This window comes from Dendrobates tinctorius, unplaced genomic scaffold (assembly GCF_039654945.1).
Source record: "Dendrobates tinctorius isolate UK_male_01 unplaced genomic scaffold, ASM3965494v1 ptg000070l, whole genome shotgun sequence".
In the NCBI taxonomy this organism is placed as follows: domain Eukaryota; kingdom Metazoa; phylum Chordata; class Amphibia; order Anura; family Dendrobatidae; genus Dendrobates; species Dendrobates tinctorius.
In genome coordinates this window covers 33532883-33604971 of record NW_027361738.1, presented here as the reverse complement: position 1 = coordinate 33604971, position 72089 = coordinate 33532883, and the positions used below count along the sequence as shown (strand labels likewise).

General features: G+C 43.3%; 1 protein-coding gene across 1 annotated transcript; it reads left to right on the top strand.

Moving 5' to 3' along the window:
• The first annotated feature begins 31490 nt into the window (after nucleotides 1–31490).
• XRCC2 (X-ray repair cross complementing 2) lies at nucleotides 31491–50890 on the top strand. The gene is made up of 3 exons (XM_073581569.1): nucleotides 31491–31636; nucleotides 41549–41630; nucleotides 49984–50890. Exons 1-3 carry the CDS (start codon nucleotides 31598–31600, stop codon nucleotides 50706–50708), a joined length of 846 nt encoding a protein of 281 aa, XP_073437670.1. The 5' UTR covers nucleotides 31491–31597; the 3' UTR covers nucleotides 50709–50890.
• Nucleotides 50891–72089: the final 21199 nt, after the last annotated feature.

The following is a 72089-nucleotide window of genomic DNA, read 5'->3' as shown; positions in this document are numbered from 1 at the left end:
AGATAGAACAGTGGCATCTGTAGCTGGGACATGCAAACAATAAGTTTAAGCCTTTGGAATAATTTATTATCATACTGTATGTGCAAAATAAAAGATCATCTTACAGTGTTGATCTACTACACCATCTATATAAAGCACTACAATAAGTATCTGACATCTGAGGAACGACCACTGTGGTTTATTACATGGGACTATGGAAAAATATAATAATAATAACTTTATTTCTATAGCGCCAACGTATTCCGCAGCACTTTTGTCACAAAGTGACTGTCCTAGCATGACATGATCCACCAATCGGTCGGTCACTAAATGGCAGAACAAAAATACACACCAGGAAACACCAGGGAAATACCAGGGACACAATAACAGCGGTAGGCCCTGTCGATTGGGAACGGGGGAATGGACACCTCCTGCACTCACCTAAGGATGTGCCCTGAGCTTCCTATCGTCCCCATATGGGTTTTTTCACCCCGTCGCCGACCAGGATACCTAATCCCTCACTTGCCCTGCTCCTATCCTTAAGTAGGAAACTGGCAAGTGAAGACACTGGTCCCACCGCTGCACTAAGACAACACAAGGTAAGGTAAGACAGACACCACAAGGGAATGAAGAACAAAAATACAACACTTAGCTTTCTCTGCTGCAAGGCATCGCACAACAGAGTAAGGCATCAGATCACAGCATTCAGCTGAAGCACCACTGCACCAGAAAGTTCCTGTATCCAGCTCAGTTGGTCGGGGGGGGGATAACTTTAACCTCCAACCATGGCCTGAAAGGAAAAAAAGTGAATATGACAAGCCAGATCTGCCACAGATCCAAAAATGAATCGTGAAAACTTTACATAATAGAGGGGACTTGTACAGACAATAAAAGACATTACAGCATAACAAAAACACATAGATCAACACAGATACCAAGAGGAATGAGGGCCCTGATCGCAAGCTTAGAATTTTTGAGGAAATAGGGGAGACACAAAAGGTGGATGATAAAAAATGCTTGTATTGTACGGTCCAGTCATCTATATAATTGAATAAATACCAACAAATGAAACAAGATCTCGCATTTATGAATTATATAAAGATATATTAAGAATCCCAACAATTTATAAAAAGAAATTCTTGTACATACAGCAAACATTTTACTACAGGTGCTTTTCACAAAATTAGAATATCATCAAAAAGTTAATTTATTTCAGTTCTTCAATACAAAAAGTGAAACTCATATATTATATAGAGTCATTACAGAGTGATCTATTTCACGTGTTTATTTCTGTTAATGTTGATGATTATGGTTTACAGCCAATGAAAACGCAAAAGTCATTATATCAGTAAATTAGAAAAATTAACAAAAAACACCTGCAAAGGCTTCCTAGTGCGAGAAGCACCTGTATAAAAACATAGGATATTTGGAACACAGGGTAAGGCCTAGTAAAATTGAAAATATACCTGAGGGTTGGCTGCTGGTTCACTCCATCATACCCACCTTTAAAGAACAAAAGCCACCAATACTTATCTTCTTCAAGTCACTGAGGATTTGCTTCCTAAAGCCTTGTACAGACATTCCCCTAATTCCCAAAATCCATCAAGAAGAGCTTAAGGGCGAGCCTATCCTTGGATAGACATTTATTAGTGCTAGCAACATCCACTAAATTATAAAATAGTGCGTGCTGTGCATAAATCTCTCACGAAGAGTCATCTGGGGGGTGCTAATGTGGTGAAGAGTCACAATGGCTTCGGTGTTAGTATGCCCAATCGGCCTTACATATAGAAAACATACAGCACCGCACTGTATGTGCCAAGATATATGAAAACTTACAATATATATAGAAGTAATGCAGTTTACTCATTGTAGAATATACTTATACAATTGAGGTACTTAATGCACAAATGGGCCAATTTGTGTGTGCCCACTAACCACTGCAAGATGACATGGGCATTTGACATAAGTACAGTACCAGTTCTGCCAAGCAGGACATCGATCACGACAGAATGGGCATGCTAACAGCCAGGACACGGGGTATAACAATGGTGGGTGCAGTCACCTAGACTATCACCATTATACGGAACCCATCAGGTCCAATACAGTGCTAAACTGCAGGTTAATAGCATTATGAAGTGGCCCAGTCTCTGTACTGAAAGTGTGGCACTCGGGAGAAAATTAGCTTAATTCCTCCTGGGAGCCAATGGCTTTCAGTCATGTGTGGGTACAGTCATAGCTCATTATATGACTGTGAGCTATGGCTGTAAGCATGCCCTGGCACTTGGACTGACAGTCGGCTCTGCCCTAATGCACTGGATAGCAGGCAGTCAGTCCAAGTTCCAAGATGTGCTTGTAGCTGCCATCCTCCATATAGTAGCCGTGACAGCACGCCTGCATGACTTAAGGCCACTGGCTCCCTCAAGAATAAAATTCATTTTCCCTGGGGTGTCGCACTTTCAGTACAGCCAGGCACATTCATAACGCAATTAACCTGCAAAATAATGTTATCAGACATGACAGGTTCCCTTTAAATATTTGAGATTGTTGGGGGCCCTGATGAAGATATTGCTTTGGTAGCCAATGGGTTTCAATTAGATTGTAACTCCTGATCGCTCCTGAACTACCTAAACTCTTGTTTTTATATAGATTGTATCATTTTATTACACAGAGGGAAAGCCCTGTCAGTCCAGCAGAGCTGTGAGGGGAGAAGCATACTGAGACCCGCCCTGTTGACTACTTCTCAGTCTTCTTTTCCAAACCTCTGTGTAAAGTAATAAATGTGAATTGAGTATTAACATTACTTTATAGTTTTTCTGACTTCATCTATTTTACATCATGGTTTTACAATTTTCTGTACCTTTTCTATATATCTATTTTTAATATAGAACCAGTAAAAGTTAGTTTACAATTGAATTCCTATATTTTCCATGATTTGTACTAGCGGGATATTTCATCTGTAATTCACTGATAGTGGTTGGCATCTTACTCTTTCTCCGCAGGCAGTGCTTGAATACATAAGAATCATATATACCATGTTAGACACATCTAGTCAACATTTGGGAATTGTCTTCAGTAATAGAGATTTTTAAAATATAACAAAATGACCTTTTGATAGCAGAAAAAACATTCAGAAAGAAGATTTTAAGTGGCATTAAAATAATTGTAGAAATTTGTCACTTTCTAAAATTACCAGCTTTTAGCAATCATAATTTTTTTTTCTTGGAGTCATGTTCAAATTGATATTATATTGTCACTTCGTACATAATGGATAGACTACTAAAAAACGAAGAAAAATGTAAAATCCAAACTATCAGTAAGTAATTAGGCAACACGAAATAAAAAAAATTGAAATAAATCTTGGGTAATTAAACTCATATAACTCATTAAACTAATGTAACACTAAGCACAAAAAAGGTTAAATAGATAACCAAGGATTATATAACCATTAAAAAAATCATTTTATTCCACCCCTTCATGATGAAGCCCTTTTTCATTTTTGTGTTTCTGTTTTTTGCTCCCTTTCTTACGACTGGGTGGCGCTAACAGTGACAACCATAGAGGTCTCCTGGTGACCTTTGGTTGTCATGCCAATGAACCGCTGACCCGCGATCACAGGTGGGTGGATTTCTGGCCCTATGGCCAGAAGAGCGCATCAAATGCCGCTGTCAGAGTTTGACAGCGGCATTTAATGGGTTAATAGCCACGGGTGGATCGCGATTCCACTCGCGGCTATTGCGAGCACATGTCAGCTATTCAAAACAGCTGACATGTCATGGGAAAGAGGTGGGCTCACCGCCGGAGCCCGCATCAAAGGGGAGACATGACATGTGCAGTACTAGTACGGGACATGTCGTGAAGGGGTTAATATAACATATATAAAAACATAATAGAAACAAACAAGCAAACGACTGGACAGTAAATATTGGGGCATGCTAAATAGTGCAGCTAGAGCATAGTAAAGTGCTTATCACATCATGTAAATCAGCAAGAGTAATAGTATATGGGGTAAAACATCCATCACCGTTTAGCCAGATAGATTACAGCATGAGAGCATTACTTACATAGGATTTAGATTATAAAAGCATCCCCACCGCCCCAACGTACATTTTCTCTCAGTACTTCATCAAGAGGAATAAAATGTTCCTGTGCTGAGATAATCTTATAAATGTGCCCCTGCTGTGTATTGTGTAATTAATGGCCATGTCTGACAGTGCAGAAACATAGTCTGATCATACTACAGCTCCTGGGCAGGGGAGGATGGAAAATAAAACACAAATAGCAAAGCACGGTATCACATCTGATTCTTGTTGTGAGGTAAAATATTTAATTGCCTGTTTTTAAACCATGTTTTACTTCAAAGAAAGAATTTAGCTAGGATCTCCTACTGTAATGTCTGTATACTCTCTTTTGCTTTCTCCCCTGGCCAGGAGCTGTATTATCAGACCATGTTCCTGCATGGAAAAAAAAACACAAAAATTTAGCTTGGTTTGAGTTGGTATACATGCAGCACATAAGCGCATGTTCACATTGATCAAATACAAATTTTTGTGTTTTTTTCTTTGTATTTTTGCATTCTGTGCAAGCCTGGGTGTGGCCTCCCTCTCCTGAGCTGGAAATTGTATCTAAAGGCTTCACCTGGCTGGTGTCCACTGGTTGGGACCCAGTCCTTTTGTCTGCCCTTATTCACACACTGACGTCAACGTTGAAATATAAGGCTTTTTGTTACACTGCGCTCACCCGGGACCGGGACTCCCCGCCTGACGTCACCACTTCCGGTGCCGTGGCCGCTCCGAGGATCCCGTCGAGTGCACACGTGCACCTCTCACATTTGATTCCCATGGCTGCACTGTGTTGCTAGTGTACATGAGCGCCTTTCCTTGCTCTGACTGCAGCCATGCTGTCTCTATGGTCCTGGAGGACCTAACCAGGAAGTCCCAGTGCTCTTGCCCTATATCAGGCCGCCTCTTCCTTTGGGAGGTGCCTGATTATTGTTGTGCTTCCCTGCTCGGCCTGCTTGGTCCTGGCTCGGTCGCTCTCTGTAGTCAGGTCCCCTGTACTGTGCTCTGCTTCCTAGTACACGCTCTGCTCTGTGCCCTGACGTGCTCTATAGCACGTGCTCTGCCTCGGTTCTGTACTCTGTCGTGCTCCTTAGCACACGCTCTGCTCAGTGCCCTGTCGAGCTCCATAGCACACGCTGGGCTCTGGGCTCTGTTGTGTCCCATAGCACTCGCTCTGCTCTGTGCTCTATTGTGCTCCTTAGTACACACTCAGCTCCTGCCTTGTGTCCTGTCGTGCTTCTTAGCACACCTTCCGTGTTGCTTTGTACCCAGGCGTGCTACTCAGCACATGCTCTGTCTAACCCTGTACTCAAGCGTGCTTCCCAGCACACGCTCTGCCTAACCTAGTACTCAGGCATGCTCCCTTGCACGTGCCCTGCTCTGCCAGCACCTGGGCGTGCTTGTCAGTGCGCGCCATAAGACCTCCCATGTACTCACCTTGCACTATCCAGTATCCTGCACATTACCGTGTACTCGCCTTGTACTGTCCTGAACCTTCTGTACTCCCGTGCACACGTGACGCACCCCAGAGGCCGTGGGATACGTGGTACCAAGCCTATTAACTTCAATGGGAAATATCACAGTGGCAGTGACCCGGTCCGTGGCCTCAGGCGGTCATGTAAAAGGGGAGAATTGATTAGGGATAAAGTTTATGTAGTGATTTGTGACGCCAGTTGGAGTGTTCGACTGTAGTATAGCTGGCACTGCAGATGATCCCTGGGGGCGTAGATGGTGATGGCAGTGCAGATGTTAAACCCTCTCCAACCAGGGCAGACCCCCAGAGATTGTGATGCAAGTAGAAGGCACGGAGTAATAAGGCAGGAGACAAGGAAAGTCACTTTATCATTTACTGTAGTTCAGGTGCAGTTCAGAGGAGATATTACAACTCTCACCAGGTTACAGTCTGGTCTGGAGAATGGGAGTTATCTTTCCTTCTTTGCTGTGACTCAGTGTAACTTCCTGCTATTCTAATCCCTTCTGGGACCAAGGCTTCCCAGAGTTTAGAACTTCCCAGTATTGCCTCTACTCACTGTGTGTTTCTCCTTCAGCAACTTGCAGCGTGAATCCTTTGTGAAGCAGCTCAAGTTCCCACTTGCACTATACTTCACTGATTCCAGGTTCTTGCAGTATTTCTGAGGGAAAACACTTTTCTGCTGGTCGTATAATCCCATGCAGTCTCTTAGCTTACCACACTGCTCTGAAAGCATGGATGGTCTAGGGGCTGGTCCCTGAAGCTTCTTTAGCTCTCACTCCTGGATCGAGCACATGTCTTAACATGGCTTCCAAGACGTTCTTCCTCCTTCTTGTTCACTGAAACAACAACTTTTAACTCCTCCACCTCCCAGTTAGTGCATGTCTGCAAAGCTCTAAGCTCCAGACAAGTAAGGGAGTGGTGTAAATTGTGCGTGTGTGTGTTGTGGTCTCTAGCAGAGAAAGCATAACTCCCATTCCTCACAAATCACATACAAAACAGCACATATTTAACCCTTTTGTGGTGGTAAAGATGCAGGGCACCACACACGCCTTGCACTATCCTATACCCTGCGTGCCCGTGTCCATGCTTTGCACGTTCCTGTTTTCTGCACATTCCCTGTTGTAACTTGCTAGACACACACTGGTGTCTTCTGTGAGCCGGCCGTGTGGTTCCAGCAGTCATGGTACCTTGTCCCCCAGCGCCTGCCCCTGACACTCCCTGTATAGAGGGTGGTCCTCAGTAGTTCAGCTTGCCCTGGGTTGGCTGGTGTCATGACTCAGAGAGTCCACTCCAGAAGTCATCACACTTTTAATATTAGACAGTGTAGGACCGCCCCGATCAGAGTCACCTTATCGACGGTGGGACGGCTTTTATGCTATATTTGATCAAATACATTATTTCTAAGAACTATTTAGATGCACTTTTGCTTTTTATTTATTTAACTAGCTGAAGAGCCTGGCGCTGCCCGGGCATAGTAACTAACTGTGGTTAGTTATAGAAAATTATAATTATCCTCCATCCCATAGTCCCGTGCCCATATACCCATCATACATATCCACGATCCCATAGGCCCGTGCCCATATACCCATCATACATATTCGCCATCCCATAGTCCCATGTCCATATACCCATCATACATATCCACGATCCCATAGGCCCGTGCCCATATACCCATCATACATATCCTCCATCCCATAGTCGAGTGCCCATATACCTATCACACATCCTTCATCTCATAGTCCCATGACCATATACCCATCATACATATTCTCCATCCCATAGACCCATGTCCATATACCCATCATACATATTCGCCATCCCATAGTCCCATGTCCATATACCCATCACACATCCTTCATCTCATAGTCCCATGCCCATACACCCATCATATATGTCCTCCATCCCATAGTCCTGTGCCCATATACCCATCATACATATCCGTCATCTCATAGTCCCATGCCCATATACCCGTCATACATATCCTCCATCCCATAGTCCAGTGCCCATATACCCATCATACATATCCTCCATCCTATAGTCCAGTGCCCATATACCCATCACACATCCTCCATCCCATAGTCCCGTGCCCATATACATATTCGCCATCCCATAGTCCCGTGCCCATATACCCGTCAAACATATCCTCCATCCCATAGTCCAGTGCCCATATACCCATCACACATCCTCCATCCCATAGTCCCGTGCCCTTATACATATCCGCCATCCCATAGTCCCGTGCCCATATACCCATCATACATATCCTCCATCCCATAGTCGAGTGCCCATACACCCATCATACATATCCTCCATCCCATAGTCGAGTGCCCATATACCCATCACACATCCTCCATCCCATAGTCCCATGCCCATATAACCATCACACATCCTCCATCTCATAGTCAAGTGCCCATATACCCATCATACTTATCCGCCATCCCATAGTCCTGTGCCCATATACCCGTCAAACATATCCTCCATCCCATAGTCCAGTGCCCATATACCCATCATACATATCCTCCATCCCATAGTCCCGTGCCCATATACCGGCCATACATATCCGCCATCCCATAGTCCTGTGCCCATATACCCGTCAAACATATCCTCCATCCCATAGTCCCGTGCCCATATACCCATCACACATCCTCCATCCCATAGTCCCGTACCCATATACCCGACATACATATCCACCATTCCATAGTCCCGTGCCCATATACCCATCACACATCCTCCATCCCATAGGCCCGTGCCCATATACCCATCACACATCCTCCATCCCATAGTCCCGTACCCATATACCCGTCATACATATCCTCCATCCCATAGTCCAGTGCCCATATACCCATCACACATCCTCCATTCCATAGTCAACCATTATGACATCATAATGAGCGGCGGCAGGGCTTGCGACCTATGATGACATCAGCATCGCCATGGCAACCGTTGTGACATCATAATGAGGGGCGGGGCTTGATGCGCACCCACTGCTTCCCAAGCATGCAAATAGGGGCATTATGACATCACAATGAGGGGCGGGGCTTGACGCGCGCACACTTTTTCCCCCAGTATGTAGATAGGGGCAAAATTGTTTGGTGAATTGGAACGCGCGGGGTTAAAATTTCGCCTCACATCATAGCTTAGGACGCTCCCGGGGTCCAGACGTGCGACTGTGCCAAATTTTGTGGCTGTAGCTGCGACGGTGCAGATGCCTATCCCGGACATACACACATACACACACACACACACATACATACACACATACAGTGGGGAAAAAAAGTATTTAGTCAGTCAGCAATAGTGCAAGTTCCACCACTTAAAAAGATGAGAGGCGTCTGTAATTTACATCATAGGTAGACCTCAACTATGGGAGACAAACTGAGAAAAAAAAATCCAGAAAATCACATTGTCTGTTTTTTTTTCATTTTATTTGCATATTATGGTGGAAAATAAGTATTTGGTCAGAAACAAAATTTCATCTCAATACTTTGTGATATATCCTTTGTTGGCAATGACAGAGGTCAAACGTTTTCTGTAAGTCTTCACAAGGTTGCCACACACTGTTGTTGGTATGTTGGCCCATTCCTCCATGCAGATCTCCTCTAGAGCACTGATGTTTTTGGCTTTTCGCTTGGCAACACGGACTTTCAACTCCCTCCAAAGGTTTTCTATAGGGTTGAGATCTGGAGACTGGCTAGGCCACTCCAGGACCTTGAAATGCTTCTTACGAAGCCACTCCTTCGTTGCCCTGGCAGTGTGCTTTGGATCATTGTCTTGTTGAAAGACCCAGCCACGTTTCATCTTCAATGCCCTTGCTGATGGAAGGAGGTTTGCACTCAAAATCTCACGATACATGGCCCCATTCATTCTTTCATGTACCCGGATCAGTCGTCCTGGCCCCTTTGCAGAGAAACAGCCCCAAAGCATGATGTTTCCACCACCATGCTTTACAGTAAGTATGGTGTTTGATGGATGCAACTCAGTATTCTTTTTCCTCCAAACACGACAAGTTGTGTTTCTACCAAACAGTTCCAGTTTGGTTTCATCAGACCATAGGACATTCTCCCAAAACTCCTCTGGATCATCCAAATGCTCTCTAGCAAACTTCAGACGGGCCCGGACATGTACAGGCTTAAGCAGTGGGACACGTCTGGCACTGCAGGATCTGAGTCCATGGTGGCGTAGTGTGTTACTTATGGTAGGCCTTGTTACATTGGTCCCAGCTCTCTGCAGTTCATTCACTAGGTCCCCCCGCGTGGTTCTGGGATTTTTGCTCACCGTTCTTGTGATCATTCTGACCCCACGGGGTGGGATTTTGCGTGGAGCACCAGATCGAGGGAGATTATCAGTGGTCTTGTATGTCTTCCATTTTCTAATTATTGCTCCCACAGTTGATTTCTTCACTCCAAGCTGGTTGGCTATTGCAGATTCAGTCTTCCCAGCCTGGTGCAGGGCTACAATTTTGTTTCTGGTGTCCTTTGACAGCTCTTTGGTCTTCACCATAGTGGAGTTTGGAGTCAGACTGTTTGAGGGTGTGCACAGGTGTCTTTTTATACTGATAAAAAGTTTAAACAGGTGCCATTACTACAGGTAATGAGTGGAGGAAAGAGGAGACTCTTAAAGAAGAAGTTACAGGTCTGTGAGAGCCAGAAATCTTGATTGCTTGTTTCTGACCAAATACTTATTTTCCACCATAATATGCAAATAAAATGAAAAAAAAACAGACAATGTGATTTTCTGGATTTTTTTTTCTCAGTTTGTCTCCCATAGTTGAGGTCTACCTATGATGTAAATTACAGACGCCTCTCATCTTTTTAAGTGGTGGAACTTGCACTATTGCTGACTGACTAAATACTTTTTTGCCCCACTGTATATTAAAAAGTACTAAAATCTGCATCCTTAAGGGGTTAATGTAGCTGCTTTCACACTTGCCATTTTATTAGAGTGTGCATTTTTTACACTAGAAGTTAATTTTAAAAAGTATACTTTTTCCTACATATTCCCTCTCCCATTACTTTACACTCCTTGCCTTGCTGTTGATAAATCCAAAGTAAAAAAAGATGCTTTACCACTCACACATGGATGTTTTAGAAGTTACAGACACTCTTACAAAATTCTGCAACAAAGACACTTTCAAAAACTTTCTTCAAGAATCTCCCCGAACTGCATGTTGTATAATTTATCGGCCTTCTAAAAATAAACAGCTGACAAAGGGCTGCATAGACGAATCCATGTATTTAGTATTGAGCATTTGTACAGTTGTGTTGCCAGAAAATACTGAAGTTATATCCCAGATCCCGGATGAAATATTTATAGCACCTGCAGCTCACGCAGCTACTGACCAAAATTTCATAAAAGTTAAATCACAACTCTTACCCAATGGGGTTTATCTTCAATTGAGTTTCTTTGTCTAGTGTGTATGCATCCAGAGTCAAGACATCTAGAACCATTAAATGTTTTAAATATGTCTGAAAACTTAAAAAAGTGCATACAAAAATTATACTACACATTTCCTCATAGTCATTAAACATTAACTAGAAGTGGGGTAGTTTACACTTTAAAAAAAAAAGTAAAAAAAAAATCAAGGAAAAAGAAATTCTGATAAATTCCATTTTGTATGCCTTCAGAATTTAAATCATGATCTGTAACTTTTTGTTCTATCGTACAGCAAAGCTTTCTTCTTTCCAGTGTACATATGGGTTCATAGAACTTGTGTCCCATTTGTTCTTTATGAAGAGATGCCTCTACTCAATCCAATTTTTGTGAGAAAAGATAATTGTAGCTAAAATAATTTAACCTCTTTACGACCTTGGATGTATCCATACGTCCAGGTCGCTAGGTACCGACCTTGGACTTATGGATACGTCATGGCGATTTTGCGTGCACAGAGGCTGTGTGCATGCCATCACATCTGGGTGTCAGCTCATTCTGACAGCTGATACCCGATACTCTGTGCCACGAGCGGTGCCCGCACTGCTCCATGAACTTTAGCCCCCTAAATACTGCGGTCGCTAGCGATCACAGCATTTTGCAGGCATGCAGATGGAGGGAGCCCCCTCTGCACTCCGATTGGCGCTCTAGCAACGTCATCACGGCCGTCCGATCATTGCCATTGTGACCCAATGTCGTCATGAAGACATTCGGGTCACCAGAAACTAGCAAGTTGGTTAGATCATGCTTAGTGCAAAGTATTCTAGGAAAATCTGCATTCCAAGAGGCAAATAGCACTCCATCCCTCCTGAGCCTCGACATATGACTAAGAGCACTATACAGCCACATATGAGGTATGTTTACATTCAGTAGAAATTGTTGGATACATTTCGCTGCCATTTTTGCCCATTTCTTCTTGTGAAAATGTAAAATCTGGGGATAAAACTAAATTTTGGTGGTAAAAATGTAATTATTTTTTTCTTCACTGCCCAACAGTATAAAATTCTGTTACACACCTATGGTGTCAATATAATCACTGTACTCCTCATTGAGAAGTGTAGTTTGTAAAATGGGGTCACATATGGGGGTTCTGCTGTTCTAGCACCTCAGGGGAGCTGCCAATGTGACATGGCACCCTCCAACCAGTTAGGAAAAATCTGAACCCCAATATGGCGCTTCTTCCCTTATGATCTTTGCACTGTACAACAAAAGTAGTTTTTGACCTCATATGAGGTATCGCGTACTCAGAAGAAATTGCACAACAAATTGTATAGTGCAATTTCTTCTGTTACTCTTGTGAAAATGCAAAATTTGGGGCTAAAATTTGCTGCTTAAAAACATTTTTATGTGGAAAATGAGATTATTTTTTAAATTATTTTCATGGTTCTACATTTTAAACTTCTATGAAGCACTTGGCGGTTCAAGGTGCTCACCACAATCTATATGCATTCCTTGAGGGGTCTAGTTTCCAAAATGGTGTCATTGTGGGTGTTTTCCACTGTTTGGGTACATCAGAGGCTCTCCAAACGCGACCCTCACTAATTATTCCAGCAAATTTTACATTCAAAATCTCAAATGGCTCTCCTTTCCTTCCAAGCCCTGCTGTGCACCCAAACAGTAATTTACTCAACAATACAGGGTATCGGCATACTCGGGAGAGATTGCACAACAAATTGTATGGTGCAAATGTTCCTGCTACCCTTTCTTCCTGTGAAGAACCTGAAGAGTTAATAAACTTCTTGAATGCAGTTTTGAGCACTTTGAGGGGTGCAGTTTTTATAATGATGTCACTTTTGGGTATTTTCTGTCTTATAGGCCTCTCAAAGTCACTTTATTTGTAATGTGGTCAATAAAAAAATGGTTTTGTAAATTTTGTTGGAAAAATGAGAAATCACTGGTCAACACTTTTAACTCTTACAACACCCTAACAAAAAAAAATTCTGTTTAAAAAAATGTGCTGATGTAAAGTAGACATGTGGGAAATGTTATTTATTAACTATTTTGTGTGACATAACTATCTGATTTAAAAGTAGAAAAATCATAAGTTTCAAAATTGCCAAATTTTCAACATTTTCACCAAATTTTCATTTTTTTCACAAATAAACGCAAGTCAAATTGAAGAAATTGTACCACTATCATAAAGTACACTATGTCATGAAAAAACATTCTCAGAATCAGTAGAAGAAGTAGAAGCGTTCCAGAGTTATTACCATATAAATGATACTGGTCAGAATTGTAAAATTTGGCCTGTCCATGAAGGTGCAAACAGGCTTGGGGGGGTAAAGGGGTTAAGGGAAGGCGGTAGGGGTCATAGTCAAATTTGTTATATTGCTTCGACTGCTAATCTTTTTACATTCCTCCGGAACATTGGTATTAGCCATCATTCAAGTAACCAAAATAGACGTAACCAAAAATTGTTAATTAAAGAGAACCTGTCACGTCAAAAACCCGCAGCTATGGGGTTAATCTGCAGGTTAATAAAATTCTAAAGCTATGCAGCCACAAAACTGAAAGCCTTGCTGCCAGGAGGAAATTACCTTTATTCCTTCCAGCAGCCTCTGGTTTTCAGTCTTAGGCCGGGGTCACACTTGCGAGAAACTCGCACGAGTCTCGTGTCTCAATAGCTGGCACTGCCGCCGGCACTCAGGAGCGGAGCATGCGGCTGCACATATTTCTATGCAGCTGAGCGCTCTGGTCCAAGTGTCGGTGGCAGTGCCAGGTATAGAGACACGAGACTCATGCGAGTTTCTCGCAAGTGTGACCCCGGCCTTAGGGAGATCATTGATGACTCAGTACACAATGAGCAGCAGCTGTAACCATTCCCTGACACTGACTAATAGCCAGCTCAGCAGTGGATCAGTACACAGTCGCCTGTCAGCCAGTACCGGAGGCGCAGTTACAGCTGCCACTCACCATCTACTGAGCGGTGACTGAAGCCACTAGTCATGCCCCTATGACTGAATGCCAGAGATTGCTGAGAGGAGTAAAGTAATAAAGATTATTTCCTAGACAAGAAAAGAAATGGAGCACTCACCCGGTCTTTCTTGTTGAATTCCTTTAATCCATATTAGATGATATCAGCATTTCAATAAAGTGCATGGTGCGGTGTACAGGAGACAGGGGAGTGAGCAGGTGAACAAGCCTGATGGACGATGGCCATTTCGCACTGTTACTGTGCTTCTACGTGTCCAGCACGAAACGGCCGCCATCAGTCAAGCTTATTCACCTGCTCAATCCCCTGTCTCCATGTACTTTATTGAGATGTTGATATCATCTAATATGGATTAAAGGCATTCAGCAAGAAAGACCAAGTGCTCCATTTCTTTTCTTGTCTGGGAAATCTTTATTACTTTAGTCCTCTCAGCAATCTCTGGCATTCAGTCATAGGGGCACGACTAGCAGCTTCAGTCACCGATATATTGGGTGCCTAATCTTCTAAGTGGAAATTAGTCTAATTGACCGCACACTCAAACAGATTTTATGCAAATGGGTGTTCATTTTATTACATGTGGGAGCCAAACAAGAATATATAGCACACAGTAGAAGCGATATAAACAAGACGTTTCGGCTCAGCCAGAGCCTTTATCACTTTATCGCTGAAATACAAAAAACATATATCAGATATACAAACAAACAGAAATAAAACATCCAAAGATTCATTACACCAAAAGGTTATCCCAGTGTATCACAGTGGTAGAGATAAATACATACATACAATATGATAATCTATAGTTAGACAAAGATATGTCAATGAAGCAGCCTAGTAAAACTAGCACCAAATGGAGCTGATATACGAGGGAAGGTATTACTTTAATCCAGTGTTGGATATTTGCATAAGGTGCAGAAGGAGAGGAAAATCTCCCAAGAGGACAGCCCAAAAGAGGTGGCTGAAAGGAATTATCAAAGTCATAGTTAGTCACTTTATATATGTAATGGCCACATATTATGTCATTGCTGTGTTGTCCTTTGTAATTGATCATTTAATCATAGCGTATAGGGGGAAGGGGGAAAAAGAATTATACATATATATATATATATTTTTTTTTTTTTAAGTGCCGTCCTTAAGGTGGGCAAAAAGTTATAGAACCCTAGAGTGTATATATGGAGAGTTAAAAATTAGAAATTAGCGCCGTCACTAATGGGCAATGAGTTATATGACCTGAGGGTGTACATAAAGAGTTAAACATTAGTGCCATCAGGTAGGACAACATAAGTGCTGCCCACAGTGTACATATTCCCCAATGACATGCCAGAGGTAGCGTACATTAGTAGTGCTGTTTAGGAGGGTAACATACCCAATGTTATGCTTTAGGAAGGAAGCGCTCCCGCGCCTGTCAGTGGTGGTGTCCTGTGCCAGCTCCCGTTCTTGAGCGATTTTTATAAGAGCCTGATGGTAGCGCCAAACCGGAAGGGAAACTCCCGGACCGGAAGTGACGTCGCGCTGTCCTAGTGTGTATACTGCGCAGGCTCAGGGACCTTGTTATTAGACTGGATGTGTATGGCGGTTACCAGGGTTACAGGGAAGGGAGTGTCTCAATAGACTGTGGAGCCTCCTGACCAGAAATGAGGTCACGTTAACCTCATGTTTACAATGCACAGGATAATGGAGTATGTAGCTAACCTAGATGAGTATGGCGGTTATTAGGGTAAGAGACAAGGCAGAGTTGAATCTCCCTGTCATGTTGACACATTCAATTAGGGAATACCTGAAGGATTTACATATATATATATATATATCTAGAGAGAATGGGGCATAAAAAATAAAAATAAAAAATAAAATAATAAAAATTCAGGTATGCAAATTACTGGAAAATAAATAATAAAATAGAAAATAAAGTTGGTACATATATAAATAATTAGACAAATTAAAAATATGAAAAGTAAAGATAAAAATAAAATAAAAATAAAAATAAGTTTTAAAAATAAAAATAAGTTGAGTCCAAGGGGGTGGAGCAAACTCACCTAGGGTGATAGCATATTAGCGAGTCTGCAAAAAAACAGAAAACAAGTTAATAATGTTCATATAAGCCAGTCTATCTCTCTATTAAGTCCTGTAGGGGCTAAAGTATCCAGTTTATGTATCCAAAAAGTTTCCCTTTCTCTCAGGAGTTTCACATGATCACCACCCCTTCTTGGACGGGGTACACGCTCAATTACTTGGTACTTTAACTGTGCCACTGAATGACGAAATTTAGAAAAGTGTTCGGGTAATGGTAGCCAATTTTTCTGACACCTGATTGTAGACTTATGGCTAGCAATACGATCCCTTACATGTTGGGTTGTCTCCCCTACATAGAGGAAACCACATGGGCATTTCACTAAGTATATCACAAAATTTGAGTCACACGTGTAGTAGCCACGTATAGGAAAGGATTTACCTGTCCTTGGGTGAGTGATATTATCTGACCTGATCACATTTGAACAGGCCGCATAATTTAGGCAAGGAAATGTGCCAAGACGCCGGGAGGCCAGTAATCTTTGAGTCGTAGCAGGTAGTTTACTACCTATGTTTGCCCTTACCACTTTGTTACGGATATTGGTGGGTCACTTAATGCAAATTAGTACTGGAGCTTCAAAGGAATTTATATCCGGGTAGACTTTAGAGAGAAGAGGCCAGTGCTTTTTGATAATGGAATACACCTTGGGCATAAGTGGATGGAATGTATGGACAAATGGAACCCTTTCTCTAGGGCATGTTGTGGGTGGAGGAGATGGAGGGGTTAAAATCCGTTTCTTTTCAACTTCAAGTAATCCTGATGGATAGTGTCTATCCTTGAACGTCATGATCTGACACAATACAAGCTACTCTATTAAATTGTGAACGTGGTAGACTATTTTTGGTGTCCCTTGGGTAGCAACTTGAATAGTACCCTCACTGTCCTGTAGTACTTGTGTGTCTAGAAAGGGAACCGATTCAGTACTAGAGTGTAGCGTGAACTGTAACTCTGGAAAAATCAAGTTAAGGTATAGATGAAAATCATGTAATGATGATGTCGTTCCTGTCCAAACAAAGAAAATATCATCAATATACCGGTGGTATTCTAAAGCGTACTGTGAGAATAAATCATTGGAGAATACATAGGTAGTTTCAAAATGGTTCATATAGGCATTTGCGTAAGCTGGCGCTATATTCGCGCCCATCACAGTACCACACTTCTGTATATAGTAGGTGTCTCCGTAATCCGAGTAAGTTTTGCCCCCCATGTACGTATCATGCTACAGAAACGTTCATTTTGTTAGTAGACCGCGAGGTCAAAATGCTTTCCCATGAAGCACAACTTGGTCTCTTCTCCACTCACTCTAATTTATCACCAGCGGAAAAACAAGCTCTCACCTCTATTCATAACAATAAGGATATTATAATCAAGCCGGCTGATAAAGGCGGTGCTGTAGTGGTTATGAACTATACTGACTACAATAGGGAAGTCAATAGACAGCTATCCGATACCAACACCTATGGTATTATCCCCAGGGATCCAATATCTACTATTACCTATAAGATCAATGATCTTATCAAAACATATCTAGACCGCCGGGTAATTGATCAAAAAACAGCCAGCTTTCTCGTCAACCCCCATCCGATCACACCTGTTTTTTACATCTTACCTAAAATACATACAGTAAATCACTACATAATCCACCGGGCAGACCAATTGTTGCATCCACGGATTCCATTTTGTCTCCACTATCTGTTTTCCTTGAGAAAATCTTTACACCTTTGGTCAAACAGACAAGGTCCTTCCTCTTGGACACAGGACACTTTCTGAATATCATCCAACAATTAGGCGAAGTAACTCCGGGCATTGTCCTCACCACTCTGGATGTTAACAGCTTATACACCTCAATCACCTATGACAAAGGGATTGAAGCTGTGAGATTCTTATTAAACTCTTCGGACCTGTCCTCAGACTCCATTCAACTCTGTCTAGATCTTCTTAATCTAGTGCTATATGAGAACTACTTCCTATATGAAGACACCTACTATATACAGAAGTACGGTACTGCGATGGGCGCGAATATAGAGCCAGCTTACGCAAACGCCGATATGAACCATTTTGAAACTACCTATGTATTCTCCAATGATTTATTCTCACAGTACGCTTTAGAATACCACCGGTATATTGATGATATTTTCTTTGTTTGGACAGGAACGACATCATCATTACATGATTTTCATCTATACCTTAACTCGATTTTTCCAGAGTTACAGTTCACGCTACACTCTAGTAATGAATCGGTTCCCTTTCTAGACACACAAGTACTACAGGACAGTGAGGGTAATCTTTCTATGGACCTATACTGTAAACCAACAGACAGCAATAGCCTATTGCACTATTCAAGTTGCCACCCGAGGGCCACCAAAAATAGTCTACCACGTTCACAATTTAATAGAGTAGCACGTATTGTGTCAGATCATGACGTTCGGAACAAGAGGCTGGACACAATTGCAAAAAAATTCAGGATTACTTGAAGTTGAAAAGAAACGGATTTTAACCCCTCCATCTCCTCCACCCACAACATGCCCTAGAGAAAGGGTTCCATTTGCCCATACATTCCATCCACTTATGCCCAAGGTGTATTCCATTATCAAAAAACACTGGCCTCTTCTCTCTAAAGCCTACCCGGATATAAATTCCTTTGAAGCTCCAGTACTAATTTGCACGAAACGACCCACCAATATCCGTGACAAAGTGGTAAGGGCAGACATAGGTAATAAACTACCTGCTACGACTCAAAGATTACTGACCTCCCGGCGTCTTGGCACATTTTCTTGCCTAAATTGTGCGGCCTGTTCAAATGTGATCAGGTCAGATAATATCACTCACCCAAGGAAAGGTAAATCCTTTCCTATACGTGGCTACTACACGTGTGACTCAAATTTTGTGATATACTTAGTGAAATGCCCATGTGGTCTCCTCTATGTAGGGGAGACAACCCAACATGTAAGGGATCGTATTGCTAGCCATAAGTCTACAATCAGGTGTCAGAAAAATTGGCTACCATTACCCAAACACTTTTCTAAATTTCGTCATTCAGTGGCACAGTTAAAGTACCAAGTAATTGAGCGTGTACCCCGTCCAAGAAGGGGTGGTGATCATGTGAAACTCCTGAAAGAAAGGGAAACTTTTTGGATACATAAACTGGATACTTTAGCCCCTAGAGGACTTAATAGAGAGATAGAATGGCTTATATGAACATTATTAACTTGTTTTCTGTTTTTTTGCAGACTCGCTAATATGCTATCACCCTAGGTGAGTTTGCTCCGACCCCTTGGACTCAACTTATTTTTATTTTTAAAACTTATTTTTATTTTATTTTTATCTTTACTTTTCATATTTTTAATTTGTCTAATTATTTATATATGTACCAACTTTATTTTCTATTTTATTTTTTATTTTCCAGTTAATTTGCATACCCAATTTTTTATTTTATTTTTTATTTTTATTTTTTATGCCCCATTCTCTCTCGATATATATATATATATATGTATGTAAATCCTTCAGGTATTCCCTAATTGAATGTGTCAACATGACAGGGAGATTCAACTCTGCCTTGTCTCTTACCCTAATAACCGCCATACTCATCTAGGTTAGCTACATACTCCATTGTCCTGTGCATTGTAAACATGAGGTTAACGTGACCTCATTTCTGGTCAGGAGGCTCCACAGTCTATTGAGACGCTCCCTTCCCTGTAACCCTGGTAACCGCCATACACATCCAGTCTAATAACAAGGTCCCTGAGCCTGCGCAGTATACACACTAGGACAGCGCGACGTCACTTCCGGTCCGGGAGTTTCACTTCCGGTTTGGCGCTACCATCAGGCTCTTATAAAAATCGCTCAAGAACGGGAGCTGGCACAGGACACCACCACTGACAGGCGCGGGAGCGCTTCCTTCCTAAAGCATAACATTGGGTATGTTACCCTACTAAACAGCACTACTAATGTACGCTACCTCTGGCATGTCATTGGGGAATATGTACACTGTGGGCAGCACTTATGTTGTCCTACCTGATGGCACTAATGTTTAACTCTTTATGTACACCCTGAGGTCATATAACTCATTGCCCATTAGTGACGGCGCTAATTTCTAATTTTTAACTCTCCATATATACACTCTAGGGTTCTATAACTTATTGCCCACCATAAAGACGGCACTTAAAAAAAATATATATACAGTACAGACCAAAAGTTTGGACAGACCTTCTCATTCAAATAGTTTTCTTTATTTTCATGACTATGAAAATTGTAAATTCACTCTGAAGGCATCAAAACTATGAATTAGCACATGTGGAATTATATAATTAACAAAAAAGTGTGAAACAACTGAAAATCTGTCCTATATTCTAGGTTCTTCAAAGTAGCCACCTTTTGCTTTGATTACTGCTTTGCACACTCTTGGCATTCTCTTGATGAGCTTCAAGAGGAAGTCACCAGAAATGGTCTTCCAACAGTCTTGAAGGAGTTCCCAGAGATGCTTAGCACATGTTGACCCTTTTGCCTTCACTCTGCAGTCCAGCTCATCCCAAACCATCTCGATTGGGTTCAGGTCTGGTGACTGTGGAGGCCAGGTCATCTGTCGTAGCACACCATCACTCTCCTTCTTGGTCAAATAGCCCTTACACAGCCTGGAGGTGTGTTTGGGGTCATTGTCCTGTTGAAAAATACAGTAAATGATGGTCCAACTAACCGCAAACCTGATGGAATAGCATGCCGCTGCAAGATGCTGTGGTAGCCATGCTGGTTCAGTATGCCTTCAATTTTGAATAAATCCCCAACAGTGTCACCAGCAAAGCACCCCCACACCATCACACCTCCTCCTCCATGCTTCACGGTGGGAACCAGGCATGTAGAGTCCATCCGTTCACCTTTTCTGCGTCGCACAAAGACACGGTGGTTGGAACCAAAGATCTCAAATTTGGACTCATCAGATCAAAGCACAGATTTCCACTGGTCTAATGTCCATTCCTTGTGTTCTTTAGCCCAAACAAGTCTCTTCTGCTTGTTGCCTGTCCTTAGCAGTGGTTTCCTAGCAGCCATTTTACCATGAAGGCCTGCTGCACAAAGTCTCCTCTTAACAGTTGTTGTAGAGATGTGTCTGCTGCTAGAACTCTGTGTGGCACTGACCTGGTCTCTAATCTGAGCTGCTGTTAACCTGCGATTTCTGAGGCTGGTGACTCGGATGAACTTATCCTCTGCAGCAGAGGTGACTCTTGGTCTTCCTTTCCTGGGGTGGTCCTCATGTGAGCCAGTTTCTTTGTAGCGCTTGATGGTTTTTGCCATTGCACTTGGGGACACTTTCAAAGTTTTCCCAATTTTTTGGACTGACTGACCTTCATTTCTTAAAGTAATGATGGCCACTCATTTTTCTTTACTCAGCTGCTTTTTTCTTGCCATAATACAAATTCTAACAGTCTATTCAGTAGGACTATCAGCTGTGTATCCACCAGACTTCTGCACAACACAACTGATGGTCCCAACCCCATTTATAAGGCAAGAAATCCCACTTATTAAACCTGACAGGGCACACCTGTGAAGTGAAAACCATTTCCGGTGACTACCTCTTGAAGCTCATCAAGAGAATGCCAAGAGTGTGCAAAGCAGTAATCAAAGCAAAAGGTGGCTACTTTGAAGAACCTAGACTATAAGACAGAGTTTCAGTTGTTTCACACGTTTTTGTTAATTATATAATTCCACATGTGCTAATTCATAGTTTTGATGCCTTCAGAGTGAATCTACAATTTTCATAGTCATGAAAATAAAGAAACCTCTTTGAATGAAAAGGTGTGTCCAAACTTTTGGTCTGTACTGTATATGTATAGTTCTTTTTCCCCCTCCCCCTATACGCTATGATTAAATGATCAATTACAAAGGACAACACAGCAATGACATAATATGTGGCCATTACATATATAATGTGACTAACTATGACTTTGATAATTCCTTTCAGCCACCTCTTTTGGGCTGTCCTCTTGGGAGATTTTCCTCTCCTTCTGCACCTTATGCAAATATCCAACACTGGATTAAAGTAATACCTTCCCTCGTATATCAGCTCCATTTGGTGCTAGTTTTACTAGGCTGCTTCATTGACATATCTTTGTCGAACTATAGATTATCATATTGTATGTATGTATTTATCTCTACCACTGTGATACACTGGGATAACCTTTTGGTGTAATGAATCTTTGGATGTTTTATTTCTGTTTGTTTGTTTATCTGATATATGTTTTTTGTATTTCAGCGATAAAGTGATAAAGGATCTGGCTGAGCCAAAACATCTTGTTTATATCGCTTCTACTGTGTGCTATATATTCTTGCTTGGCTCCCACATGTAATAAAATGAACACCCATTTGCATAAAATCTGTTTGAGTGTGCGGTCAATTAGACTAATTTGAATTTGGGACCTACTGGTCCGTTGGACCTGCACCTCGTTATCTTGACTAGAGTGCACGCTAACTCCCCAGTTTAATCTTCTAAGTGGACATAAAGATTATTTCCTCATGGTAGAAAAGCTTCAGTATGGTTTCTCCATGGCTTTGGAACACTATTAACCTGCAGATTAACCCTATATATTTAGCGATGCATCACTTACTAGGCTGCTTTCATAAAATCACTGTTTTATCAGTGGATAATTATGACTAGATGACTAGTAATCTTACTGCCTTGTAGTCATCCATATTCATAAGCTCTGAATAACCCCGCCCCACCACTAATTGGCAGCTGTTTGCCTATGCACAGTATACACAGAAATCTGCCAATCAGTGGTGTAGGCGGGTTATACAGAGCTTAGCATTTAGATAATTAGTAGATCTGCAGCAGATAAAACAGTGATTTTATCTAAACTGCAACAATCAGCCCAGTTAGTGACTGGAATCGCTTGAATCAGGATCTCTGCCCTGAAATTATGGCGCTCTCACATGGAATGGCAAAAACCTGGTGACAGGTTCCTTTTAAAACAAGAAAGACAGATACCCATACAATACCCTTTACTTCATCCCTTTTGTCAAGACTTCTATTTTTGAGCTCGTTCCTACCTGTGAGAGAAATAACTAAAGGGTCAGAACATCACTCTCCCATTTTTGCTTCTTGTCTTTGAGAACATAAATTATTCAATGAAGTATTAGGAAAAAAGTGATTTTAGTTATTTGCTCTTTGGCTGTGTACTAGGGGTCTAATGTCGTGCAATACAGGGACAACCACCAGAGGGTGAGGAAGGGAGGTTACAGGAGCTCACCTCAAAGAAGACCTGTAAAGCTGAGCACATACTGCTAGGGGGCAGTAGAGAGGTCGTACAAGCCAAGTCAGCAACAGCCAGGAACGCAGTGTCAGAGGGGAAGGAAGGAGCAATCCAGAGGTCAAAAAGCCAGTTGGGAGCGCTGTAACAAGAGGACAAGGCGAAAGCCCAGCCATAAACACGCCAAAGGTCATAGCCAGACAGAGCAATCCAAAACAGGAACGGAAGACGGATGAGCAGGTCAGAAGTCAAGCAGAGAAACACCTGACCAGGTCGGAAAGCAATAAGCAAACCCCGACCAGGATCATGACATCTAGTACAGGATTCACATCTCCTTATTTTGCTTGATGAAGTATTTGTGTTCTGGGCTTGGAAATTAGTAAAATATGTGATGGCTAGATAAAAGAATCTCATGACAGAGTTTAACAGTAAGAAGACTGTTTGTGTGTTCTACTATCCCTCACAATTGAGAATAGATAAAATGTGTATGGCCATTTGATAAACCTGTTCTGCGACCAGATTTTTAAAATGGATGGAAGTGGATTGATCCTCCAATAAGAGTGTAGTTAAAGGAATTTTTCTCTCTGAGTTTTCCATTTACACACAAACAAAATTGTTCATACTCTCCTTTTAAAATCTGGAAGAGCCCACAATGGTCACTGAAATAACTTGAAACTTAAGAAAAAGTCATGTTCAATGTAAATTTACTGAGTATTGCTTAATTTCATTATACTAATGAAAATCAGACATTTCTATTGAATTGTGGTTCAGCAGAAAAAGTAAAAGAAAAAATAACGAAAATTACACGAACTAAAATGATGGCACACGTGTAAAACATTGAAAATATTGTGATCGTAAAGACATGTTAAACTAAGGTGTGCCCTGTCATTGGTATCACAGGCGTCTACAGACTTGTAATCAGTCAGACTGTCTGCATGAAGGGGTGAAAAGTAGTCACTGTGCTGTTTGGTATCATTGTGTGCACCACACTGAACATGGACCAAAGAAAGCTAAGGAGAAAATTGTCTCAGGAGAATAGAAAGAATATTATAGACAAACATGTTAAGGGTTCAGGCTACAAGACAATCTGCAAACAGCTTGATGTTCCTGTTATTACAGTTGCACATATTATTCAGACATTTAAGGTCTATGGGACTGTAGCCAACCTCCATGGACGTGACCGCAAGAGAAAAATTGATGACAAATTTCTGTTGAACCACAATTCAAAAGCAACGTCTGATTTTCATTAGTTGACATTCAGTAAATTGAAAATTACTTTTGTTTGTTTCAAGTGATTTCAGTGACTTGTGTGGATTTTTCTTCACTTTACCAGAAGGGTACCAACAATTTTGTTCATGTGTGCATAATAGGAAACTCATTGTGAGTCACTTTATTTGCTGGATTTGAGGTGGACCAGAAGAGTAAAAGGGAATCTGCTATTTAATCTAAGAGGAGCATGATGTAGGGCCAGATACCCTGAATTTAGTGATGTTCCTTACTAGGCTGCTTGTTGCAGTTTCAATAATATCATTATTTTATCAGCAGGAGATTATTACTAGAGGAATAGTTGTTTAGTTTCATACAGTCCTCCTGCTCTGTATAACCACTCCCCTAACACTGACTGCACTGTGCATAGGTAGAAAGCTTCCAGAGAGAGTTGCTAAATGTTCTCAGCGGGGTTATACAGCGCTCAGTATTCAGAGTACCGGTTGGTCTGCAGCAGATAAAACTGATTTTTATCAAAATTACACCAAGCTGCTCAGTAAGTCATACGTCGTTGGAATCAAGTTCTCTGTCCCTACATCATGCTGCTCTCAGATTACATAACAAAACCCTGATGACAGATTCCCTTTCAGAAAACATCTTTATCTCTAATGTTATCGCCTACATTATTTGTCCATTTCCTGTTTGAAATGAGGAGATTATTAGCAGGCAGGGTCAAAAATCACAATAGGATAAATCTATGATTTCTGGTGATGTTCAAACAATGGGACTGGAATTAAGAAGTCTTTCAGGGAAAATGAGTTACGTGTAGCTGAGGGTCAAGTGAATTCTGTAGAGTTGCTCCACTAATTAGTGAAGTAAACGTGTGATTGCCAACAGTTATGTTAGTCTATTAAGATTTAATTGATAATCTAATTAACTTAATCTAATTAATTACACATTTTCCACTGCTATTTTGATGACTTATCCTTAGATCATCAATATAAGATCGGCGTGAGTCTAATATCTGGCACCGCACCGATCAGCGGTTACCAGCCCATCAGTGGTTGGATGTGAGTATACAGAGCTGAATTTACCGCTCCATACACTGATCAGTGGCTGCTCTATGGAGTACTGAAAATCAGCTCCTAATCATTTAAAATTTGCACCAAAAATTGGGTGCACGATGTCGAATCTCAGACCATGTCCCTTTCTTAATATGCCACAATGATTTCCTATGAAAACACATCCTGTCCAATGAATTAAAAACACCCATGACCGGCGTTCATAGGAGATCATGATTTGATGTTGCACACACAGCTCTGCTCCTTGTATACTATATAGCCATGTGGCGCACACAGCTCTGTCCTTGTATAATATATATGTTGCACACACAGCTCTGCTCCTTGTATACTATATAGCCATGTGGCACACACAGCTCTGCTCCTTGTATACTGTATAGCCATGTGGCACACACAGCTCTGCTCCTTGTATACTGTATAGCCATGTGGCACACACAGCTCTGCTCCTTGTATACTGTATAGCCATGTGGCACACACAGCTCTGCTCCTTGTATACTGTATAGCCATGTGGCACACACAGCTCTGCTCCTTGTATACTGTATAGCCATGTGGCACACACAGCTCTGTCCTTGTATACTGTATAGCCATGTGGCACACACAGCTCTGCTCCTTGTATACTGTATAGCCATGTGGCACACACAGCTCTGTCCTTGTATATTATATAGATGTTGCACACACAGCTCTGTCCTTGTATATTATACTTTATAGCCATATAATGATAGGAAAAAAAAATGAGCATATGTATAAAATAGCAAATTTTATTAGTCTCATATCAAAAAAGTCAAAGCAGTAATAATGGTACACATATAGACAGTACAAGATACAAAAAGGATGCAAAAAATGAAGGATCAGACCCAGGGTCCAGTGCCACCAAAAAAGCGCAAATAATCAGGCACACGGTTACCCCTGAAATAGATAATAAGGTGTTTAGCGTCTAGATAAAATGACCAGGCAAGTGCCAATCGAAGAGATAGGGGCAACCATAGTCAATATAAATATATGGCTGACACAAATCACCAGGAATGAACCCAGGATGGGCCCCCACAATCCCGGTGTGCTGTCCCATATCCCATAATAGCACCCCAGTGCAGAGTCCCCCGCAAATGTAAATAGAAAGTATAAACTGAAATAGCACCTGTATGGCTCAGGTAAAGAGGGGGGGGAGTGACGCTTACCTATGGGGAATGGGGACAGGACACCAGGTATGGACCCGAAAGGAACCTCCGACGCGCGAACCTCGAAAAAGCCGTTCCACTTCTGATGAAACTCGCATCCTGTCCTGACCTGCAATATTATGCGGAGCCTTGACGTTGGCTTGCAGGCTCTATTTTGGCCAAAATGTTAACCAATATCTCATTTTATGTACTCATTGTATGCATTAATTTTTTGCACTTATCATATCATTTTTTGCAGGCTGCAGCCGGGCCTCTTTCTGTTTGCTTGGTCTATTGGGGCGTCTGTCTCTGTGTGTTGCATATTATAGTGCTGGAGCAGCCCGCCTGATAACACTATGGGCATCACGAATAGGTTGCAAGCCAGACACTTTGCATCACACTTACATGTGTGACTGACGTCCTATGCAAGCCTTATCTATGTGCATTTTTCCTACTAGGCAGCCAACCCCTCCATGGTCTGGTAGGTGTGGGGTGGTTGTTTTTATCAGTAGTTTGCACCTGAGCTGCTCCTTGCCTTTATTAGTGGAGGCCTGCTGCATCCTGCTATATGTGCATTTGTCATCAGACAGGGTTTTGGGAAGGCCATATCTTGTTGTGTGAGTTTTTTTGAATTTTTTCTGTTAGCTGTTTCAATATATATATTATACAAGGACAGAGCTGTGTGTGCAACATATCTATATATTATACATATACTAATGTCAAAACAGCTAACATAGAAAAAACTAAAAAAAACTCAAGATATGGCCTTCCCAAAACCTTGTCCTTGTATACTATATAGCCATGTTGCACACACAGCTCTGCTCCTTGAATACTATACAGCCATGTTGCACACACAACTGTCCTTGTATAATATATATATGTTGCACACACAGCTCTGTCCTTGTATACTATATAGCCATGTTGCACACACAGCTCTGCTCCTTGTATAATTATTGTTACTATTTATTTATATAGCACCATTGGTTCCATGGTGCTGTACATGAGAAGGGGTTACATACAGATTACAGATATCCCTTACAGTAAACAAACTAACAATGACAGACTGATACAGAGGGGAGAGAGGACCCTGCCCTTTCGGGCTTACATTCTACAGGATGGTGGGGAAGGAGACAGTAGGTTGGTGGGTTGCAGCAGCTCCAGTGATGGTGAGGCGGTAGCTCCAGTAGTGGTGAGGAGGCAGCGGGGATCATTGCAGGCTGTAAGCTTTCCTGAAGAGATGGGTTTTCAGGTTCCGTCTGAAGGATCCGAGTGTGGTTGATAGTTGGACGTGTTGCGGCAAAGAATTCTAGAGGATGGGGCTATTCGGGAGAAGTCTTGAAGGCCGTTGGGTGAAGAGCGAATAAGTGTGGAGGAGAGAAGGAGGTCTTGGGAGGACCGGAGATTACGTGAGGGAAGATATCAGATTAGTTCAGAGACATATGGAGGAGACAGGTTATAGATGGCCTTGTAGGTCAGTATTAGGCCTCTTTCACACATCCGGTTTGTGCCATCAGGCACAATCCGGCATGTGTGTAAAAAAACGGATCCGTTTTTTTTACCGCCGGATGCATTTTTTTGTCATTGAGAAGCACATGCGCCGGATCGCGCCGCATGTGCTTCCGTTTGTTCCGGTTTTTACTGGATTCGGCTGAATTCCTCTGTCCGGCGGCCGGACAGGAGGGGTGCTGCAGCGTTTTTTTGTCCTGCGAAAAAAGCCGGACATGGACGTATGCGGCCCTTCTGGCTCTGCGGGACAATGTTTCTCAATGGCACATTCCAGCCGCTGGAACAGGCTTCTACCTGATCCGGCCACCGCATGCACGGTTTTACCCTGTGCGCATGCCCGGATATCTCTCTCTTTCATACCCCGGTCTCTCTCTCTCTCTTTCATACCCCGTTCTCTCTCTCTCTTTCATACCCCGTTCTCTCTCTTTTTCATACCCCGTTCACCGGCTCGTGGATCCTTTTCTTCCCCGGCGACTCCTTTGCAACATAGCCGTGTCAGGCGCCATAAGATGCGCCGCATATACTTCCGTTCCCTCCGTTCACGGCTGGATCCGGCACTCCATCTTTTTGCTGCACGGCGCTAGAATGCCACCGACGGACATGTGAAAGTAGCCTTAGTAATTTGAATTGGATACGCTGAGGGAATGGGAGCCAGTGAAGAGATTTGCAGAGGGAAGAAGCGGAGGAGTAGTGAGGAGAGAGATGAATTAGTCGGGCAGCAGAGTTAAGGATGGACTGGAGAGGTGCGAGGGTGTTAGCAGGGAGGCCACAGAAAAAGATGTTGCAATAGTCGAGGTGGGAGATGATGAGGGCATGTACAAGCATTTTAGTAGAATGAGGGTGGAGGAAGGGATGGATTCTGGAAATATTTTTCAGCTGGAGGTGGAGAGAGCTTGGATGTGCTGTTTGAAGGACAGGGCAGAGTCAAAGGTTACTCCGAGGCAGCGGACCTCTGGTACAGGGGAAAGCGTGATGTCGTCAATTGTTATAGATAGGTCGGGTAAGGAAGATCTGTGAGATGGGAGAAAGATGATCAGTTTAGATTTGTCCATATTCAGTTTGACGAAGTGAGAGGAGGATATGGCTGATAGACACTCCGGGATTCTGGACAGCAGAGAGGTAGATCTGAGTATCATCAGCATAAAGGTGGTACCGGAATCCGTGGGACTTTATGAGTTGCCCCAGGCCAAGTGTATAGATTGAGAAGAGTAGGGGTCCTAGAACAGAGCCTTGGGGGACTCCAACAGAGAGAGGGTGGGATGAGGAGGTGGTGTGGGAGTGGGAGACGCTGAATGTGCGGTTGGAGAGGTATGGGGAGATCCAGGCTAGGGCTAGGTCTTTGATGCCAAATACTGTATATATATATATGTTGCACACACAGCTCTGCGCCTTGTATACTGTATAGCCATGTTGCACACACAGCTCTGCTCCTTGTATACTGTATAGCCATGTTGCACACACAGCTCTGCTCCTTGTATACTGTATAGCCATGTTGCACACAGCTCTGCTCCTTGTATACTGTAGACATGTTGCACACACAGCTCTGCTCCTTGTATACTGTATAGCCATGTTGCACACAGCTCTGCTCCTTGTATACTGTATAGCCATGTTGCACACACAGCTCTGCTCCTTGTATACTGTATAGCCATATTGCACACACAGCTCTGCTCCTTGTATACTGTATAGCCATGTTGCACACAGCTCTGATCCTTGTATACTGTAGACATGTTGCACACACAGCTCTGCTCCTTGTATACTGTATAGCCATGTTGCACACACAGCTCTGCTCCTTGTATACTGTATAGCCATGTTGCACACACAGCTCTGCTCCTTGTATACTGTATAGCCATGTTGCACACAGCTCTGCTCCTTGTATACTGTATAGCCATGTTGCACACACAGCTCTGCTCCTTGTATACTGTATAGCCATATTGCACACACAGCTCTGCTCCTTGTATACTGTATAGCCATGTTGCACACAGCTCTGATCCTTGTATACTGTAGACATGTTGCACACACAGCTCTGCTCCTTGTATACTGTATAGCCATGTTGCACACACAGCTCTGCTCCTTGTATACTGTATAGCCATGTTGCACACAGCTCTGCTCCTTGTATACTGTATAGCCATGTTGCACACAGCTCTGCTCCTTGTATACTGTATAGCCATGTTGCACACACAGCTCTGCTCCTTGTATACTGTATAGCCATATTGCACACACAGCTCTGCTCCTTGTATACTGTATAGCCATGTTGCACACAGCTCTGCTCCTTGTATACTGTATAGCCATATTGCACACACAGCTCTGATCCTTGTATACTGTAGACATGTTGCACACACAGCTCTGTTCCTTGTATACTGTATAGCCATGTTGCACACACAGCTCTGCTCCTTGTATACTGTATAGCCATGTTGCACACAGCTCTGCTCCTTGTATACTGTATAGCCATGTTGCACACACAGCTCTGCTCCTTGTATACTGTATAGCCATATTGCACACACAGCTCTGCTCCTTGTATACTGTATAGCCATGTTGCACACAGCTCTGATCCTTGTATACTGTAGACATGTTGCACACACAGCTCTGCTCCTTGTATACTGTATAGCCATGTTGCACACACAGCTCTGCTCCTTGTATACTGTATAGCCATGTTGCACACACAGCTCTGCTCCTTGTATACTGTATAGCCATGTTGCACACAGCTCTGCTCCTTGTATACTGTATAGCCATGTTGCACACACAGCTCTGCTCCTTGTATACTGTATAGCCATATTGCACACACAGCTCTGCTCCTTGTATACTGTATAGCCATGTTGCACACAGCTCTGATCCTTGTATACTGTAGACATGTTGCACACACAGCTCTGCTCCTTGTATACTGTATAGCCATGTTGCACACACAGCTCTGCTCCTTGTATACTGTATAGCCATGTTGCACACAGCTCTGCTCCTTGTATACTGTATAGCCATGTTGCACACAGCTCTGCTCCTTGTATACTGTATAGCCATGTTGCACACACAGCTCTGCTCCTTGTATACTGTATAGCCATATTGCACACACAGCTCTGCTCCTTGTATACTGTATAGCCATGTTGCACACAGCTCTGCTCCTTGTATACTGTATAGCCATATTGCACACACAGCTCTGATCCTTGTATACTGTAGACATGTTGCACACACAGCTCTGTTCCTTGTATACTGTATAGCCATGTTGCACACACAGCTCTGCTCCTTGTATACTGTATAGCCATGTTGCACACAGCTCTGCTCCTTGTATACTATGAAGCCATGTTGCTGTATTTTGCAGCTCTGCTCTCTTCTTGCCTCCACACACCATCACCAAGTTACCGTCTGACAGATCACATGACCAATATAGCCCCGCCTTCTCCCACATATGACTGATCACATGGCCATGACGTCATAGCCGTAGCTGTAGGCCCTGCAGCTTCTCCCGGTTTGTGATCTCCGTGTCACACGTGACAATGAGCGATGACTTCCGGAAAGCAGAGTCCGGCACCCAGGTAACCTCCGTTCCGCCATACAGCTCAGCTCCAGAGAACTAAAACGTCCGTGTCAGTGGAACATGTAGCTCCGTTGCGCTTTACTCTGTGTTTCCAGCGGGGGGGGGAATTACCGACGGGAATGAAGCGATCACTTTACTTTCATTTTCGGCCACGTGACTGCAGGAGACTCAGCAACTCGTCCGCACAATCCGGCTTTGTGGCATGCGATGTAATCACGTGATCTCACGGTCCGGCTGCTGGATCAGTGCCTGGACATGGACAACAGAGAGCCTATCACATGACCACAACATGTGACGTCACATGCCCTGCGCAGCTATCCCTCCCCACCCCCATACATACCCTGCGCAGCCATCCCTCCCCATACATACATGCCCTGCACAGCTATCCCTCCCCACCCCCATACATACATGCCCTGCGCAGCCATCCCTCCCCACCCCCATACATACCCGGCGCAGCCATCCCTCCCCATACATACATGCCCTGCACAGCTATCCCTCCCCACCCCCATACATACATACCCTGCGCAGCCATCCCTCCCCACCCCCATACATACCCTGCGCAGCCAGCCCTCCCCATACATACATGCCCTGCACAGCTATCCCTCCCCACCCCCATACATACATGCCCTGCGCAGCTATCCCTCCCCACCCCCATACATACCCTGCTCAGCCATCCCTCCCCACCCCCATACATACCCTGCGCAGCCATCCCTCCCCACCCCCATACATACCCTGCGCAGCTATCCCTCCCCACCCCCATACATACATGCCCTGCGCAGCTATCCCTCCCCACCCCCATACATACATGCCCTGCGCAGCCATCCCTCCCCACCCCCATACATACCCGGCGCAGCCATCCCTCCCCATACATACATGCCCTGCACAGCTATCCCTCCCCACCCCCATACATACATACCCTGCGCAGCCATCCCTCCCCACCCCCATACATACCCTGCGCAGCCAGCCCTCCCCATACATACATGCCCTGCACAGCTATCCCTCCCCACCCCCATACATACATGCCCTGCACAGCTATCCCTCCCCACCCCCATACATACATGCCCTGCGCAGCTATCCCTCCCCACCCCCATACATACCCTGCTCAGCCATCCCTCCCCACCCCCATACATACCCTGCGCAGCCATCCCTCCCCACCCCCATACATACCCTGCGCAGCTATCCCTCCCCACCCCCATACATACATGCCCTGCGCAGCCATCCCTCCCCACCCCCATACATACCCTGCGCAGCTATCCCTCCCCACCCCCATACATACCCTGCGCAGCTATCCCTCCCCACCCCCATACATACAGTCATGGCCAAAAGTATTGACACCCCTGCAATTCTGTCAGATAATAATACTCAGTTTCTTCCTGAAAATGATTGCAAACACAAATTCTTTGGTATTATTATCTTCATTTAATTTGTCTTAAATGAAAAAACACAAAAAGAATTGTCCTAAAGCCAAATTGGATATAATTCCACACCAAACATAACAAAGAGGGTGGACAAAAGTATTGGCACTGTTCGAAAAATCATGTGATGCTTCTCTAATTTGTGTAATTAACAGCACCTGTAACTTACCTGTGGCACCTAACAGGTGTTGGCAATAACTAAATCACACTTGCAGCCAGTTGACATGGATTAAAGTTGACTCAACCTCTGTCTTGTGTCCTTGTGTGAACCACATTGAGCATGGAGAAAAGAAAGAAGACCAAAGAACTGTCTGAGGACTTGAGAAACCAAATTGTGAGGAAGCATGAGCAATCTCAAAGCTACAAGTCCATCTCCAAAGACCTGAATGTTCCTGCGTCTACCGTGCGCAGTGTCATCAAGAAGTTTAAAGCCCATGGCACTGTGGCTAACCTCCCTAGATGTGGACGGAAAAGAAAAATTGACAAGAGATTTCAACGCAAGATTGTGCGGATGTTGGATAAAGAACCTCAACTAACATCCAAACAAGTTCAAGCTGCCCTGCAGTTCGAGGGTACAACAGTGTCAACCCGTACTATCCGTCGGCATCTGAATGAAAAGGGACTGTATGGTAGGAGACCCAGGAAGACTCCACTTCTTACCCCGAGACATAAAAATGCCAGGCTGGAGTTTGCCAAACTTACCTGAAAAAGCCTAAAACATTTTGGAAGAATGTTCTTTGGTCAGATGAGACAAAAGTAGAGCTTTTAGGGCAAAAGCATCAACATAGAGTTTACAGGAGAAAAAAGAGGCATTCAAAGAAAAGTACATGGTCCCTACAGTCAAACATGGCGGAGGTTCCCTGATGTTTTGGGGTTGCTTTGCTGCCTCTGGCACTGGACTGCTTGATCGTGTGCATGGCATTATGAAGTCAGAAGACTACCAACAAATTTTGCAGCATAATTTAGGACCCAGTGTGAGAAAGCTGGGTCTACCTCAGAGGTCATGGGTCTTTCAGCAGGACAATAACCCAAAACACACTTCAAAAAGCACTAGAAAATGGTTTGAGAGAAAGCACTGGAGACTTCTAAGTTGGCCAGCAATGAGTCCAGACCTGAATCCCATAGAACACCTGTGGAGAGATCTAAAAATGGCAGTTTGGAGAAGGCACCCTTCAAATATCAGTGACCTGGAGCAGTTTGCCAAAGAAGAATGGTCTAAAATTCCAGCAGAGCATTGTAAGAAACTCATTGATGGTTACCGGAAGCAGTTGGTCGCAGTTATTTTGGCTAAAGGTTGAGCAACCAAGTATTAGGCTGAGGGTGCCAATGCTTTTGTCCGGCCCATTTTTGGAGTTTTGTGTGAAATGATCAATGTTTTGCTTTTTGCTTCATTCTCTTTTGCGTTTTTTCATTTAAGACAAATTAAATGAAGATAATAATACCAAAGAATTTGTGTTTGCAATCATTTTCAGGAAGAAACTGAATATTATCTGACAGAAATGCAGGGGTGTCAATACTTTTGGCCATGACTGTACCCTGCGCAGCTATCCCTCCCCACCCTCATACATACATACATGCCCTGCACAGCTATCCCTCCCCACCCCCATACATATATGCCCTGCGCAGCTATCCCTCCCCACCCCTATACATACATGCATGCCCTGCACAGCTATCCCTACCCACCCCTATACATACATGCCCTGCACAGCTATCCCTCCCCACCCCCATACATACATGCCCTGCACAGCTATCCCTCCCCACCCCCATACATACATGCTCTGCTCAGCTATCCCTTCCCATCCCCATACATACATACATACGTGCCCTGCGCAGCTATCCCTCCCCACCCCCATACATACGTGCCCTGCACAGCTATCCCTCCCTACCCCCATACATACATACATGCCCTGTGCAGCTATCCCTCCCCACTCCCATACATACATGCATGCCCTGCACAGCTATCCCTCCCCATCCCCATACATACATGCCCTGCACAGCTATCCCTCCCCACCCCCATACATACATGCCCTGCGCAGCTATCCCTCCCCACCCCCATACATACGTGCCCTGCGCAGCTATCCCTCCCCACCCCCATGCATACGTGCCCTGCACAGCTATCCCTCCCCACCCCCATACATACATGCCCTGCGCAGCTATCCCTCCCCATCCCCATACATACATGCCCTGCGCAGCTATCCCTCCCCACCCCCATGCATACGTGCCCTGCACAGCTATCCCTCCCCACCCCCATACATACATGCGTGCCCTGCGCAGCTATCCCTCCCCACCCCATACATACATGCCCTGCACAGCTATCCCTCCCCACCCCCATACATACGTGCCCTGCGCAGCTATCCCTCCCCACCCCCATACATACATACGTGCCCTGCGCAGCTATCCCTCCCCACCCCCATACATACATGCGTGCCCTGCGCAGCTATCCCTCCCCACCCCCATACATACATGCGTGCCCTGCGCAGCTATCCCTCCCCACCCCCATACATACATGCATGTCCTGCGCAGCTATCCCTCCCCACACCCATATATACATGCTTGCCCTGCGCAGCTATTCCTCCCCACCCCCATACATGCATGCCCTGCGCAGCTATCCCTCCCCACCCCCATACATACGTGCCCTGCGCAGCTATCCCTACCCACCCCCATACATACGTGCCCTGCGCAGCTATCCCTACCCACCCCCATACATACATGCCCTGCGCAGCTATCCTTCTCCACTCCCAAACATACATGCGTACCCTGCGCAGCTATCCCTCCCCACCCCCATACATACATGTGTGCCCTGCGCAGCTATCCCTCAGCACCCCCATACATACATGCGTGCCCTGCGCAGCTATCCCTCCCCACCCCCATACATACATGCGTGCCCTGCGCAGCTATCCCTCCCCACCCCCATACATACATGCGTGCCCTGCGCAGCTATCCCTCCCCACCCCCATACATATACGTGACCTACGCAGCTATCCCTCCCCACCTCCATGCATGAATGCTCTGCGCAGCTATCCCTCCCCACCCCCACATACATACATGCATGCTCTGCGCAGCTATCCCTCCCCACACCCATACATACATGCCCTGCACAGATATCCCTCCAACCCTCATACATACATGTATGCTCTGCATAGCTGAATGTATACAGAGGCGGAACTGGAAGTTCGTGGCCCCCAGTGTAATATCTGCAGCACGGCCCTTAACTCTAATAGGATTGGTCTTATTGTATGGATCAAAGGGACCAGTTCTGTCGACTTTTTGCTCCAGGTGGGACTAGAATCCCTGCACTCACTGTAGTTCCACCCTACCTGGTAAATGGATGAAGCTGTTGTCATCCTCTGGAAGCTGCTTTGCACATGTGCACTGGGCAACTATCCAGCGCGTACAGTACACAGATTTATAGGCTGTCATTGATCACAGATACCAAATTGTGAGATATCTGGCCCCAGCACGGACTCTGTATGACGGTACACAATAGTGCAGCAGATGGCGACATTTATTATCTGCTTCTGGTTACAAGCCGCGTCGTGTGAGCTCAGGAAGCATTACTGTGAATTAGTGAAAATCTGTCCGTATTTACAGTAAAATACCTGGAGGTTCAGTTTACAAGACTGCATCTAGTTAAAAGCACCAGGCCAGCATTTATTTTTTTATTCAGGGCTGAAGTGGCGCTTTAAAATTAAGTCCCCTGGCCCCACTCTTATACTCACCCTCTGGCTTCTTCATCATTTTTCAGCACCGCCCCAGTCCTGTGGCGCCATCTTGTGAGCGCAGCTTCTGACTGGTCAGAAGCTACGTCACAAACTCTTGGTGCAAGTCTGAGACCAAAACGAGGCTCCCATAGACTTGCATGGATTAATGACCTCCGGCTTGTTCCATGAAACACTGGAGTTGCAGGCGGGTCTCAAACTGCAGGAGACGGACCAAAGCGGCGGCGAAAACAGATGAAAAACACCAGCAGGTGTGTAACGGACAGCGGGAGGGTGACTTGGATTTTCAGCACCACTCCAGTAGTGAAGAAAACCCACTGGAGTGGTGCTTTAAATAACAAAAAAGGCAAATGATGTTGCAGATTATTATTAAAACATTATTCTCATTGTGTTGCAGTTTCACAGCAAATTTAAAGGGAACCTGTCAGGTCCCCCGTGCCCCCAGAACCACCAGGTGTTATCTGCTTATGCAAATAGGCTGCCTAAGGGTACCGTTACACATAACGATGTCCCAGCGATCCCACCAACGATTCGACGTGGATGGGATCGCTGGGACATTGTTAGCTGATCGCTGGTGAGATGTCACATAGACAGCCCCTCCAGCGATCAGAACCAGCGAGCACACTGGTTACTAACATAAACATCGGGTTTCTAAGGGCTGCGGGGCCCTTAGAAACCCGATGTTTACCCTAGATACCAGCGTGCACTGCAGGCAGGGCGGAAGGTGGAGGCAGAGCGGCGCAGACAGACCGGCGTAGCTCTGCTATCTGCTACTCCGGTCTGACAGACTGGAGTAGCAGATAGCAGAGCTACTCCGGTCTGTGCGCCACTCTGCCTCCACCTTCCGCCCTGCCTGCAGTGCACGCTGGTATCTAGGGTAAACATCGGGTTTCTAAGGGCCCTGCGGCCCTTAGATACCCGATGTTTACATTGGTAACCAGCGTGAAGCGTCGCTCATCGCTGGCTCCCGCTGCCACACGCAGCAATGCGCGCTGGCCAGCGGGAGACCAGCGATGAAAAAATGGCCCAGGACAATCCAGCACGATCAGCGATACCCGGCAGGGGGGCCGATCGCTGCTGGATGTCACACACAGCGATCTCGCTGGAGAGATCGCTGATTTGTCACAAAATCAGTGATCTCGCCAGCAAGATCGCTGTGTGTAACGGGCCCTTAACCGTCCCTGCATTACATTACACACAAACAGATCTTTAGAAAAGTATTGCCTGCGCGAGGTAAGGATAGCAATAGCGAAGATGCCGGAGCATCTAATTTGTTATCACGCCCACAGGGGCGTGATAACATATAAATGGGCCTACTCGTGTGGGGACGCTAACGCCCCTTCAACTGGTCAAAGCCCTCATTTACATATCATAAATGGACTTTAGAAATACGCGTCCTAAAGATCTGTTTATATATGATTATATATGGTGGTTCTGTGGACCTGACAGGTTCCCTTTAGTAGATCTATGACAAGATTTCACAATGCAAACTGCTTACATTATGAAATGGATCTTAGAGCTGATGAGAGTGGTGTATGCCTATATTATCCTACTTACTGGTACGTCCAATGTTCCCTGTCTTTGATGCAGGCTCAGGAACTGAGCTTGCATGTTCCCGGCGGATGATGGCTGTGTTATTTAGCAATCATCTGCCCCTAACATCAGTTAGCGGAGCTGAGCTCTACCCACTGCAGTTAACCCTTTTAATGCCATTGTTAATCTTTGACAGCGGCATTTGCAGCATGTGGTTTGGGGGGAAGCACCGTTCCACACACTGACTCCCCTGCAACATAATCTTTGGGTGTCGATGGGTTGCCATGGCAGCCCGGGATCAGCTGACGTCCCCGTTTGTTGCCATCTTGGTACAAATGTGAAGACAATGCACAGACTGAGTGTTACGGCATCTGTCGGGTGATCCTGGACCAGGGGCTTCTTTCCTGGCCCTAACACTAGGGGGCACCCTAGCTCGCCCTGTTCCCCGGGATACTTCAGATGGCGAAGACGCCAGGGCCTCCCCCTTGCCTTATCTCCTAAGTTAGCTCTCCGTCTGTTCTCTTTTTTTCCCCCCACCCAGAGAAGAGCGGGCGCTACTTTGCACCAACCCGACAAACAGGGCAACAAAGACAAGGGTTAACCGAAAACTCCACACACACAAAATACTTAAATATAACAGAGGAATCCACCGGGGTGTGTAGGAAGGAGAAGAAACCAAAATAGGGAAGGATAAGGAATTATCCAGCATACAAACCAAATAAACAGTCGCTTATGACTCCTCCAGCACTCCTTGTCATGCAGCAAAAGCTAACTATGACGAGGATTAGTAATAAAGCCAAGATTATATAGGGAAGAGGAGTGGCTAACCGAGCACAGCTGAGAACAGGGATTTGCAACATGGCCGATTAGCCCCTGTTCTGCCGGACGAAATAAACTCGTTTAATTAGACAAAGAAGTTCTTCTCTGCGCCGGAGTAGGAGCAATCAGATGCTGCTGTCTTCTGGCTCCGCTCCGTTGTGGTAACCCTGTGACACTGAGCTTCATAGGAGAGCCGTTATATCAGTATCTATCTCAATACTATGGGATTGCAGAATATAGAAAGACGATTGCAGATCCCCTAAGAAGACTAAGAATAAAACAAAGTTTTAAAAATATAAAAATTCAAATCTCCCCTCTTTTCCCATGATAAAAACACTTTGACAAAAAATAATCATATTTGGTATCGCTGTGCTCCCAAAAGACTAATATAACATTGGATAACTTAATCTGTAAATGTTAGAGAGAAAAACAAATCAAAATGTCAGAATTGTGGGGGTTTAAAATCCAAGCCTTCACTCAGGTCCATTGACGTAAAAATGAATACATTCCGGGTCTCCGAAAATGGAGACATGGGAAATTTTTACGAATGTCCGACTTGTTTTTCCACAATTTAAAGGGACTCTGTCACCCTTTTTTCGATTATGAGCTGCCGGCACCGCCATCAGGGGCTTATCTACAGCATTCTGTAATGCTGTAGATAAGCCCCCGATGTAACCTGAAAGATAAGTAAAAAGAGTTAGATTATACTAACCCCGGCATCCGCTCCTGTCCGATGGGTGTCGCCGTCCGGTCTGGCTCCTCCCATCTTGCAGCAATGCCGTCCTCTTCTTTGCTTCCTGTCGTGGCTCCTGGGCAGAGCAGAGTCCTGCAGTGCGCAGGTGCCGGGAGAGGTCTGGCGCCTGTGCACTGCAGTATTCTGCTCTGCCCTCAACAGGGCAGAGCAGTGCGCCGGAGCCGCGACGGGCAGGAATGAATAGGACGTCATCGCTGCAAGATGGGAGGCGCCGGAGCGGACCACGACTCCCTCTGGACCCGGATCGCCCCTGGGTGAGTATAATCTAAGGGCCCCGTCACACATAGCGATCACGCTAGCGAGATCGCTGCTGAGTCACAAGTTTTGTGACACAACAGCGATCTCACCAGCGAGATCACTGTGTGTGACAGCGATCAGCGACCGGCCCCCCTGCCGGTATCGCTGATCGCTGTAGGAAAGCCCAGGACTTTTCTTTGGTCGCTGGTCTCCCGCTGGCCAGCACGCATCGCTGCGTGTGACCGGCGGGAGACCAGCGATCAGCTGGTAACTAACGTACATATCGGGTATCCAAGGGACATGCGTCCCTTAGAAACCCGATGTGTACGTTAGTTACCAGCGTGCTGATGCAGGGAGCTGCTAACTAACGTACACATTGGGTTTCTAAGGGACGCCCGTCCCTTGGATACCTGATGTGTTACGTTAGTTACCAGCTCCCTGCATCAGCGCGCTGGTAACTAACGAACACAGCGACGCCGCGCGCTCGGCGTCGCTGTGCTGATCGCTGGTGAAGCTGCCTGTTTGACAGCTCACCAGCGATCACATAGCGACTTACCAGCGATCCTGACACGTTGATATCGTTCTCGGGATCGCTGGTGAGTCGTTATGGGTGACGGGGCTCTAACTCTATTTCTTATCTTTCAGGTTACATCGGGGGCTTTTCTACAACATTACAGAATGCTGTAGATAAGCCCCTGATGGCGGTGCCGGCAGCTCATATTCGAAAAAAGGGTAACAGATTCCCTTTAACTAATAAAAAAAAAAAAGCCTGTACAAGTTTGGTGTCAACATAATCTTGGTGACTGTAATCATTCAATCAACACTGGGAAAATATAACCTGAAAGCATCTGTAGAATTGTATTTTTTAAGGATTTTTTTTGTTTGTTTTCCTGTACATCGAATGGCGTCATTCAAAATTATACAACTCTTTCCACAAATAAAACTTAATAAACTTAATATGGCTATGCCAATGAAAAAATTAGAAAAGTTATGGCTCTTGGAAGAAGAGGAGTAAAAAATATAAGCGCCAACATAGAAAATCGCCCTGTGGGTAAGGGGTTAAGTGGATTTGTTACCAAATTTCACTCCTACGTTCTTTAATATATGTCTTAGACCTGATGAGACAGGCGTACTTACTTTGAAAATCTGTGTCAGGATGCTTGTATGACTAATAAAGTTGCACTCTGGAAAAAACGAAGATACTTAGTACATAATTAGGTCACTTTATGTATGCCCAGCAGCCAATGACAAGGTGATCTTATGTTGGGAACCTAATCTAATGTGAGTCCCCGCCTGATGTATCCATCAGTTGATGCTTTCAATGTGGTCAATGCTTTCTTCTGCTCTGAGCAATACAGTACTGCAATATTCAGTCTGGTATATGTGTTATAGCCAATGGTTATTTCATGTGTTTTGTTTGTAATGTTTTTCAGCTTCTTGCAAGACTGGAGGGACGCGCTTCTCTGAAGGAACTGGAGCCTTTGCTTTTTGCCAATGGAGATTGCCCTTTGCATGGTACGCTATAAAATAATATGGCACATGCATATTGTGAATAGTTTAATATACCTGGAGAAAACTTTGGTGCACTTTATTTGGTCGTCTTCATGCCATCACACAGGTACAGCTGACTGCTGTATTGTTGGTTAGACGGGCAGAGAACGCTCACTCTGTCGCCGTCTGAAAAGCAGTCACCAGTGTTATAACTAATGAACATTTGCACTGCAATGTCAAAACAACTTGCTGTGCGCATGTTCAGTTTTTTGAGCTTTTTTTAAGGTTACGTTCCCACGATGAGCTTATTCTTGAGTTTTGGTTGTTGCAGCATTTCAGCAACTATAAAGGTACTGTGCACACGCTGCGGATTCTGCTGCGGATTTGGCCGCTGCGGATCCGCAGCAGTACCTTTTATACCCTATGGGAAAAAAAAAACGCTGTCAGACGCTGCGGAATTTTCCGCGCAGATTTGCTGCGGTTTCAAAACCGCAGAAAGAATTGACATGTCAATTCTTTCTGCGGATTCCGCTGCGGTTTGCCATCTCCTCCATTGGGGAGATGAAAAACCGCAGGGCAAAACCGCAGGCCAATCCGCAGGTAAAACTGCAGATTTACCTGCGGATTTTACAAAGTGCGCGCTGCCAAATCCGCAGAGCAATCCGCAGCATGTGCACATACCCTAAGGCTATGTTGCCACTATGAGCTTTTTGTGTGTCAAAAGCGCAGCGTCTCCCAGTTCGATTTATAGAAATCTGATTCCCACTGTGCGTCTTTTTAACACGGTGCGTGTTTCACATCCCCAGCATGTCAATTTCTCTTGCGGTTACTCTGAGTTTACATTACATGCGGAAAATCCACAGCAAAAAAATGCGTTTTTGAGTGCTCTTACACCACTGAAACGCTTCAAAAATGAATGGAATCCACACCTAAAAATATAAAGTTTTGTCAAAGCAAAAAAACAAGAAGTATCAAAAATAAAGCAACTTTATTTAAAGCATAAAACACAAAAAACACAGCGTCAAAAACACGACAAAAACAAATGACAGAAAAACGCAAGTAACCTAATTTAAACCCTTCAGCCCCCAAGCTTGTTTTCACTCCCATGGCCAAGCCAATTTTTTGAATTCTGACCACTGTCATTTTATAAGATGATAACTCTGGAATGCTTCCATGGATTCCAGTAATTCTAAGAATTTTTTTTTGTAACATATTGTAGTTCATGTTAGTGGTAAAATTTATTCGATATGACTTACATTTATTTGTGAAAAGAACGGAAATTTGGCGAAAACTATGAACCTTTTGCAATTTTCAGACTTTTAATTTTTATGCCCTTAAATCAGAGCTTTGTCACAAAATAACATTTCCCACATGTCTACATCAGCACAAATATATATAATTTTTTTTTTTTGTTAAGAAGTTATAAGGGTTAAAAGTTGACCAGGGATTTCTTATTTTTTCAAGAAAATTTACAAAATCTTTTTTTTTTAGGAACCACATTGCATTTGAAGTGACTTTGAGGGGTCAATATGATAGAAAATACACAAAAGTGACACCATTTTGTTTTAGCCCCAGATTTTACATTTTCACACTGAGAAATGGGTAAAAATGGCACCAAAATTTGTCCCACAATTTCTCCTGAATGTAGAAATGCCCTATATGTGGCTGTATAGTACTGATAAGCCACACGGCAAGACTTGGGAGGGACGGAGCACTATTTGCCTCCTGGAGCGCAGATTTTCCTAGACTAGTTTGTGGATTCCATATAAAGAGCCCCTAAGTGATAGAAGAGCAGAATCTCCCTTCAAGTGACCCCATTTTGGAAACTGCACCCCTTTGAGAATTTATCTACAGGTGTAGTGGCGATTTTGACTCCATGGGTTTTTTCCAGAAACAAGCAGCAGCGGATGTTGCTGAGTGAAAATTACAAACTGCAGTTGTAGTGACCAGTGTGTTGTAGTGACCAGCTCATGCTTCTGGGGACACACACCCGTACATTAGGCAGGCTGTCATCACTAGAGAAATGCCAAACTAGTGTTACGGTTCTGCAGCACAGGACTAGGGTAGGAGGGGGGAAAACTGACCCAGCACTGCGACTAGGCTGATACCCCACGATGGAGTGGGCGACCTCTTCCTAGCGGATAGACCCACCGATGATCCTAGGTTAATCTCAAGCGAAGACCTATAGATAGGGGGGAAGGGGGTCCTTGAAAGATCTAAGGACTGGGTACAAAAACGGGTCACCTCCTAATAGAAAGCAAAGAGAAGGCTGCAGATACAAACTGAAAACAGAAACTAAGACTAGCAGAACCAGAGGTCCCAGAACTGCACAAATTACACACAAAGAAGGCAAAGCACCAAGCCAGAACTCAAGCGGATTAACACTGTTGTCCAGCAAGGAATGGGAGACAGGTGCAGGTTAATAAAGGGTGATACAATCACCTGACCCAAGACAAACCCAGCACCAGGGGAAAAAGACCAGCAGCCAGAACACTACAAGAAAATGGCGGATAGTCACAAACTGATCATATTCTAACAACTAGTTTTTATTGTGAGAGCTATAACTTTTTTTTCCCACTCATTAAGCTGTATGGTGGCTTGTTTTTTGCTGGACAAGATGACATTTTCAACTATGCCATTTTTATTTACATTGGTCTTTTTGATCGGGTTTTATTCCATTTTTTGTTCAGCAATATGATGAAAAAGCATTATTTGCCTGTTTTTTTTTATTTTTTTTTAATGGTGTTCACTGAAGAGGTTAACTGGTGGGACAGTTTTATGGATCGGGTTGGTTCGGACTTGGTGACACCAACTATGTGTACTCTTTTATGTTTTGTTTTGTTCATAAAAATATTTATTTACGGGTACAATATATTTTTTTGTAATATTTTTAGAATTTTTTTAAAACTTTTTTTTTTTTTTTTTTTTTTACTTTTTCCACTAAGTCCCACTATAGTACTGTCACTTCCTGCATTTTGATCGCTGTTATAATTTATGGCAATGCATTAGCAGTAACAGTCTGATCTCACACGAACGTGTTAGATCATGAACCCTAGTGCCGAGCGTCAGCTGTCAGAATCGGGCAAAATCGCCTAGACGTATCTGTATGTCCAAGGTCGGTAAGCACTTAGCGACCTGGACGCATGGATATGTCCAATGTCGGGAAGGGGTTAAATAATAGGTGCAGAAATTCTGCAACATCAAAAACTTACCAAAAGCTCATTGTAGAAACTTAGCCTTAAGTTGTATTTTCTGCTTGAAAAATATCTAAAAGATATTGTGTGCACATTCGTAACATTACTCCTCAGGCCTTCCAGTTTAATACTGACAGACATAACAAACTGTAGTAAAGAACAATGTTTGTGTATTGTGAAGCAGATTTCAGGATGGCATATTCAAGCCCCAAACTACGACATAAAAAATGAAAACAAAAAAAAAGTTTACAAATGTGGAAAAAAAAAAGTACCAAAACTGTTGTTTTTCTGTGAATTCTGCTTCCACAAGAAGCACTAAAAATTGATGAATTTATACATCTCCATGTATGGAAAAGTAAAAATGTTAAAAATTTTTTAAAAAAGGCGTTTTTAAGCTAGGTTCACATTAGCGTACCGGGGCTCTGCGGAGGGCTGCGTACTTCCTCCGTGAAGCTCCGCCCACTTTTGCACTTCCTTTTAGGTCTGCCTACTTCTGCATGCATCCTGCATACCTATCTTTAACACTGGGTATGCAGGACATGCGGATGCGTTGTTTTGACGCGCCCGCTGACCGCACGGGAACGCAACAAGTTGCGTTTTGCGCAGACGGCGGGCGCGTCAAAACGACACATCCACATACATCCGCATATCCTGCGTACCCAATGTTAAAGATAGGTACGCGGGATGCATGCAGAAGTAGGCGGACCTAAACGGAAGTGCGAAAGTGGGCGGAGCTTCAGGGAGGAAGTACGCAGCCCTCCGCAGAGCCCCGGTACGCTAATGTGAAACCAGCCTTATTGTGCAAGTCAAAAAAAACATTAAATTCTATAAATTTTTGTAGTTGCTGGGACCTGCATCCTTCAAAAAAAAAAATGGAATAATACTGCCATGTGTGATAAATAAGAAAAACTTATACTCCCCTCCTGAACTGACGCTGTCAGCACGGGGTCTCTAGGAGCTCATGTTACATTGTCATGTAAGCACTGCAGCCAATCGACAATTAGCTGCTGCTCATCAATATTTCATTAGAGCACACATCTCTGACCAAATAGTAAAGGCTGCAGCCGGTCACCAACTGCTGATTAGCTGCAGTGCTCACGCAACATAACAATGTCACCTGAGCCCCGGGAGACCCAGCTCTGACATCTTTGTAATGGCGTAGAAGGAGAGTATAAGCCCTTCTTATTTTACTTGGTTGACTTGGCCTCAAAGGGAATCAGTTAGCAACATTTTACACCCCAACAAGACAAGTCCAGCAAAACCTTTACAGTGGTTTGCAAAAGGATTCACCCCCCGGCCCCACAGCTTTTTATTACATTACAACCTGTGTTTTAAATATTTTTGTAATCCGATTTGTTTATGATGCATCAGCACTAAATAGTCTAAGTTGGTGAAGTGAGAAAAACGGGCATAAATTTAATTTATGGAATCAAATAACTGAAAAATTGCATGTGTATTCACTTTTTTGCTAAAAAAAAACATTCTGGTGCAAGCAATTACTTTAAGTCAGATGCTTAGTGAAAGGAAGTTCACCTTTGTGCAATCTAAGTGTCACATGTCTGTCAGTATATACACTTTACCTTCTCTGAAAGGCCACAGAGGCTGCAACACCATTAAGTAAGACGCTCCAGTAACCAAACACCATAAAGACCAAGGAGATCTCCAAAAAAGTTTGGGACAAAGTTAAGAATTACTCAGGGTTGGGTTTCTAAAAAAAAATATATCTATCCCAATCTTTGATGATTCCCCAGAGTGTACCATCAAATCCAATCATCAAATGGAAAGAACATGGTACCGCAACAAACCTGCCAAGAGATGGCCGCTCACCAAAATCTCACCTTGGGCAAGGAAAGCTGCAGAGTTCCCAAGCAGAGACTGGAGTATCTGTCCATACCACCACACTAAGGCTACTTTCAGACTTGCGTTATATCAGTATCAGGGCTGCCTCTAAGCTCCACCCCCGGCCGCGCCTCCTTGGGTCAGCTCCTCCTATGGGCGCATGATGCTGCATGCTACCGGCGTACCCTATATTTAGCGTTGGGTACGCTGGCCGTGCGCTGGTATGTTTTTGCCGGCGCATGTGCCCTTTTTGCACTGCGCCGACGTTCGCAAAACGCACCGTGTTGCATTTTTGTGCGCTCGGCGCAGCGCAAAAAGGGCGCATGCGCTGGCAAAAACATGCCAGCGTACCCAACGCTAAATATAGGGTACGCCAGTCGCATGCAGCGTTATGCGCCCATAGGAGGAGCTGACCGGAGGAGGCGCGGCCAGGGGTGGAGCTTAGCAGCGGCGCTGCACCTCATAACGCAAGTCTGAAAGTAGCCTTAGCCATGCACTCCATAGAGGTGGACTTTATGGAAAAGAGGGCAAAAAAGCCTATACTTACACACAAACATTATAAGGCTTTTTTTGAGTTTGCCAAAAGACATATGGGAGATTCCCCAAATGTATGGAGTAAAGTGCTATAGCTAGATGAGACCAAAAATTGAACTTTTTGGCCACCAAGGTAAACACTGTGTGTGGCACCAAATCAACACAGCCCATCACCCCAATATCACCATCCCTACAGTAAAACATGGTTGTGGCAGCATCATGCTGTGGGGGATGCTTTTCGGCAGCAGGGACAGGAAAAATTGGTCAGAATCAAGAGGAAATTTGGTGGTGCGAAATACAGGGATATTCTTGAGCAAAACCTGTTTATCAGTGATTTGAGACGTAGATGGAATTTCACTTTCCAAAAAGACAATGGCACATCATACTGCTAAAGCAACACTCAAATGGATCAAGGGGAAATGTGTAAATGTTTTGAAGCTGCATAGTCAAAACATAACCCTTAATACAATTTAGAATCTGTGGTCAGACTTGACATTTATGTTCACCAGAAGAAACTATCTAAATTGAAGGAGCTGGAGCAGTTTTGCCTGAGGTCATACAACATAGAAGTCTTAGGTAGCAGGAAAAGGTGATGTTGGGCGGAGCATAGAGTTGGAGTGACAGAGGCTTCAGGTCTGCCATAGCCATATGGTATCAAAATCTAATGCTGATTTCTCTGTAACGGAGGAACAGGCTCATCTTGTCTTTAAAAGATTTTTAGGTATATACTGTATAATTAGTTTGGAGGGTGAAATCCTGCTGACAGAGTCCCTTTAAGAAGTAGTTGTCCAAGTAGCAGACAAACAATTTTATGCTACCTCAAGGATGAGCAGCTTTGGTTTAAACCGTTCTTGACTTCCTAGTAGAGAGAGCCAAACTGCTTACATGATCTTCTCACTTCCATTGTAGAAGCAGCAGGAAAAAGAGTGATTTTGCTTGGCCACTTGAACAAATAGTAATTAGTATGCTTACTGCCTGGGCACAATAAGTGAATTTGACGTTATGCATATGAATATTTAAACAGTGCACAAACTACTACTTATTCCTTTTCTTTAAAGTCATTCTCCAAAAATTATATAAAATTAAGTCCCGATATAATGCAGACTGAAGACATACCGCTCCCGAGGCATGTTTCTCAACTGCTAAAAGCTGTATCGGATATACCCCATTCGTAGCAGTGCACAGAGACTGGCTGCACCTAACTGGACAAACAAACATTGAGGAGGATGAAACTAGAGAGAACCTACTATAGTAGCTGTCATCTCCTATCTCAGTAATGTAAAAATACAGCTCTGGCAAAAATTAAGAGACCACCACATCACAACCCTGTCATGGGCAGCCCATTCTCCAGACCTGAACCCCATTGAAAACCTCTGGAATGTAATCAAGAGGAAGATGGATAGTCAGAAGCCATCAAACAAAGAACTGCTTATATTTTTGTACTAGAAGTGGCATAAGTCACCCAAAAGGAGTGTGAGAGACTGGTGGAAAGCAGCCAAGATGCATGAAAGCTGTGATTAAAAATCATGGTAATTCCACAAAATATTGATTTCTGAACTCTTCCTGAGGTAAAACATTAGTATTGTTGTTTCTAAACGATTATGAACTTGTTTTCTTTGCATTATTTGAGGTCTGAAAGCACTGGGGGGGTTAACCCCTTTCTGACCTCGGACAGAATAGTACGTCCGAGATCAGATTCCCCGCTTTAATGAGGGCTCCGACGACATATGCCCGCAATAGGCGCAGGTGGAATCGCGATCCGCCCGCGGCTATTAACTAGTTAAATGCCACTATCAAACGCTGACCGGGGCATTTAACAAGCACTTCCGGCCGCCGGAAATACGCACATCGCCGACACCTGTCACGTGATCGGGGGTCAGCGATGCGTTGCCATAACAACCAGAGGTCTTCGGCGCTCATAGTAATGCTGTAATTGTGCTTAGCCGATCAAGTTGTGGCAGCTTCTAGCCTCCCATGTAGGTTATTGAAGCATGCCAAAATTAAACAAAAAAATGTTTTAAATATAAAAAAAATAAATATAAAAGTTTAAATCGCCCCCCTTTCGCCCCATTCAAAGTGAAACAATAAAAAAGAAAATCACACATACACATATTTGACCACATGGCCATATTGACGGAAAAATAAAAAAAGTTATGGCTCTGGGAAGACGGGGAGCGAAAAATGAAAACGCAAAACCGAAAAAAGCTGGGGGTCATTAAGGGGTTAATTTTGACCATTTCTCCTTTTCAGAAAAAAAAACAATTTATTGCTTGGAAATTCGGAGACATGCTGTCAGAAGTTTGTAGACTAAAAGAACAATTTACATTTTACTCAAAAATATACCTATAAAGAGAAAAATCAGACAAGCTGAACATTTGGAAGTGGTCTCTTAATTTTTGCCAGAGCTGTATGTATTCACCGATTATACGTTTTACCCATGAATTGAGAATTTTGAGATTAAATGATCAGTTCTGGCAAAGAATGAAGCAGATTTATTACAAAGTTGCTTATTTTCGTGTGTACTAATGAGTTATGAAATAAGGATTTAGATGACGGTTACTCTTTAAGATAAATGCATCATATGGCTGCGAAAACATCCACATTTTAAATCTGAATCTTTAACTTGCCCTCTCTGGATTATGGCTGATTTAGACAAATAATCTCCAGGCCGTATATATATATATATCCTCACTTGTTGGTGTTTCCCTTGTTTGTGCTTATTATGTGAAGTTCCGTATGTCAGATTGGTGATATTGGTTGTTTTATGTGTGTTTTCAGAAAATACTTTTGCTCTGATTCTTCACATACAGGTGATATCATTGAATTCCATGGTCCAGAAGGCTCTGGAAAAACAGAAATGTTTTGTCATCTAATCGCCCGATGTATCTTGCCAGTTTCTGAGGGTGGTTTACAAGTCGAGGTGGTCTATGTAGACACAGACTATCACTTTGACATGCTTCGTCTGGTCACTATACTCGAACACCGATTGTCCCAAAGTGAAGAAGAGGTGGTGAAGCAATGTCTGAGCAGATTCTTCGTGGTCTACTGCAGTAGTAGTGTACAGCTGCTCCTCACACTTTACTCTCTCGAGAACATGTTTTGCAGCCGCCCTTCTCTGTGTCTGCTAATCATAGATAGTCTGTCATCTTTTTACTGGATCGACCGCAATAACGGAGGAGAAAGCATTTCTAGACAAGAGTCGAATATCAGGAAATGCACAGAGCTTCTTGATAAATTGATAAAGGAGTACAAGCTGGTTCTTTTTGCTTCCACACAAACTATAATGCAGAAGACGTACAATGAAGCCAGTGACTCATCTCATTCTGAGAAACAAACGTCTTCTGCTGTAGACTTCAAGCCCTATCTGTGCAAACTATGGCAGCATGTCACTACCAACCGAGTATTTTTCTCAAAAGAGAAAAAACATGAAAGTAATATCACAATGTTTTCTGTTACATCTTGCCACCTGAAGAGCAAAAATGTCATCAGGCGTTCATTTGTGGTGACTGAAGCTGGAGCGAAGTTCATCCCATAAGCCTGAGAATGTTCTATGTGTAATGGAAGCTCTCTGTATGGCTCCGAAAGAAAAATATTCACAGCATCTGTGAGGGTTTAGTTTTTTTTTCTCTATTTTATCTACAGTGTAGCCAAACAAGCTTTGATAATGATCGACTTATTTTATCTGACACAATAAAGTTGTTTGTTTTTTTGTTTTTATTTTCATGCCTGGACATCTGTTTGCTAAGCTAATTGAATAGTACCTATCACCTCCCTATGACTGCCCCATTTTAATTGTACAAATAATGTTGGCCCTAGCCTAAATCGTTTTCTAAATATAAGGGATTATTGCAACCTATAAATCACCCAATACCCCAGCAGAAGTTGGGTCCGAACATCTGCGTTGTAGGATCCTGCATGTTTAGCGGCTTGCCACAACCTTCCAGGGCCACCTTTATTCTCAGTATGTGGAAGTTCCTGTCTTATAACATTATATTGTGCTTTTGACTGCAGGAGCCTTTTCTGCATCATTAAAACAGCAAGCGGTAACTGTGGTAATAATGTCGCCAAGCAGTAACTGCTGTGAAAATGTCACAAAATGGTAACAGACATATTAATGTCGCTAAGTCGTAACTGCTGTGATAATGTTGCCAAGCGATAACTGAGGTAGTAATGTCACCAAGCAGTAACCGGGTCACCAAACTTTAAGGGTATGTGCGCACGTTGCAGCTTTGCTTTTATTAAATTCTGCGCATATTCTGCCTCTCTTGGCAGAAAACACAGTTGAAATTCCGCACGGTTTTGATGCGGATTTGTAAGCTAAATAAAGATATATTATTTAACAAAAAAAAAATTGTGATGTCATTTCCTTGTCCAACCTCCTTTTTCATTTTCCATTGAAGACCGTAATATCATTACATACCATGTTCAAATATGTTTACACACGCAAAATAAATATAAGTGAATATATTATATGTATGTGACAGCCAGATACCCTCATTACTAAAATGGTACATAAAGAGTTAAATAAAAGACAAACATACACATGAAATTTGTGTGAAACGCAATATCTGTTTTACAAAATATTGCGTAGGCTACTGCATAATTTTTATAACCAGCAGAGGGAAAGCTGCGGGCTGATATTAATAGCCTGGGAAGGGGCCATGTATATTGGCACCCCCCCAGGCTAAAAACATCAGCTCTCAACTACCACAAAAATGGTGCATCTTATAGATGTGCCAGTTCTGACACTTATCCTCGCTCCTCCCACTTGCCCTCTAGAGGTGGCAAGTGGGGTAATATTTTTGGGGTTGATGTCACCTGTGTATTGTCCGGTGACATCAAACCCACGGCATAGTAATGGAGCAGTGTCTATAAGACACCTATCCATTACTAATCCTATAGTTATATGGTAAATAAAGTAACAGGCAGAATAAAGTCCTTTAAGGGTATGTCTCCACGATCAGTAAACCCTGTGTATTGGCAGCGTCCAATCTGCAGCGGCCAGATGTTACAACATAGTGGATGGGATTTTATGAAATCCCATCTCCACTACGCGTGCAGCGACGCCTATGGCTTCCCTGCGTATGCACACATGCGGTGCGTCTTTCTAGACCGAAGCATGTCTATCTTGCGAGAAACTGCGAGTTATATTAATTGTGTTGAGCTATTTAAATTGTTATTGTTTGATTGTAAACAGCTAATAGTTTGTGAATTTTACTAATAAACCTAATTTTCAGAGGGTCGAATATTTTTGTTTGCAACTGTAACTAGCAAATATTGATATATGAAGTTGCTATTCAACCAAACCTATATCACGTCTTGCCATAAAGACAAATCCAGAACAATTTGTGACCACCCAGTGCACTGCTGAAGATGACAGATTTACAGAAGACAAAATGTTCTTGGTTCTAATATTCCATTAATCGCTGTAAAATACCATCATCAACGCCAAGTCCAAATGTCAACCAAGGCAATGAAAAGGAGTGCGGGATCTGTTCAACCACTACATCATTTTATTAATTTCATTGGAATTATTATCCCATATGTCAAACACCACAGTTTTTAAAGCCACTTAATTTTAGGAAAACATGCTAAACCTGTTTAATCCTTCCTAAAAAATGATATCCTTGTCATCGAAGGTTTCTCTGTTATGTTGAACTTTTCCAATAATTACTGTCGGATTTTAGGACGTTGGGGCTTGGGATTTCAGAAACAAAAATATTTTCTTTTTCTTTAATTGGCGTTTATATTAATATGTAGCTGTTAGTGATCTTCAGTTGAGTACCTGTAAGAGTTAATGACTTGGAGACGGAAATGACAATGGTTTAATAACGCTTTATATAAATTGGCACGCCATTAGACAAACAAAGTGTCATTTTCCCCAGAGCCGTTATTGGCACAATACTCCTGGAGTCAGTATTTTACTGCAACCGTTTTCAGTCCCATTTTGGAGCCAAGTCATTTTGAATCGGAAAGTGTGACACAATTTCCCTAAGAACTTTTGCATGTGTACATTAGAACTTTATTAATGATTTAGCCGCTTCCCTCATTAAAACTTTTCATATATAATAGACTCATAATATTAAAATGGTGATATTCTGCACCGGAGAAATTCCAGGCTTGTGCTCGAGAAGTTCTAGGAAACTGGGCTTTCTTTTTTTACTACTGGCAAATCTCTCTCAAAGTCACAAACTGATTAATACTGATGGAACATTTGTTTACTTTATTATATATTAAAATATATTTAAACCTTTTATTAAAGGGAACCTGTCACCAGGTTTGGCCGATACGAGTTGTGGCCACCGCTTTAAGGGCTGATATGCAGCATTCTATATTACTCTATATAAGCCCCCAATCAGACCTGGTAGAGAAAAATATAACTTTTGTTATACTCACCTGCAGGGCGGAGTGGTCTGAGGGGTGTCGCTGGTCTTGGTCCGGTGACTAACATCTTCTTGTGATGCCGCCTTCCTTCTTGGTTTGTGTGGATGACGCATCACTTCATTATCCACACAGTCTACTCAGCATCGCATTCCTGCGCTGGCGTACTTATCTGCCCTGTTGAGGGTAGAGCAAAGTCCTGCAGTGCATAGGCGCTGGGAAAAGTCAGAGAGACCCAGCGCCTGTGCACTGCAGGATTTTGCTCTGCCCTCAACAGGGCAGATAAGTACGCCAGTGCAGGAGTGCAATGCCTAGCAGACTGTGTGAATAATGCAGGGATGCGTCATCCACATGAACCAAGAAGGATGGCGGCATCTCAAGAAGATGAAAGGCGCCTGTTCAAGAAGAGTGACAACTCTCGGAGCGGACCACCCCGCATGTGAGTATAATGACTTATTTTTCTTCTCTTCCAGATCAGGTTGGGGGGCATATATACAGTAACATAGTAACATAGTTTTGAAGGCTGAAGGAAGACCTTATGTCCATCTAGTTCAGCCTATTTTTAGTGCAGCTGTTCTGCATTGTTGATCCTGGGGAAGGCAAAAAACCCACAGAGTAGAAGCCAATTTTCTCCATAGGGAAAAAAATTTCTTCCCCTAAGCTGGGTCACCCATCTACCTATAATATTATGTTATTCGTAACCTTCTATACTGTTACTCATACGAAAAGCATCCATTCCTTTCTTAAATTCATTCAGTGAGTTGGCCATCACCACTTCCTCAGGAAGAGAATTCCAGAGCCTCACTGCTCTTACCGTGAAGAACCCTCTTCTATGCTGGTGCAGAAATTGTTTTCCTCCAAACGAAGAGAATGCCCCCTTGTTCTTGTCACAGTCCTTGGTACAAACAGTTCATTGGAGAGATCTCTGTATTGCCCTCTGATATACTTGTACATATATATTAGGTCTCCCCTAAATCTTCTCTTTTCTAGAGTAAATAGACCTAATTTTGATAACCTTTCTGGGTATTGTAGTGAACCAACTCCATTTATCATTTTAGTAGCCCGCCTTTGAACCCTTTCAAGTTCAGTAATGTCTTTCTTGAGCACCGGCGTCCAAAATTGCACACAATACTCCAAGTGTGGTCTGACGAGTGATTTGTACAGAGGGACAATTATGTTTTCATCTCGTGTCCCCAGACCTCTTCTAATGCATCCCATGACCCTATTTGCTTTGGTGGCAGCTGCCTGACACTGGGCACTCCAATTTAGCTTCTTATTGACTAAGATGCCTAAGTCTTTTTCCATGTCTGATTTCCCCAGCAGTTTCCCATTTAGTAAGTAATTGTAGCATCTGTTTCTCCTTCCCATGTGCATAACCTTACAGTAACCAGTAATATAGAATGCAGTGGCCGTATCTCATATTGGCAAAACCTGGTGACAGTTTCCCTTTAATATGAAGTTTGAAAAAGTGATCTGCGGGTTATGATGGTTCCTATTTTTCTGTGGCAAGCGGCTTTGCAATTATGGCCAACTCTTATTCATTACTCAGAGATCATTGTAGGTAACGTTGGTGGTCACAGAAGTCAAACCTCTAAGGGTATGTGCACACGCTGCGGATTCCGCTGCGTTTCCGCAGTGTTTTTGGCCGCTGCGGACCCGCAGCAGTTTTAGCTGCGGTGTACAGTACCATTCAAATGAATGGTAAAAAAAAAACGCTGTGTAGACGTAGCGGAAAAATCCGCACGGATTTGCTGCGGTTTTGAAACCGCAGAAAGAAGTGACATGTCAATTCTTTCTGCGGAATCCGCAGCGGGTTCCTATGTCCACCATTGTGGAGATGGTGAATCCGCAGGACCAAACCGCAGTCAAAACCGCAGATAATACGCAGGTCTTTTGATCTGCGGTTTATCTGCGGTTTTTGCAAAATCCGTGCGGATTAATCCGCAGCGGATTCCGCAGCGTCTGCACACACCCTAACTGTTATAGTTGAGCCGTACAATTAAGATGTCATCAAGGAATGAAAAGTATTGTTGTGTCATATATAGCAGTTACATTACAACTAGTGGAGTAAGGAGCGTCTGTGTATGTGCCCTGCACAACGAGATTTGGTCTTATAAAGATGTGAGCAGAACCGTTACCTTTCTGGGGAATGAAATAAAGGAGTTTTCTCAAGATCAATCTTCAGGAGCTCACTGCTCTCTAGTTTTCTCGTGAAGACTGACATTTCGGATAGGCGTCATTACTAAACCGCTAGCGCAAACTTTGTACTTTCCAATTCTGCAAGCAGAGGCAGATTTGTCTTTGCTTCATCAGATATGCATCCAGCAATGTGGTCTGCTTTGGAGCAGCTCTGTAGAAAATGCTTTTTACAAACGCTGTGCTCATTGCCAAGGAGACCGGCCACCTCTGATAGGCTGCAGAAGTAACCCAGGCAAAGAACAGTAAACTATAGTATTCAAAATCCCTCCATTCTTGAAAGCAGAAAAGATTTTTAGTAACAAGTAAATTGCAAGGTTGTTTACACAAACGGTTTTCAATTTTAACCATTCAACATGCTAACACAACCATCTTTGTAAAGAAATTATAGAACGCTCCCACCAGATAATAAAATCCATATTAGCAAAGACCCTGTCACACTAAACGATGTGCCAGCGATCCCACCAAAGATTCGACATGGGATCGCTGGGACATCGTTAGGCTGATCGCTGGTGAGCTGTCGCATAGAAAGCCCCAGCGATCGGGACCAGCGACTCCTGGATACCCGCTGTTTACCTTGGAAACCGGCGTACAAGCTGGTTTACAAGATAAACATCGGGTATCTAGGAGCCACGCGAATCCTGGATACCCGATATTTACATTGGAAACCAGCGTGTGTGAGATCGCTGTGTGTGACACTTACCAGCGACCGCCCCCCTGCTGGGTATCGCTGATCGTCCTGGAATGGCCTGGACATTTTTTTGATCGCTGGTCTCCCGCTGGCCAGCACGCATCGCTGCGTGTGACAGGCGAGAGACCAGCGATCAGCGACGCTGGAGCTGGTAACCAAGGTAAACATCGGGTTTCTAAGCTCTGCGTGGCGCTTAGAAGCCCGATGTGTACCTGGGTTACCAACGCGCTGGTGCAGGGAGCTGGTAACCAGCTCCCTGCACTAGCGCGCTGGTTTCTAACATACACAGTGGGTAACTAAGCGACATGCGTCGCTTGTTACCCGTGTGTCGCTGGTGCTGATCGCTGGTGAAGTTGCCTGTTTGACAGCTCACCAGCGATCATGTAGCGACACACCAGCGATCCTGACAAGTTGTCGGGATCGCTGGTGCGTCGCTATGTGTGACCGGGCCCTTAGTCCTTTTTTTTCTTGTCTTTACTATAGGCTTCTATGGAGAACATGAAACAAAATTAAAAAAAAAATGGATGTGAAAAAACAGTAGCATTTATATTTGCAGAATCAAAGCTTTTCTGTACTATAAAATCACAATAAGGTGATTTTCACATTTTACATCAGTGTTTGTAAGCCAAAATCAGAAGACAAACAATCAGAGGAAAAGTATAATAGAAGCCACGTCACCACTTCTGCATTTTTCATCCACTTCTGGTCTTGGTAACAAATACTGATGTAAAAATACTGACCAAAGACTGATAGTGTGAACGTGGCCTAAACACGCTGTTTCAAATCTGCACCAAAAATGTATAAAATAATGAGAAAAAAACATAAACAATGCAGCAAAAATTCAGTAATCAGAAAATTGTTATTGTGCAGTTTGGTGCAGACACCTGCAGAAAATGTGTAGATAAACAGTAGCAGAAAAAAAACAGCATTTATGCTGTGTGTGAATGCAGCTTCGCAAAATAAAATACTGCTCATCTCGCAAAAAAGCAAGACCTCATAACGTGACGCCTACATAAAAATTAAAAGGTTGCTACTACTATGAATGAATGAACAAAAATAAATCCATAAGTCCCAACCTTCCCGTATACATTGGGACAGTCCTGGATTTTGGGCTACGACATGCTGTCTGGGGCATCTGTTGAATATTCCTCACTGCCACCGCCCTGCTGACATCTCCTGCAAGGAATGAAACTATTGGTAAATGGGTGTGACTAATGGGGTGTGGTTAGGGGCATGGCCAAAATCAAAATTTGTCTGTCTTTTGCTTCTGCAAAAGTTGGGGTATATGTGAATATGATACAGTGGGGAAGAAAAGTATTTAGTCAGCCACCAATTGTGCAAGTCCTCCCACGTAAAAAGACGAGAGAGGCCTGTAATTGACATCATAGGTAGACCACAACTATGAGAGTCAAAATGAGAAAAAAAATCCAGAAAATCACCTTGCCTGATTTGGTAAGATTTATTTTGCAAATTATGGTGGAAAATAAGTATTTGGTCATTAACAAAAAGTTAATCTCAATATTTTGTTATATATCCTTTGTTGGCAATGACAGAGGTCAAACGTTTTCTGTAAGTCTTCACAAGGTTGGCACACACTGTTGGTAGTATGTTGGCCCATTCTTCCATGCCTATCTACTCTAGAGCAATGATGCTTTGGGCCGGTCGCTGGGCACAGGGCTGTGGAGTCGGAGTCGTGGAGTCGGAGTCGGTGCTCATTTTGGTGGAGTCGGAGTTGGAGTCGGTATAAAATGGACCGACTCCGACTCCTAAAATATATAATAAATTGGGTACAGTAATTCAATGCAGGATGTGCTGAATATTTTTTCATAGGAGTTTGGGAAAGTTATGAAATGTCCTATAAATGGCTGTTCTATTCCTGATCTAAGGCTACATTCACACACAGCGTTTTTCCTGTGTTTTTTGAGGATACGTTTTTCAGCTGCAAAAGCTGATCATCTTTTTAAAAAACCGCATCACCTGAAAGGTTTTTGAGCTCATAGATAATGTTTTCAATAGCAAAAGCAGATTAGAAATCTGCTCTATCTATCCATTTATCCATATCTGTCTATCCATATCGTATCTGTACCAAAAAGAATGAAAACCGGGTAGTACACCAATATATATTCTGTTCTATCTAAATATCTTGATTATTGGATCATAAAAATGATTAAATGTCTGAGGTTCACATTGTACTACAATAAATTTTTCTCTTAAATATAAGCAATATGTGTGGGAGTCGGAGTCGTGGAGTCGGAGTTGGAGTCGGAGTCGGTGTAAGGGAAATTGAGGAGTCGGAGTCAGAGTCGCAGGTTTGGCTTACCGACTCCACAGCCCTGGCTGGGCAACACGAACTTTCAAATCCCTCCAAAGGTTTTCTATGGGGTTTCGATCTGGAGACTGGCTAGGCCACTACAGGACTTTCATATGCTTCTTACGAAGCCACTACTTCGTTGCCAGGGCGTGTGCTTGGGATCATTATCATGCTGAAAGACCTATCCACGTTTCATCTTCAATGCCCTTACTGATAGAAGGAGATTTGCACTCAAAATCTCATGATACATGGTCCCATTCATTCTTTGATGTACACGGATCAGTCATCCTAGTCCTTTTGCAGAGAAACAGCCCCAAAACATGATGTTGCCACTGCCATGCTTCACAGTAGTTATGGTGTTCTTTGGCTGAAACTCAGCATTCTGTCTCCTCCAAACACGACGAGTTTTTTATCTACCAAACAGTTCTACTTTGGTTTCATCAGATCGTATGACATTCTCCCAATACTCTACTGGATAATCCAAATGCTTTCCAGAAAACTTCAGATGGGCCCAGACATGTACTGGCTTAAGCAGGAGGACACGTCTGGCACTGCAGGATCTGAGTCCCTGGTGATGTAGTGTGTTACTGATGGTAGCTTTTGTTATGGTGGTCCCTGCTCTGTGCAGGTCATTCACTAGGTCCCCCATGTGGTTCTGGGATTTTTGCTCACCATTGTTGTGATCATTTTGACCCCATGGGGTGATCTGCAAGATCATGCAAGATCTCTTGCATTGAGCCCCAGATCGAGGGGATTATCAGTGGTCTTGTGTGTCTTCCATTTTCTTATTATTGCTCCCACAATTGATTTCATCACACCAAGCTGCTTGCGTATTGTAGATTCAGTCTTCCCAGCCTGGTGCAGAGCTACAATTTTGTTTCTGGCGTCCTTTGACAGCTCTTTGGTCTTCACTATAGTGGAGTTTGGAGTGTGACTGTTAGAGGTTGTGGACAGGTGTCTTTTATATTGATAACAAGTTCAAACAGGTGCCATTACTACAGGTAATGAGTGGAGGACAGAGGAGCCTCTTAAAGAAGAAGTTACAGGTCTGTGAGAGCCAGAAATCTTGCATATTTTCAGGTGACCAAATACTTATTTTCCACCATAATTTGAAAAATAAATGTTGCCAAATCAGACAAGGTGATTTTCTGGATTTGTTTTCTCATTTTGACTCTCATAGTTGTGGTCTACCTATGATGTCAGTTACAGGCCTCTCTCATCTTTTTAAGTGGGAGAACTTGCACAATTGGTGGCGGACTAAATACTTTTTTCCTCACTTATTCTCACTGACACTGCAGATCTTTTAAGTCTCCATTGCTCAATTTTAAGAAAATCACTCACTTATTGCAACCCTAGTTGCTAACAATTTAATCCTCTGCTCTTTCTACGTTTTTGGCCCAGTGGGCGGTCCTATCAGTGACTGTCAGTTTTCTTTGTATAACTTGGCATATGTAGATAGCTGTCAATCACTGATAGGACCGCCCACTGGGCCAAGAACCCCATAAAGAGCAGAGGATTAAATTATTAAAACACAGGTTATACTGAATCTTTTCTCACAAAGCTATTTATCAATCTACATTAAAACATTAACAACTAAAATATCACCAACCAAAGCCACTTACTTGGTATATTTATAGGTTCGACACTGCTCAATACACCTCAAAGCAGTAGGTGCAGATACAATGGGAAATGTCTTGCCAAATGAATGGAGTGCAAAATGCATTTGAGACCAGCCAGGTTTCCTAATAGTTTAGCCTAAGGTCAAAATATTGCCAACCACCATCCAGTGTTACCCTGAATTTAGGGGGGATTTTTCCTGATCTTTTTTGCCTACAAAGCCCCTCAATAGTGAACAGTCAGTTCCTAATTTTCCAAAATGGCAGGTCTTGTGTGGCGTTCCTGATTTGTGGTGTTACCCACCAAAAGTGGTCCAAGATGACAACTGGTGAACTGGCAGGTGTACAGAAGGGTATATATCCAGCTGTACAATTTGTTTTCACTATTGAAAATGTTATAAATTGATATCTTTGTTTCATAACATAATGTTTAACAGATATTCCCTCTTGAGATAGAAAGATTACATCAATTTTATATTTGATGGCTCTAAAGGGCTTTTTTTTTGCCTCCTCAGCCTTTATGTGGCATTGAAGCTGCAATACTCTCAGAGCACAGGAGGGATCAGAAATGTGTTTTATCCTCCTTTATCCTTTTTAAAAATACAAATAGTTTTTTCTGTTTCTCAGCTGTATTTATTCACTTTTCAATAAATACGGATTTTATAGATCTCCAAAAAAGGTCTTGCGTCAAGAAACTGTAAAGCACCATGTATCCTGGTCATGTACCTCATTGGGTACCTTCAAGTGATTGTATATTGCAGATTCAACCTACTTGACAGAAACTAAGATTAATAAATGCAATCCCCCATAAAAGATTCCTTACACAGAGAAAAGGGACAATGGAAAAAAAATACAATGAACTAAAAGAGAAATGTCACTGGAAAGAGAGAGATCAAGCACAAGAGATGTGATGTTCCAGTTCTGAGAGGCTGAACCGTGGGAGGTTCTAGGACCATATTTCAAATGTTTTTGTCTGAACTTCAATTGCAGTTCAGATACTTTGTGTGAACCTCGGAATACATTGTTACATGGTTTCTGTGATAATGGAATGAACTGCAGATCCTGAACATCAAGCCGCAGATTATATTTTGCATTCTCTCCATATGGCCATATATGCTCGTTGCCTACTGACTTTGGATTCAATTTAATTTGAATATTTGTACTGGGCATTAGTTTCACTGGTATTCTACAGTATAGCAATTGGTACACAAGAAAAAAGTGGTATGACGTATTTTTCGCTTTATAAGACGCACCCCCAAATTTGGTGAAGAAAAAGAGAATTTTTTTTTAATGTTAAATGGAGATTGTGTCTTATAATGTTATTATATAGCAGGGGTATAGATACCAATATCCAAATTTAGATCCTATGCAGCAAATTGGTATGTATAGGGCAGGGATGGGAAACCTCAGGCCCCAGGGCCATTTGCGGCCCTCGATGACCTTTTATCAGGTCCCCAGGCAGATTCTCAGGGACCGCATTCTTTGGCATGGAGCTGTATTTTGATTGGCAAAAACTCATTAATTACTTCTTGCTCTGTTAGTACACACACGCAGTGTTCACTACTGAACACTGAAGGGTATGCAATGAAAGATTACGTCCTGACACCAGTGCCAGAGTCAGGATGTAATTTGTGGGCGGAGTTTGTATGGCCCCCGAAGGATGGTATAAATATCCAAATGGCCCTTGGCCGAAAAAAGATTCCCCACCCCTGGTATAGGGTTATTAAAACTTAACTTTTTAACTACTCAGCGTTCTATGATTATGAGGATTTGCTGAGGTGTTATGCCCCCCTGCTGTGAGCATACTACAGGCATCGCTATGCAGAACCACGATACCTGAGATAAGTAGTGTTATACTTCTATGATACACCGGTGGTAAGAGGGTCATGGATGCAGTGATGACGGGGGGATTACATACTCCTATACACTGTGCTCCATAGGTGTTATGTATGGTACACTGGCTCACTAAGAGATGCTTATGCAAATGTTCTAAAGATAACTAATAGGAACATAAAAGTCCGTCTTACCCTTTAAGGACATGTTCATTGTTGAGATTGATGCTAATATTGTGGAGCTTGGCTGGTGGTTATGCATGTAAGCCCACTATGGATGGTATCTGAACAAATTAATCTGGTGAAAAAGCTGAGATAATTGTGTCTTTTCTACTTGGATGTTAACAAGAAGGCACACTAACATACAGCTGGATACATTGGTTGTTTTTGGTCCTTTATAAAGGGAAGCATCAGGCGGCATAGCACAGGTTGTTGTTTTATTTGCACATATGCACGAGCACTTTGTTGGCACTTTAATTGTTTTTAAGTACTGAATAAAAGTTAAGTTTAATAACCCTATACATACCAATTTGCTGCATAGGATATGTGTCTTATAATGCCAGTGTCCGTCTTTCAAATCATATATATGTCCCTCATCCTGATATCTATATAACCCCCATCCTGGCACATGGCCCCCTTGTGCTGGCATATGGCCCCCCCTGTGCTTCTGGTACATTGGCACATTGCACCCTTGTGCTGGCACATACCCCCATCCCATCCCATCCTGGATATGGCCCCCCCGGTCATTATATGCCCCCCTGCTAGCACTCACATGGCCCCCCCTCTCTCTATATGCCCCCCTGCTGGCATGCACATGAACCCCCTCTCTCTATATTCACCCTACTGGCATGCACACGGCCTCCCAGTCCCTATATTCCCCCCTGCTGGCAAGCACATGCCCCCCATCCCTATATTCCCCATGCTGGCATGCCCACGGCCCCCTTGTCCCTATATTCCCCCCTTCTGGCATGCACACAGCCCCCCTGTCCCTATATTCCCCCCTTCTGACATGCACACGGGCCCCCCAACCCTACATTCCCCCCTGCTGGCATGCACACGGGCCCCCCGTCCCTATATTCCCCCCCTACTGGAATGCACACTCCCCCTCGTCCCTATATTCCCCCTGCTGGCATTCACACGGGCCCCATGTCCCTATATTCCCCCCTACTGGCAAGCACATTATAAAATAACAAACATTTAACTCACCTTCCAATGATGGCTCCGTGCTCCCAGCTCCCCCATGGCTCTTCCTGTGTCTGTGCTGACATCCTCCTCCTGCAAGGGCGTGCGGCAGGAGCTGCTCATTCAGGCACTTCATCGTAGCTTCAGGACCTTCTGTCACGTGACCGCAGTGGACACTGGGAGTCAAGTGACTGCAGGTCCTAGTGGTCACGTGACGGAAGGTCCTGAAGCTACGATGAAGTGCCTGAATGAGCAGCTCCTTACGCGCGCCCTCGCAGGAGGAGGATGTCGGCACAGACACAGGAGGAGCCATGGGGGAGCTGGGAGCACGGAGCCATCATCGGAAGGTGAATATAGGGGCGGGGGGAGAGTGCAAGCATATGCAATATGTGCCGCTCCCCTGTCTACCAAGTCGGCGCGGCTTCAGCACCAAGGTGATGGACAGCAGGTGCAGTGAATATTACATGAGCCTAATGAGTGGGAGCACATGACCACCCGCTGTCTCTGCAGCCAGTGTACCCCAGCCCCCTGACACCACTCCAGAGCCGCCCCCCTCCTCTACAGCACACAGATTCGGATTATAAGGCGCACCCCCCACTTTCCCCAAAAATTTTGGGGAACAAAAGTGCGTCTTATAATCCGAAAAATATGGTATTAATAATCCAGGATTTTTAATTCTTTCAATTCCCCAATGATAGTTTCCAAGGTGCTCTGTAGACTATAGGTCTCTATTGTCACAGCAAATAACAAAATTGCTACTTATTACTGAGAAGTACACGTAAAGCAGCCAAGACAGATGCCCTTCTTAAGGGGCCTTTACACATAGCGATATCGCTAGCGATATCGTTAAAGCGTCACCGATTTTGTGACGCAGCAGCGATATCACTAGTGATATCGCTATGTGTGATACTTACCTCCGACCGGCTCCCCCGCTGTCTGTCGCTGATCACGCAAGATCGTCCAGTTCCATTTCTCGTCGGCCGCTTCCTGCTGGCGCCGACGCGTAGACGCGGGCGGGAGGACGTCAGGATCGCCGCGTCTGAAAGGTCTGTAACGACCGCTGCTGCGTCGCTACATCGCCGTGAGATCTGCCTGTGTGACAGCTCACTAGCGACCATTTAGCGATGCACCAGCGATCCTGACCGGGTCGTATCGTTGTCGGGATCGCTGGTACATCGCTAAATGTAAAGGGGCCTTTAGAAATACAAATATCAAAAGACTGACCATCACTTCCAAGCAGAAAAATGTTCTTAATAAGAGTAGCCATCTCCATATTATAACAAATAAAGTTGCGCTCTGTAGCGCCATAGCATGAAAACATGAAATATATAAAGTTTAAATTGCATTACTGCTCTAAAAAATCAGAAAAATTGAGACTGCTCAGTGCATAAATTGGCTAATTCATGTGTACCATGTCTTCATATTTCATGTTGCCTTGCACACAGTCAAGGAACCCAGTGCCAAAGACAGCAAAACAACCCCAAAACATCTTTGAACCTCCACCATATTTGATTGTAGGTACTGTGTTCTTTTCTTTGTAGGCCTTATTCCATTTACAGTAAACAGTAGAATGATGTGCTTTACCAAAAAGCTCTCTCTTGGTCTCATCTGCCAACAAAACGCTTTCCCAGAAGACTTTTGGTTTACTCACGTATATTTTGACAAACTACAGTCTAGCTTTTTATGTCTCTGTGTGAGCAGTGTGGTACTACTGGGTCTTTTTCCATAGCATTTAATTCCAATGTCAATGGATAGTTCACGCAGACACTGATGCATTCTGAGCCTGCAGGAATTTCTTTTGAACTTGACGGGGCTGCTTTTCCACTATGTGCACTATCCTGTGTTCCAACCTTTGATCAATTTTTCTCTGCCATCCACGTCCAGGGAGATTAGCTTAGCTGCAGCGCCATGGGTTGTAAACTTCTTGATTATGTTGCGAACTGTGGACAAAGAAACATCAAGATCTCTGAAAATGAACTTGCAACTTTGCAATTGTTAATATTTTTCAACAATTTTGGTTCTCAAGACCTCAGACAGATCTCTTCTTCTCCTCTTTCTATTCTCCATGCTTAGTATGGTACATACAGACACACAATGCAAAGATTGAGTCATCTTCTTCCCTTTTTATCTGGTTTCAGGTGTTTCATATTGCCCACACCTGTTACTTGCCACAGGTCAGTTTGAACAAGCATTACATGCTTGAAACAGAGTTGTTTACCCACATTTTTTGGAAAGGTGCCAACAATTTTCTCCCAAACCATTTTTGGGGTTTAGTGTGAAATTATGTCCAATTTACTTTTTTTCTCTGTTTTTTTGCGTTATTCCAAAACACACAAAAGAATAAATATGTGTATAACAAAACGTGTAATTGACATTTTCTGGGAGAAATACTTAATTTTCTGGGACAATTTTAAGGGTGGTAACATTTTCGGTCATGACTGTAAGTGTCTGAGATGGGAATCACCCTTTGGCCATGTTAACTTGTTCATTATTTGGTCAGTATTTTACATCCATATTTTTAAGCCAAAACCCAGAGTTGGAGAAAAATGCAGAAATGGTGACATCTTTCTATTATACTTTTCCTCTGATTGTTCCATTCCTGATCTTGGCTTACAAATACTGATGTAAAATTCTGACTAAATGCTGAATGTGTGAACGTGGCCTTTTAAGTGTGTATTATGTTGCAGAGAAATGAAAGATTGTCCAGCATACATTGAAGGTAATATGAATTGAGTGACAAATTCTTGTTAAAATCAAGGTATGTTTATGACCAGTCTCATCCCCTATAGAACAAGCCTCATCAAGTCTCTTGGCTAGAGGTATTGGATTTGAAATGGGTTTTCCACACAGGTCCTTTTGTCTGCCCTTATTCACACACTGAGGTCAACTCTGACACATGGTAAGGTTTTTAATATTTGACAGCGAAGGACTGTGCCGATCAGGGTCACCTTGTTGACGGTGGGATGGCTTTTATGCTATTTTTGATCAAAAACAGTATTACTAAGAACCCTGTGTTATTTAAATGCAATTTTGCTTTTCGCTTATTTAGTTACAGCAGGGTTTTTTTTGCTCATGTTGTCTCTGGTAGGTTTTTTGCTTTATGGCCAATGTGAACATGCGTTTATGTGCTGCATGTATACCAACTTAACCCCTTTACCCCCAAAAGGGTGGTATGCACGTTAATGACTGGGCCAATTTTTACAATTCTGACCACTGTCCCTTTATGAGGTAATAACTCTGGAACACCTCCATGGATCCCAGTGATTCTGACAATGTTTTCTTGTGAATTATTGTACTTTATGATAATGGTAAAATTTCTTTGATATTACTTGCGTTTATTTGTGAAAAAATTGTAAATTTGGCGAAAATGTTTAAAATTTAGCAATTTTACAACTTTGAATTTTCATGCCCTTAAATAACAGAGATATGTCACATAAAATACTTAATAAGTAACATTTCCCACATGTTTACTTTACATCAGCACAATTTTGGAACCACATTTTTTTGTGTTAGGAAGTGAATAAGTTTTAAAAGTTAAACAGCGATTTTTCATTTTTTCAACACCATTTTTTTTAGGGACCACATCACATTTGAAGTCACTTTGAGGGGTCTATATGATAGAAAATACCCAAAATTGACACCATTCTTAAAACTGCACCTCTCAAGGTGCTCAAAACCACATTCAAGAAGTTTATTAACCCTTCAGGTGCTTCACAGCAGTTTTTGGAATGTTTAAATAAAATTAACATTTAACTTTTTTTTTCACAATAAATTTACTTCAGATCCAATTTTTTTATTTTACCAAGGGTAACAGGAGAAATTGGACCTCAAAAGCTGTTGTACAATTTGTCCTGAATATGCTGATACCCCAATATGCAGGTAAACCACTGTTTGGATGCATGGCAGAGCTCGGAAGGGAAGGAGTGCTTTTTGACTTTTCAATGCAAAATTGGCTGGAATTGACATCGGAAGCCATGTTGCGTTTGGAGAGCCCCTGATGTGCCTAAACAGTGGAAACCCCCCCACAAGTGACCCCATTTTGGAAACTAGACTCCCCAAATGAACTTATCGATATGTGTGGTGAGCACTTTGAACCCCCAACTGCTTCACAGAAGTTTAGAACGTAGAGCCGTAAAAATAAAAAATCATATTTTTTCCACAAAAATGATATTTTCACCCCCAATTTTTTATTTTCTCAAGTGTAACAGAAGAAATTGAACCCCAAGAGTTATTGTGCAATTTGTCCTGAGTATGCTGATACCCCATATGTGGTGTAAACCACTCTTTGGGCACATGACAGAGCTCAGAAAGGAAGGAGCACCAGATTTTACTGTTATAGTTTGCAGGTGACATGACCCATTGGGAGAGCCCATGAGGTGCCAAAACAGCAGAACCCTCCATAAGTGACCCAATTTTACTAACTATACATCTCAATGAATTCATCTAGGGGTGCAGTGATCATATTAACACCATGGGTGTGTCACAGAATTTTATACCATTGGGCAGTGATGACAAAATAACTACATTTTTCCACCAAAATTTTGTTTTTGTCAAAGATTTTACATTTTCACACAAGAAGTGGGTAAAAATGGCTACAAAATTTGTCTCACAATTTCTACTGAACGTAGCAATGCCCCATATGTGGCTGTACAGTACTAATCCATGCGGAGAGACTCGGGAGGTACGGAGCGCTATTTGCCTATTCAAGTGAATGGGTCTGTGCACATGTCCATGTATTTCCACGGACCGTGTGTCCTTTGGCAAAACACCCTGACATGTCTGTTTTTTAATGTCAGCATGGGCCACAAAACAATACAGCTCACGTGCATACGCATAACACACATGGATGTCATGTGACATGCATCGGCGCTGGGGAAGAAGCATTACAGTAAGCGCAGTTCCCCAGCACCGGGTGCTGAACACGGCTCTCATCATTTCCCCTGCTTGTGCCGATCACCGGCAGAGTGCACATCAGTACCCTGGTGCCCGTCCCTGTGGTACTGATGTGGCACATGCATGCCACACGTGTGCTGCAAGTATTACACACACGGACACTGACATCTCCGGTACCGGAAATATCAGGATGTGTGAAAGAGGCGTTATAGCAAGTTTTTCTGTTTGGCTGCTGTCACCCACTAAAAGACGTTTTTTATTGCAAAAAATAGTTTTTGCATTACCATATTTTGAGAGCTAAAATTTTTCCATATTTTGGCCCACAGAGTCATGTGAGGTCTTGTTTTTTGTTGGAAGAGTTGACGTTTTTATTGGTACCATTTTTGGGCACATGACATCTTTTGATCGTTTTTTATTCTGATTTTTGGGAGGCAGAATGAACCAAAAACAGCAATTTGTGAATTTCTTTGGGGGGGGGGGCGTTTACACCGTTCCGCGTGTGGTAAAATTGATAAGGCAGTTTTATTCTTTGGGTTTGTTTTGGCGCTTTTATACAATAAAGACTATTTTGTATGAAAAAATAATTATTTTGGCATCGCTTTATTCTGAGAGCTATAACTTTTTTATTTTTTCGCTGGTGATACTGTATGGGGGCTTGTTTTTTGCGGGACAAGATGATGTTTTCAGCAGAACCATGTTTATTTATATCCGTCTTTTTGATTGCGTGTTATTACACTTTTTGTTCGGCGGCGTGATGATAAAGCATTGTGTTTTGCCTTTTTTTGTGGTGTTCCCAAAAGGGGTTAACTAGTGGGACAGTTTTATAGGTTGTGTCATTACGGACGCGGCGATACCAAATATGTGTACTTTTATTATTTAGATTTTTTTTCATTCAAATATTTATTTAGTGATAAAATAAATATTGCTTTTTTTATTATTTTTTATTTTTTTAAATATTTTTACAATTATTTAAAAACATTTTTTTACTTTATTCTAACTTTTACACTTTGTCCCACCATGGGACAATCATTTTTTGCAGATTGATCGCTTCTATAGTATGCAGATGAAGCAGCATCTGCATGCTATAAAAGCTGTCAGCGCTGCACTTACTGCACACTGACCTGAGAGACTTCCTCATCATGCACTGCGCATGACAGGAAGTTTCTTAGCTCTGGTAACCCAGATGTCGTCATGATGACATTCGGTTACCATGGCAGCGATCAGGACCTCGTTTCATGCTGCAGGGTCTCCGATCCAAAGACAGAGGGGTTGTCAGCCCTCTGCCTGCTCCCAGAATGCTGCGATCGTGTTCGATCGCAGAATTTTAGGGGTTAAAGTTCCAGGAGCGGTCCGGGAGCTGGTAATTACATTTAAAGGCTTCTCCAGACTGGTGTCCACAGGTTGGGAATCGGTCCTTTTGTCTGTCCTTATTCACACACTGAAGTCAACTCTGACACACGGTAAGGTTTAGATTATGTAGGACCGTGTAGAACTGTCCCGATCAGGGTCTCCTTGTTGACGGTGAGATGGCTTTTATGCTATTTTTGGTCAAAAACAGTATTACTAAGAACCCTGTGTTATTTAAATGCACTTTTTCTTTTTACTTATTTAGTTACAGCAGGGTTTTTGCTTATTTTGTCTGTTGTATTTTTTTATGCTTTATGGCCTATGTGAACATGCATTTATGTGCTGCATGTATACCAACTTAAATCAAGCTCAATTTTTGTGCTTTTTTTTTTCAATGTATAAATTAACTATAGGTAAGATATAATTTAAGAAATTATTCAACACAAAATGATGAACTATTAAAAAGTGGAAATTCACTGGAGGCCAATTTCACATATCCAACTTTCTTGCTCCGAATACAGACCACAATGTCCGAACTGTCTACGGGAACCCTGACCCAAACTCAACAGCCTCATGAGGCTATCTAGTTCAGGTCAGGATACCCCCGGTTGTTCCAGACATCACTGTCCATTTTCAGACTGTGAATATTGGATGTGTGAAATCAGCCTTAAGGGCTTTGAGTGTTGAGACATAATTATTTTAATTATAAAAGTGTTTTTCTGTAACCCAAAGAGCACTGTCACCTTTCTATGTATAATTATGTTAATCATCACTGACAGCTGTCAGAACTGGGGATCACTACTCCTACGAGGCCAAAATTACAATTGTCTCTTTAGTGACTTCAAGTGAAATGCACAAATCACACTTCTGCGGCTTCTTCCTAAGCAAACATCCAAAGTTCTTCATACAGTACAGTATATGTAATAACAACGAGGTGTCTTCACACAACATCTGAGCCCCTCTTCATGACTTTGCTGGGAGATCAAGGGTTTTGGCTCTTTAGATGCTCACCCCAATGGCGCCATAGATTTAAATTATGTAGTTCAAACCAAACAACTTTGGATTCTATTTGAGCTTTTTTAGTGGATGTCCCAGAAGAAGCCGAAAATAAGCAAAATCCAGATTCAGGTTGAATTCATCATGTCATTTGATTCAATGTGAAATTGTGTTAAAATTACACATCAGGAATAAACATGGTTCTTTAGGGTGTGTGCACACGCTGCGGAATCCGCTGCGGATTAATCCGCACGGATTTTGCAAAAACCGCAGATAATCCGCAGGTCAAAAGACCTGCGGATTATCTGTGGTTTTGCCTGCGGTTTGGTCCTGCGGATTCACTATCTCCACAATGGTGGAGATAGGAACCCGCAGCGGTTTCCGCAGAAAGAATTGACATGCAATTCTTTCTGCGGATTCAAAACCGCAGCAAATCCGCGCGGTTTTTTCCGCATCGTCGGCACAGCGGGTTTTTTTTCCCATTCATTTGAATGGTACTGTACACCGCAGCTAAAGCTGCTGCGGGTCCCAGCGGCCAAAACCGCTGCGGAAACGCAGCGGAATCCGCAGCGTGTGCACGTACCCTTATTGTCTAAACTTGGAGGCATACTGCAGTATTTATGTCTTTTTTATGCTTTTGTAAGATCACAAATACAATTTTTTGACTAAACGTTTAAGGTGTTGTTCAATGCCCATAGGACAAACAGATATACAGAGATATATTAGAGACAAAAGTGTTGATGGAGCACCCGCCAGTGCAAGTTGGGTACTCGGTACTGGGCCCCTTTCTTAAAGGGACAGTGTCACAGGTGCTGTGACCCGGTCGGTGGCCTTGGGCATCGAATGAAAGGGGATTATTTACAGGGGATGATAAAGAGTTTTTGGTAATAACAGTTTGTGATGCCACCTGTGGTATCTGGTCAGAGGCGACCAGCGCTGCAGTGCAGATCCTCTGGGACAGATGGTATGATGCAGCAGAGGTGGAATAGCTTTCCACAGGCAGAGCTGAGTCCAAGGGCAGATGAGAAAGATGTTGAGGAATGGATGGGGAAGTAGTAGATAGCAAGAGATGTAGTAGTGCTGAGATGGTGATGCAGGAAGAATTCGAAGGACACAGCAGAGTGCAGTTTCTTTTACCGTGCTTTGTAGGTACAGTCTAGGATTCAGATTGCAGATGGTACAGGAGTTTATCAGCCTGGAAGCAATTTAGGAATCTCTCTATACAGGTGCGGGTTGTGAGGTCTCCTTTCTAGTGCTATTCTGAAATACTTGCAGTTCTGAACTCCACACAAGTTCCTCTTTCTGTCTGTTACTTAGAACTCCACTCGCATGACAGGTAGCTGTAGCCTCCTTCATGAACTGCCCTTAATGGCATCTCTGGCTCACACGTTGCTACTGTGTCGTCGAGTCTTAGTTGGGAATAAAGCATTTACAGCCTCTTGTTCCTCCGGTTTCTGCTGTGGGACCGTTA

Excerpts from the sequence above, each read along its gene's own strand:
- XRCC2 (XM_073581569.1), top strand. The coding sequence starts at position 31,598 with ATGAGCGATGACTTCCGGAAAGCAGAGTCCGGCACCCAG. Across the intron at positions 31,637-41,548 it reads AAGCAGAGTCCGGCACCCAG|CTTCTTGCAAGACTGGAGGG; the intron begins GTAACCTCCGTT and ends AATGTTTTTCAG. Across the intron at positions 41,631-49,983 it reads TGGAGATTGCCCTTTGCATG|GTGATATCATTGAATTCCAT; the intron begins GTACGCTATAAA and ends CTTCACATACAG.